Source organism: Chlorocebus sabaeus, chromosome 26 (genome assembly GCF_047675955.1).
Source record: "Chlorocebus sabaeus isolate Y175 chromosome 26, mChlSab1.0.hap1, whole genome shotgun sequence".
Classification (NCBI taxonomy): domain Eukaryota; kingdom Metazoa; phylum Chordata; class Mammalia; order Primates; family Cercopithecidae; genus Chlorocebus; species Chlorocebus sabaeus.
The window spans coordinates 54,359,525-54,429,884 of record NC_132929.1 but is presented as its reverse complement, the minus strand read 5'-3'; the positions used below and the strand labels follow the sequence as shown (position 1 = coordinate 54,429,884).

The 70,360-nt window shown below is 47.4% G+C and overlaps 2 protein-coding genes across 4 annotated transcripts; one reads left to right on the top strand and one right to left on the bottom strand.

Moving 5' to 3' along the window:
- Window positions 1–29,688: 29,688 nt before the first annotated feature.
- Window positions 29,689–55,128, top strand: SKIC8 (SKI8 subunit of superkiller complex). Of its 2 annotated transcripts, XM_008015724.3 has the most exons (13): window positions 29,689–29,803; window positions 33,937–33,987; window positions 34,696–34,723; window positions 36,371–36,476; window positions 36,852–37,024; window positions 39,559–39,707; window positions 39,946–40,039; window positions 41,267–41,360; window positions 43,531–43,623; window positions 44,328–44,406; window positions 51,345–51,473; window positions 52,672–52,736; window positions 54,635–55,128. In XM_008015724.3, the coding sequence occupies exons 2-13, from the start codon at window positions 33,976–33,978 to the stop codon at window positions 54,762–54,764; spliced, it is 1,152 nt and encodes a 383-aa protein (XP_008013915.3). In that variant the 5' UTR covers window positions 29,689–29,803; window positions 33,937–33,975; the 3' UTR covers window positions 54,765–55,128. The 2 variants fall into 2 exon arrangements, with proteins under 2 accessions (XP_008013915.3, XP_008013917.1); XM_008015726.3 differs by lacking the exons at window positions 51,345–51,473; window positions 52,672–52,736; window positions 54,635–55,128 and adding an exon at window positions 46,158–46,444 and having other exon boundaries at window positions 29,697–29,803.
- Window positions 47,471–65,068, bottom strand: DNAJA4 (DnaJ heat shock protein family (Hsp40) member A4). Of its 2 annotated transcripts, XM_008015721.3 has the most exons (8): window positions 64,808–65,068; window positions 64,315–64,453; window positions 58,584–58,764; window positions 56,332–56,436; window positions 55,208–55,435; window positions 53,908–54,138; window positions 49,520–49,620; window positions 47,471–49,423 (listed from the first exon to the last, which is right to left on the bottom strand). In XM_008015721.3, the coding sequence occupies exons 1-8, from the start codon at window positions 64,885–64,887 to the stop codon at window positions 49,208–49,210; spliced, it is 1,281 nt and encodes a 426-aa protein (XP_008013912.1). In that variant the 5' UTR covers window positions 64,888–65,068; the 3' UTR covers window positions 47,471–49,207. The 2 variants fall into 2 exon arrangements, with proteins under 2 accessions (XP_008013912.1, XP_008013913.1); XM_008015722.3 differs by lacking the exons at window positions 64,315–64,453; window positions 64,808–65,068 and adding an exon at window positions 62,902–64,192.
- Between the last annotated feature and the right edge of the window lie 5,292 nt (window positions 65,069–70,360).

The window sequence follows — 70,360 nt, the reverse complement described above, 5'->3', positions numbered from 1 at the left end:
TGCCAATCCATATTTCCGGCTCTTGAAAACCGAATGATCTGCTAACTTGGGGTTGACCCCCTATATCACAATCTGTTATGAATTGGATGATTCCCCCGCCCCGGCAAATTCACCTGTCGGAGTCCTAATCCCCAGTCCCTCAGAATGGCACCTTCTTTGGAGACAGGGTCTCCAGAGAGGTAATCAAGTCAAAATGAGGTCATCAGGGTAGACTTTAATCCAATATGACTGCCGTCCTTATAAGGGGAAATCTGGACCCAGAGACACTTGGAAGAAAGATGATGTGAAAAGATGCAGGGAGAAGACAGCCATCTGCAATCCAAGGAGAGAGGCCTGGTACACAGCCTTCCCTCACAGCCCTCAGAAGGAATCAATCCTGCTGACACCTTGACTTTGAACTTCTGGCCTCCAGAACTGTGAGACAAGAATTTTCTGTTGTTTAAGCCGCCCAGGTTGTTGTGATTTGATACACAGCCCGAGCAAACCAATATGCAATCCCTGGCAAGCCAGGAGGAAATGCCAGTTGAGGGTGCCCTCCTCTAGGCTTCCTCCCCACCCCTCCTTCCAAGTTCCCCTTGCCCCTGCCCCATTTACCACCCTTGCCTGTGCCCTGCTTCCCCCTTGGGCCATGGACGTAGAGCCTCTGCCATTTCACTCTGCCTGTCTGTCCTACTGTGAGGGGCTCTTTGGTTAGCCCCAGCATAACCCGGTTCACTCCAGCTGCAGGAGGAACAGAAGAACTCATTTGAGCCTGGTTGGTGGGCTGGCAGCTGGCCCTTCATCTTGTTCGGGAGATTTGAACCCAGGAGAACCAGTCAGTCCTTGGGAGGGAGTAAGCTCTGTGAAGGGTCTGAACTGGAAGGGACTTCCTGATTGTCTGGGCCTTGTGGTCTGTGGACCAGCAATATCAGAATCATCTGGGAGCTTGTTAAAATGCAGAACCCCAGGCCCCAGGCTGACTTGCTGAATCAGAATCTGCATTCTAACAAAGTCCCCAGGTGATTCATACTACATTCAAGTTTGAGATGCACTGGATCTTAAACGTCGCTGCACGCTGGAACCACCTGGTGATTCCAAGTGACTGCTAATGCCTGGGTACCTTCCCCAGAGATAATGATGTAATTATTCTAGGGTGGAGCTTGGACGTCACAGTTTGAAAAGCTTCCCCGGTGATTGTAATGCACAACCACATTTGGGGACTGCTGGTCTACTGTGGGTATTTACACCAACTCCCCTTCCCATCAGAAAACTTTTATAGCAAATAGCAAAACTAGAGCTAGTGGGTCTAGAAAGAACTGCCCACATCCACACCCAACCACCCAAATAACTCAGGCTGTCTGGGGAAGGGCTTGTACAGATGACCCCTGACCAGTGAAAGGCATGGTCATAGCCCTGTTTGAGTGATTAAGAAAGCTTCTAGTCCTTAGTAGTATTTAAATTCTTACGTGTTCTTTAAGTCCTGGGAGGGACTTGGAATTGTACCCAATGCCCAAATATGTTAAGTGACTTTACCCAAAGTCCCATGGTTCTTCTTGGCAGAGCTGGGACTTGTGAGTGGGTGTTTGAGTCCCACTTTGGAGCACTTTGTTGATTGAAGTCAGGGGTATGGTCTGTCCCTTGGGGCATGTGTCCTCCTGTGTCATTAAAAGAGTCATGGCCTGAAAGCATTGGGCTGACTTTGAGTCCCTATTGTGAAATTCAAGATGTACCCAATTCTGACGAACTTTGGAAAAGGCAGACAGGTTACAGCTGACTCTGAGGCCCAATGGTTCTAATGAAGGCTGAAGGGAAACTACTGCTTCTTGGAAACCAGGAAGGGACTAGCAGAGGAAATAGAGGCAGGACCCCGCTCCCAGATGTAATAACCCTCCCCCTGTGCTGGGGTCATAGTCACTGATGATTAGCTAGTGCTTTCAGGGCTCAAATGTTGGACTTGAGGTTGAAGTTGCTTTCTATTTACTTCCATCTTTTTCACTAAGTAGTTGAGAGAGTACACAGTAAGGGGGTATAAGGGAGAGGATGCCCCTAGAGTCCTGGGGACTAAGGTTTGGAACCCCAGCTCCACATTAACTAGTTGTGTGACCTTGGACCAGACACTCAACTTCTCTGAGCCTTGGTTCCACATCTGTGAATTAGGGGAAATTTTTTTTTTTTTTTGAGACGGAGCCTCACTCTGTCACCCAGGCTGGAGTACAGTGGTGTAATCTTGGCCCACTGCAAGCTCCGCCTCCTGGGTTCACGCCATTCTCCTGCCTCATCCTTCTGAGTAGCTGGGACTACAGGTGCCCGCCACCACACCTGGCTAATTTTTTGTATTTTTAGTAGAGATAGGGTTTCACCATGTTAGCCAGGATGGTCTTGATCTCCTGACCTCGTGATCCGCCCGCCTCAGCCTCCCAAAGTGCTGGGATTACAGGCGTGAGCCACTGCGCCTGGCCAAAAAAAATTTTTTTGAGACAGGGTCTCACTCTGTCGCCCAGGCTGGAGTGCAATGGTGCAATCTCAGCTCACTTACTACCTCCACCACCTAGGTTCAAGCGATTCTCCCACCTCAGTCTCCCGAGTAGCTGGGACTACAGGCATACACCACCATGCCTGGCTCATTTTTATATTTTTAGTAGAAACAGGGTTTCAGCATGTTGGCCAGGCTGGTCTTGAACCCCTGACCTCAAGTGATCCTCTCACCTTGGCCTCCCAAAGTGCTGAAATTACAGGTGTTACCCACCGCACCTGGCCTGAATTGGAGGAAATATTAACACCCACTGGCCTACTATGAACCTGGAAGGATAACATGAAATAATGTATGTTGAAGTATACTGTTAAGGGCCATGCCTAGGTTGGACAGATGTTCTTGCTTTGTGTACTGTGGAGGGTGATGCCTGTGTTATACCGTTCATGCATGCACAAGCAACTACATACCATCTACCTGAATGCAAATGTGTCCATGTACTCACAGGTCCACAGTTCCTACATTCTGAAAACAAAACATTTGTTTTGTTGTCCCAAAGGATTCGAATCCTTCTGGGCCAGATGTGTTTCAGAATTCTGAGATTTGCGGAAAAGAAAATAAGTTTCTTTTTTTTTCTTTTTTCTTTCTTTTTTTTTTTTTTTTTTGAGACAGAATTTAGCTCTGTCACCCAGGCTGAAGTGCAGTGGCATCATCTAAGCTCACTGCAAACTCCACCTCTTGGGTTCAAGTGATCTTCCCACCTCAGCCTCCCAAGTAGTTAGGACCATAGGCGCACACCACCATGCCTGGCTAATTTTTGCATTTTTGGCAGAGACGGGGTTTTGCTATGTTGGCCAGGCTGGTCTTGAACTTCTGACCTCAAGTGATCCACCTGCCTAAGCCTCCCAAAGTGCTGAGATTACAGGCATGAGCCACTGTACCCGGCCTGGTTTGCAGATTTTCAAAACTAATGTGATACTCCATAATCAAACACCTTACTATTATCTCAGAGAGACATGTGAATAGTCATGAGAAATTGGGTAAAAAAGAAATGGCCTCATGTCAGTTCTGCTCTGGTTTTGCCCCCTAATAGGAAGAAATGTTTTGTTTTCAGAATGTTCAGAATTTCAGAAAAGGGGTTGTAGACCTATGTCTTAATAGCTCCGGCACCTTGAGCATCATGTCCTGTGCGCCCGGCATCATGCCTGGTGCTTCCCACATTTTACTCACTCTGTCCTCTCCATGGCCCTGTGAAACGGAAGGTGTTGTCAGCTTCATGGGAGTGAGTTGTTCAGGACATTCCCTGCAGACATGGCTGTGAATAGTGACATTAACCAGCAGAGTCAAGCTAGAGAATGTGCCCTTGCTAGAGGACATCCCGGCCATGGGGCCTCTGCCAGTGTGCCATGTGTCCTTGCCATGGTCTGCTCACTCCCATTCCTCCACTTCCCTGAGTATCTTTAACATCTAAACAAGACCACATCCCATGAGCCCACTGATTCAAAAGGCTGCTTTTACCCTTTCTAGAATTGGCTTGCCCTTTGTTTGTTTTAGTGGTTTGAATTTCGGTGTTTTGTTGCTCTGTAGGTGTGTGTGTCGCAGCCTTTGTGTGTCTGTGACTGGGTGTGTGTGTGTGTGAGCTTGGGCTCTGGGATGGAATGCAGTGGGTGTGTCTATGCCTCTGTTCTGTGTGTTCCTCGGTGTGTCTCTCCAGGTGTCTAGGGCCTTGGACACATGGAGAGTGTGCCCAGCCTGGGCTGTGAGTGATGAAGAGGGTTATCCTAGCCTATGATGGTGACTGCATTTGTGCTGATAACATTGTGTGTGCAGAGGCCTGGGTGTTAGTGCTGTCTTTGTGACTGTGTGTCTCTGAGTTAGGGTGACCAACTGTCCCAGTTTGCCTGGGACTGACATCCAGTGTTCCCAGGACAAGGGACTTTTCCACGGTGAAATGAGAAACCGGGACAAGTCGGCGCCCCTCTTCCCAGGGTAGTCACGCTCTGTGGTTCTGTTTGTGTGCGTCTCTTCTGTGTGTTCTCGCGTATGTCTGCACATTGTGGGTGTGTGTTCTGCATGCATTTCCTCAGAGTGTGTGTCGTGGATCAGCTTTGCACATTGGTCATGCGCTTCTCTCTGCACGTCTCTCTGTAGCCAACTCCGTGCACATGTGTCCTCTGTGTTGTGTCTGTGTATGCCTATGTGTGTCCATCTCCACATGTTTGTCTCTGCATGCTCTGGAATGATCCGAGTGTCTCTGTGGATATCTGTGAATCTCTCTGCCTGTGAGCTCATAGCTAAGGGCACATGTGTTTGCTGGAACAGACACTGGGCCTCTCTGCGTGGCCATATCTGGTTCACTGTGTATTCTGCTGTGATCAAGCTGACCCTTCCCATGGCTCAGCCTCCTCTCCTCTCCATCCCAGTACCCATGGATGCTTCTTTCTGAATCCAGCCCCTCTCTACCCTCACTCCCAGCCCTAGCCAGAACCATTGCAAAAGAGGAGTCCATTCTCCACGTAGTTAGTGCAACATGGTTGGAAACTCCTGCCTGCCCCGCTGCTGTATCTCAGTGCTCTGCCTTGCAGGCACGCTATGGCTCCTCCCTACTTCCCAGCTCTTCCTGCTCAGCACTTTCCATCCTCCATACATTCTTTCTCAGTCTCTCTGCCTTTCCCAGTATCCCTGTCTCTCCCCAGCACCCCTCACTTTTCGCTAATTCTTGAAGACTCTCATCAGCATCACCTGCTCTGGGAAGCCTTCCCCTCTCTCCCCCAGGCAGAGTGAGCATTTCTGCCTCTACCCTCCTATAGCCCTAGTGGCTTATCTCCACAGTGGGGTTGTGGGGGGGTCATCCCTAGGCCAGGACCCTCCATTTATTGAGCCCCCTCCAGAAGGTGCCAAGCACTGGGCTGCATTGTCATTTAATCTTTACAACCATCCAGTGAGAGAGGTGTCCTCATGCTGCTTTTCGGATGAGGGAACTAAAGCTCAGAGAGGTCGAGGCACTGGCCCAAGGCCACACAGCTACGAGGTAGTACAGCTGGCTCCAAAGTCCAGACTCCTGACACCAGGCTACCTCATGACACCCTTTTGTGGGGGTCTGCCTGGTGTGGACCTCTGCCTGTCCACACTGTCCTGTGAGCATTTTCATGCTGAGAGCAGGTTTGATTTGTCTCTGTGTGCCCAGCCCTCAGCACAGACCCGGGTACCTAGCAGGCACTCCATAAAGATTTACTGAATAAATGCCTGCTCTCGAAAATGACAACCTCAGCTTTCATTAGTCTGATTTATACATGTGCTGGGATCTTCTGGGCTGCAAGGCTGCGGAACGGGTGGCTATAATTTATCAGAAAACGTGGCGATTGTTCTAGCTTCTCTTTCAGTGCAAAAGGAGAAAGTAAATTGATGGCCAACAGCCCTGCACTGGGAAGGGCCTGCGATGGTGGATACCCCGATTCTTGCTAACAGAGCAGGCACATGACTGGGAGGCCCTTCAGCCATCCCCCACGTGGGCTCTCCTATCCACCTGCTGCCTGGAGGTGGCCACAGGGGGATCAGCTGCCTCTCATCGATCGTCCTGCTCAGGATGCCAAATGGTGCCTTTGAAAGTCCATAAAGAAAGAGACACTCATTCATCCCTGATCAATCACCTTTTGCTGCCCCTTGTGCGGCACGTGCAGGACACAGCACAATGCCGGCTCGTCACGGGTGCTCAATCACCATTTCGGGATTAATGGTTTTTCAGATGGGAGTCACGCCCACCTCCTTCCCCCTCATCCCCAGGCCAGGCATCTCCAGGACAATGCTGCAGTGGCCGGAGAAGCCCCCAGCTCCCTGAGGCCCTCCTTAATCGAGATTGACGGATGTGGGGCGTGTGGTCCATAGAAGCCCCGGGCTCCTGCAGAAGCCAGAGCCTACTCCTTCTGGGGATGGATGGGCAGGACAGCTGCCTCAGCCTTCCCAGATGTCCAGGAGAACCCATTCTCTCTCCCGATCAATGTGGCAGCTGGGTGAGCTCCAAGAGCCCCACCTGAGGGGCCCCAAGCCTCAGGCCTCCACCAGGCCGGGTTGTTAGGCCAAATGGCCTCAGCTCAGGAAGGTCTTTGAGCTTGGGAGCTGGGGGCACTGGCTTGCTTCTCCCTCTGCCCCCCAGTGACAAGCTCCGTGCCCCCCTTTTCCTCCTGAGGCTGTCCCAGACTGGGCTGTGAGTGATGAAAAGGGTTATCTTGGCCTATGATGGTGATTGCATTTGTGCTGATAACTTGAAAATTAATCATCATAATAAGGCCTGCCGGGCCGCTGAATGAGACGGATGGTCTCCCCACATTCCGGCAGCACCGAGCTTCCTGCTGAGCTGCGATCATGTCGTCATCTTCATGGCTCCCTGAGGCCTGCAGGATGTGAATATTTAATTAGCATCCCTTGCCTGCTCTCTGGGGTGTTTGTAAATATGATTCATGGGCTGTATTGTTACCTCAGCTGAGCACTCCCTGCCCTCCACTGCCTGCCAGCATCTCGGGCAGAGACAGTGCCCTGGCAGCTTAACCCCCCAAGTCCCACCCAGTGTGCACATCCAGGATTGGCGTCGGGCCTGGACACGGATCACTTCCCTTCTACAGCACCCAGGGTGGAAATCGAACCACGTTTTCACCTTGTGTTTGGACTGCAGGCCCAGCAGTTACTTAACAGGCCTTTGAGGAAGGTCCCCCAAGACAAGAGGCCTGATTCAGGTCAGTTGTTCACAGGGAGTAGGGAATGACCCCAAGGGAAGGCATGACTTCACTCCACCCTCACTTAGATCAAATACACACAGGCAAACCAATCACTGAGCGCCTTGCCACCAGTGCAAACCAAGGACCTGCCTTGGCTCTGAGGGAAAGGCCTGGGGCCAGGGAGCAGGATCCTGGGGTCTTGGTCTGGTCGCTGCTACCAGCATGCTTCCTGACCTTGGGTAGGTCATCGGACCTCAGTTTTAACATCTACACATAGGCCCGATAACATCTATTCTTTTAGGCTCACAGTATGATGGGGGTGCTGGGGAAACCACAAAGTTCCATGCACATTTAAGAAATGGAGCTACTCAGGAGGCTGAGGTGGGAGGATTCCCTGAGCCTGGGGATGTCAGGGCTGCAGTGAGCTGTGATCGTGCTACTGCACTCCAGCCTGGGCAACAGGATGCCATCTCACACACACACAAAAAAAAAATAAAGAAAAAAGAAATGGAACTCAGGGCTGGGAGGGCTTACATCTCTCATGTACAGATGGGGAAACCAAGGCCCCGAGAGGGAAAGGAACTTGCCTAGAAGTGCATTCAGAGCAGGGGCAGACTGTAGGACTGCTGGCTCCCAGCTAGGGGATTTTTCTGCAACAGAGTTTAGAAACAAAACTATTTTATTCTTCCAGCTGTGTTCCTGCATTTGCTTGGTAGTTATTACTACAGGGAAGGAAGGGAGGGCACTTCTCCCTAAGACACAGTGCAGGCTGGGAATGTCGTGGGTTCCCCGCGTGGTGCTGCAGCTGTTGTTGGAGGTCATGTGGTGGGGAACAAAGGCAGCGGGGCTGTCTGGGCACACCCTCGGTCTCAGGGATCTGCCGTGGAGTACTGTCGCAAGCTGCCTCTGCATCTCCCTCAGCGCTCCAGCAGGGTGATCTTGTGGGGCACCCACGCAACGCATACAAACAGCCCTGAGACCACTGCAGAAGCTGCGTTTTCACTGTCCTCACAGGACCCACACCTCCCCTTCGCCCCCTCAGCTGCTGCAGCTCTCCAGGGCCATCTCCACAGTCCTCTTAACCCCTGCCCCCCACACCAGGTCTCCCGCTCTAGAGTCTTTTCTGCCTAAAACCCTTCTGCAGCGGCTCCAGCTTCAGAAACGAGTCCTCTCCCTGGCCTCAAAGACCTTTGTGATTTGGGTCCCTCCATCCCACTTTGCCTCGTTCCCTCCCCCCACCCCCATCCCTACTTGCCCCCCGAAACCACAGGCCCTTGTATACTTCTTTTGCTTTGCACTGCCCTCCCCTCCTTCTGCCTGGCAGAAACTCTCTCTCACAATTCAGAACCCAGCTCACGTCCCCAACTCTAGAAACATCCCTGGTGCTCCAGGCCCTCGCCTCTGCCCCCACCCCCACCCCCACCCCGACATACCATCCTCAGAGTGCTCAGCCTCAGGATTTCCAAACCCGTCTTCCTCCAGTTTGAGAGCAGCACTGAGTCAGAGACCAAGTCCTGCTCCTCTCTGTGCCCAGGGCCTAGCCCAGGGCATGGCGCACAGTGGGCTGCAGTGATATCAGTGAATGAGAGGGTTTTCCAGGCAGGTTCTCTGTAGGCACGATCTCAGGTTCACAAGCATGTTGTCTACACAGCAGCTGGTCTAGGGGCCATACTCTTCCCTCCCTCCCCAGGCCTTTGTCTGTTCTACTCATCCAGGCCCGGAGCCAGGGACCCTGGCAGATGGAGTGGAAGGAATGGGGAGGAGAAGGGCACGGTGGTGGCTGGAGGCGCCATGATGTGGAGCCTGGTCCCCCTCCATGCAGCTTCTCGGAATCGGGTGGGAGGCCCTGGGATCTGAACAGCTTAGCAGGTTCCTTATCCATCCTCTTCCACAGGGGGTGGGGCGGGGGCCTTTGTCTGAGGCCTCTGATCAGACTCTGTGTCCTACCTTCCCTCTGGTGGAGAAAAGCAAAAATAAGATCCTGGGAAGCAGCTGTCTTTGCCAGGTGTTGAGGGTAGAGTTCCTGCCCTCACCCAAACAGGAGGCTCTTCTGGTCCCAGGTGACCTCACACCCAGCCCGAGGCCTTTGCCTACCTCCTGTCCCTTCCCCATCTTGAAACGCTCCGATTATTGATTCTGTCTTTGGTCTATTCCTGATGAAGCCTCTGCTCCTACCTGGCGTGGGTGCCTCAGGGATGAGGAGAGTGGGTCTTCTAAGGGCAGTGGGGGCTTTCCTGCCACAGTCATTTTGGGGGCACAAATGAAGAATAGCAGTGGTTGGGCTGCCTGTCTTCAGGGATGCCTGGCCCAGCGGTCATTAGAGCCATTCGCCCCCAGTCCATGAAAGGGGTCAGACTCCCTAACTCATTAACGACCGGCCCATCCATCTTGTCTGTCTGCACTGACACAGCCATCGCCTCTGACAGCTGACACGGCCCTCCTGGAGGCATTACCCTCTGTGTGGGGATGAGGGGTGGGCTTGGCTGGTAGGAGAAGGAAAAGTCTGTTTGGGAAATGTTCTTATTGTTTCAACCACTTTGAAGCCACAATATGTGTGTGTGTGTGTGTGTGTGTGTGTGTGTGTGTGTGGAGGGGAAGTCTGTTGGTGGAATTGTGTGAGCAGACCTGGGTTTGATGTGGGCTGCATCACTGCCCTGCCATGTAGCTTTGGGCAAGTCCCTTCCCTTCTCGTGGATCCTCAGCAACCCCCTCTATACAGTGGAGAGACAAATCTGTCTGTTGATCCATTAGAATACAATGGATGGGGACTGCCAGCACTGCCCACCTTCAAGACACCAGGACTCTTAAGCTGAAAATGGCCACTTCCCTGCAGCACACATACTGGGCTCACTTTTAAAAGCAGGCCAGGCTAGCCTGACCTGACAGGTTCACGTCTGAGGCTACAAGTCCCCATGTAAGATTTATGAAGGGCCTTTGGAAGCCAAACTAGGCATTGTCAACTTTCTGGACAGGGGAAGAAGATATCAGTCATTAATGGGCTGTTTTCTATTGCCCAGTTTCCTGTGGTCTGCCTGGATGGGGCTTTGCTTGCTCTCGGGTAGATGTGGCTATAGATTGTTGAGCTGTTTATTGAGTTGATCTGTCCTGGACCTCTTCTCCTCTACCCCACAGCAGTGCTCTCTACAGACCCTCTAATGGTCAAGTCCACTCCCAAGTAGCAAGTCATGTGGATGCAGAGGAGTTTCTCTTCTCAGTGTCTGGAGAGAGAGTCACAGGTTCCCAGGCTGGACTGGGCCTGGGAGTCCAGGGGAGTCTAGGGGAGACCCTCCTATCATGCATGTATTCTGCCTGCACCCCTAGGGATGCCCCAGGCAGCCCCAGCCACTGAAGGCTGGGGTCTCAGTCTGTGAGGAAGCCCTTGCTCAACTGCCTTCTCTGGCTCAACTCTACCTTTGGGGGCCTCTGGTCTGGACCCAGGGTTCCAATACAGAAATCATCAGAGAGAAACTGTGAATGGCCCATGTCTCCCCCTCCCTAAGGTTCCTGCCTCTGGGGCCTCCAGTCTTTCCTGATGTGACACACTTGAGTTCCATCCTCATGCTAGTCTCCCTTTGGGGAATGTTCATGTTAGCCAATGTCCCTCTTTTTAAAGACATGCATATATTTTTAAAAATAAAATATTGTATAGAAAGTGGAACAAAGAAACAAATCCACTGTTTGCCGTTTTGTATTTCCTTTCAATTTCCTCCTCCACATCTGTTAAGGGGTGATCACACAGCATACAATTATGAACTGTGTTATTTTGTCTTGGTTTTATAGCCCGAGCCATTTCCAGTCTGCTATCTGATATTTATTTTTTTGAAGTTCGAAAATAATGCAATGGAATGAGTCAATATCATAAAGTTTTCCATTCACCCCCAAAATACTCTATAAAATTCAAGGCCATGCAAAATATTAACAAGATTTTTCATATTTGACAGGTTGGCTCTAAAATTTATATGGATGAATAAATATATAAGGATAGCCAAGACGGTTATGAAAAGGAAGAGTAAAGAGGAGGAAATTTTTCCACCAGATATAAAAATTATCCTAAAGCTTTAATGTTTTAAAACCATGGAAATTGGCATAGGAGTAAACAAACAGATTGATAGAACAGAATTAAGAGTCCAGGAACATATCATCTGTGCATATATAGAAATGCAGGACGTAAAAAAGGGGCACTTCAAATGTCATGCATGTGTATAATATTCAAATGTTCCAGAATTAATTAAATACATAAGTCTCCTCCTCCCCTTTCCAGCCAACTTCAGGTCTTTGGTGTGGACAATCCCATCATATGGAGGTATACTAATTTACTCAACACGGTCCCTTTCTATTGGACATTTAGGATTTGCCCATAGCAGTATGAGGGGCACTGCAATGGGCACCTGTGTCTCTGAAGGTGTTTTTCTTTGTTTTTGGATTCTTTCCTTAAAGAGCTGTTCTAGGAGTGGAACTGCTGAAGCAGAGGGTAGGGTATGCCCATATTGCTTTCCCAAAGAACTACTGTGGGGTCAGGGAGAAGAGGTCCAGGATGCATAGTTATTTCATGCATTCATTCATTCATTCATTCATTCATTCACTGAGCTCCTGTGCTGGGCTGGGTGTCAGGACTGGGGATCCAGGTCAGGCACAGAACATATGATTCACTGAAGGAGAGGCATGGAAACAGGGATCTTCAAAATCAGGAGAGTGAAATCACCTGGCATGGCAGTGCTCAGAGCAGCACGCTGTGAGTTTCCAGAAGAGGGCTCCCCAGGGTGCTGACATTTAGACTGGGCTGCCTTCCAGAGATGGGTGTGAGAAGGAGCAGAGGTGGATCACAGAGGGCCTCAGATGCCAGGCTGAGAAGCTGGGACTGTGCCCTGTGGCCATGGGGAGCCACAGAAGGTTGATGAGCTGCGGAGTGATGTGTTCGCCTGCATTGTAGGAGGCTCATGGGGGCAACCTCGGCGCAGCTCCTGCCATTGCTGGCCCTCCACTTCCCAGCTCTGTTGTGCTGCCAGCCCTGCCTGATTCTCCGAATCCACAAAGCCTCCTTCCTATATTCAGAGGCCTCCTGGCCTCAGGCTCAACCCCTAAAAGTCCAGGAATGAGCAAAAGTCCCGTTTCACCCTTTTCTTGCCCTCAGGAAACTGTACCTTATCTCAGAGTCATTGAGGGTGTGTTGAGTTAGATCTGCACCAAATAGGGTGGTGGTGACTATGGAATTTTATCACATCAGTTCTTGTCCTGCCCCAGCTGTTGATTCCTGAAATGACCTTGGGTGAGTGAGTGCTTGCTTTTTCAGGCCTGAGGTTCCCCACGGTAGAGTAAGGAGTTTGAATCAGCTCATCCAAGAGCTCTGGCAGCCTGTATTTACACAATGCAAATGGAGCCCTAGCCCCTAAGACCAAGCATCAGCTTTTATAGGGGAAACACTGGGCTTGGTCAAGCAGAAACCACACCTGACTCGCGTGGCTTTCTGGGACTCCTTCCTGACTGCCTGCCTCCTCTCAGCTGTCTCTGGTTAAGCCTGTCAGATCTGGTTCTGTCTGAAGAGATGCGCACAGGCTGCTTTCCACCCAACACCCATCCCAAGGTCTGTTCCAGGTCCCTGTTGTCCCCCAGGCAGCAGAGGCCTAGCGACAGGCCTCATTCATCTTCCCACTGAGTCCAGAGACAAAGGGCCTAATGTGTGTGCAGATGGGCCTGCCCTTCCATCATCCCTCACAACCAGTGTCCGATAATGTGCCTCCAATGAGTCCCCCGTGGCCACCCTCTGACCAGGGGGTGGCTGGGCAATGACACATGCAAATACAGGGACTGGATGACAAAGCAAGCCTTGAGGGGGCATGGCAGGGGGCGGGGCATGATCACAGCCCGACGGAGAATCCCATCACTCATTTCTGACATGGATACATTAGGCCTCTCAAAGACCACTTGCCCCTGAACACTGAGCTGCCAAATTAATTGACAAGCGACCTTTAGAAGCAGCTCCTAGAGAGCAGGAACCCCTGTCCCCAGAGGCCCGGACCAAGAAGCTGTCATTTTCTGGGAGAAAAGAATTGTGCCCTATCTGGCCAGAGCTCAGTGCCCTCCTGGGCTGACTGAGACCCTGGCCACTCCAGAGTGTCGCATGTATGTGTGAACAAGGAAATTGGGTCCCAGAGAGAGCAGTGATGTGCTTTAAGCACGCAGTGCATAGGTGGTGGAGGTAAGGCTGGAACTCAGGTCTCCTGACTGCTCTGCCAAGCCCTTTGCCTCTCTCTTGTGTCCAAACCCCTGAGTGCTGCAGAGGGCTCTGACTGCCTAGTCATAGGTCCTCCCCACCCTTATGGCAGGGGTTGTAGGGCCTGGGGGGAGAGTCCTTAGCCCCTGTTCTCCCACAGAGCCTGAGCCTGGCCCTAGTGAAAACACTGATGACCCCCCTCCTTTTTAATTTTTTTAGAAACAGGGTCTCGCCTTGTCACCCAGGCTGGAGTGCAGTGGCAAAATCACGACTCACAGCAGCCTCAAACTCCTGCCTCAGCCTCCCAAGTAGCTAGGACCACAGGTGCATACCACCATGCCTGGCTAATTTTCTTATTTTTTATAGAGACAGGATCTTGCTATGTTGTCCAGGCTGGTGTTGAACTCCTGACCTCAAGCAATCCTTCTGCCTCAGTCTCCCAAAATTCTGCGATTACAGGCATGAGCCACCGAGCCAGCCTAAAGCCCCCTTTAAAATGCAGACACAGGGCAGGAAGAGTGGCACAAAGGGTGCAGGGAATGCCAGCAGCCAGGAAGCCATAGCTGACCACTCACGGAAAGCCCGAGCACAGTATTAGAGACACAGAAGACTGTGGATGGGAGTGGGCATCTGGGGACTAGGCCCACATCCCCACTCTGCCCTGGCCCTCTGGGGGATCTTAGGTCAGCCAAGTCCTTCCCTGAGACCCTACCTTTCAGCAGAATGAAAGACTCGAAACAGGAAACAATGGTCCTATCACTATTCGCTCCTGTTTATCAAGCACTCCCTGTGAGCCAAGCACTGCACTAAGTGCTGCTGAGCCCTCGTCTTATTAATCTTCATAACAGCCCCCAAGAAGAAATTGTCTTCGTTTTACAGGTGAGGCTGGGCTCATGGCTCACACCTGTAACTGTAGCATTTTGGAAAGTCGAGGTGGGAGGATCACCTTAGGCCAGAAGTCCAAGACCAGCCTGGGCAACACCGTGAGACCCTGTCTCTACAAAATAAATAAAAAATAAAATTTTTAGAAATACAGATAAGAAAACCGAGTTTCAAATAGCTAGTTACTTTTCTTACAAGTGGCTGAGCCCAGCTTAGAACTCAACCTCTGGGCATGCTCCTGGCTTAGGGACAAGGATAAGAGGGGACCAGAGAACAGACAGAGAATCCCAGGTTCAGCCAGAAAGGGCAGGTCAAAGTGGGTCAGGAGTGGGGAGGCCCATTAGCCGCCAGGCCCCTTGGCCCCTGGAGAGAGGCACAGCGCAGAGGGAAACAGCCCACCTCCCAGCAGGTCTTGCTGAAGACCCTCCATTCCCTTCCGAATCTCTCTCTATCTCCAGCCCCTCCCACAACCGGGTCCCTTTGGTCCCTCCTATAGGAGTAGCCTCACCCAGATGGCCTTAATCTGGTGGTCATGGAAATTTCTTTTTTTTTTTTTTCCTTTTTTTCTGGGGGGGGCGTGGGTGGGCAGAATCTTGCTCTGTCGCCCAGGCTGGAGTGCAGTGGCGCAATCTCGGCTCACTGCAAGCTCCGCCTCCTGGGTCTACACCATTCTCCTGCCTCAGCCTCCTGAGTAGCTGGGACTACAGGCGCCCACTACCACGCCCGGCTATTTTTTTTTTTTTTTTTTTTTTTTTTGTATTTTTAGTAGAGACGGGGTTTCACCGTGTTAGCCAGGATGGTCTCAATCTCCTGACCTCGTGATCCGCCCACCTCGGCCTTCCAAGGTGCTGGGATTACAGGCATCAGCCACCGTGCCCTGCTGGTCATGGAAATTTCAACAGCCCTGGGCCCGGAGCCCAGCTTGCTCTGCCCTGCTCCCCAGAGTCCCTTTCTAGTTACATGTCCTGGAGCTAGGTCATGGGGCTGGGTCACCTCCCTTTAGCATATAGAGACCCTGCTAGTCTGTCACCTGAGTTCATCTAATCCTGAGGCTCCCCCTCCTTCCTCTCAGAGTGGCTTTGTCCATCTCCACTCCAGGACCTGGCAGGAGGAGCACAGAAAGAGCCCGTGAAGAACCCCGGACTGAGATGGCTGAGGGCTGGGGCCTCGGAGAAGGATTCCCAGGGCATTGGATGGCCACCTGGATTTGGAGATTCACAAAGGAAGGGAGAGGAACCAGATCATAAGGAGTGTGAGCATTGAGGCCAGAGAGGAGGGCCTCACTCCAGCCCGCAGCCTCAAAAGCCCATGGGCCGCTGCCTGCATCTTATAGTTGTGCACAGCAGAAGCCCCCAAGATCTGGTTGCTGAGAGGGCAGAGGTACAGGGCGGAGATCCTGGTGTGGGTTGGGTAGATATCAGAGGGTGAAGGAGTCCAGCATTGGAGCTGTCCTGGTTCAAAGGTTCCTTCAGTCTTTTGCAGTCATCCTGAGCACAGCTCAGCAACAGCAGCAGGCTGGTGGTGACGGGTGGCTGGGGCACCACACTGTGCTGCTGGGGTCCACTCTACCAGCCCTGCATTTGGCTGTTCAGCTGTGGCTTGTACATCCCCTGGGACTGGAGGCTTATGCTTCCAAGGCAGCCCCTACCCCTGTGGGATGGTTCTGCCTGTGAGAAAGACCCTTCTTCCTACGAGTCCAGGTGCTTCTCTGTGGCCTGTCCCTAGGTCCTGGCCCCGTTGGAGGTCAGAAACTATATGCACTCCCTCGGAGCAGCATAGCCCGACTGAGGTCTGCCCAGCAGGCCCAGCACCCACCCCGCCTCTGTCTCCCAGGTCTCTGCAGGCCAAGGATGCTGTTATTTTTTAGCCATTCCGTGGAGTATGACCTCCTCATTCACCCGAAGCACTGCCTCTCCTCTAGGACCTCAGTTCAGCCATATCCCTGTCCTCCTGACTGAGTGCTCAGAGCAGCTATTCTGCAGTCTAGGGGCCTCTATTACTTGGTTTCCTGTTCCCTACTGATTCGGCAGAAGCCTGGAATTGAAGTCCATGGAGGATCTGGGTCAGTTTCTTTACATCTAGAGCTTTTTCAGAGAATAACTCAATTCTTCAGGCACAAGACGCCCCCAGTAGCAGCTACTCCCTACACCAATGTGATGAGTTCCCATAGACACGCCAGCCCACCCAGCACAGGCCCCTCACTGACCTCCCAGCCTCCAATAGGTCCCCTGGTTCCTGGCCTTCTCCCCAGGGCTGCAAAAGGCTCTTTGGAGTGTCCCCATTCCAGATCCCTTCTCACCCCTCAATAAATCATCTCTGAAGGCAAGGGAGTGACAACTTTATTTGCACAACAAAAAAAAAATATATATATATAGGCTGAATTTATCAAAACAGTAGATTATTTGCAATCATGGGTACTTGGAAACTGTATCAGCCTGGATTCCCCCTAAAGCAGAGCCTGAGACAAAGACCCCAAGCAGGGAGCTTTCTTAGGAATTCGATCCCAGGGAGCAGGAGTGAGGGGCAGGGGCGAAACAAAGGAAGAAGCAAAAGCCAGATCAAGGATGCATTGCTGAGTTGGCCACCAGCGCTGAAGGGCCTGTGTCGAGCATCTCAGAACTGTCCCTCAGGGGCCAAAGGGAGAAATATTTACTCCTCAGCTTCAATCTCCCATTGGTCAAGGCTGTCCCACAGGCAAGAATTCTTCTGGGTGAATGCGGAGTGGTTCCCAGGGCAGGAAGATAGAGGTGAAGACTTGGGGAGGGAAGGTGCTGTCAGCTCATGCTTGGGCAGAGCTGGCTGAAATTTGTGCAGAACGGACCCCAGGGTAGTGGCTGCACTAAGAGAGATGAGGCTGAGAAGATGTGTCGTGATGCACATAAAGTGTCCTCTGCAGTAGTCAGCTTCATCGCGTGTGACACAGGCAGCTCACAGCTAATGTGACAAGCCTGTGGGAAGGACATTGTGGTCAAGAACAGCTGAAGTGGATCAGAAGGTCAAAACTGGAAGGAAGTTGGGTGTGGTGTCTCACGCCTGTAATCCCAGCACTTTGGGAGGCCGAGGCGGGAGGATCACTTGAGTTCAGGTGTTTGAGACAAGCGTGGGCAACACAGGGAGACTCTATCTCTACAAAAATAAAAATAAAATAAATTAGCCAGGCATGGTGGTGCATACCTGTAGTCTCAGCTACCCAGAAGGCTGAGGTTGGAGGGTTGCTTGAGCCTTAGAGTTTGAGCTGCAGTGCCAGTGATCACGCCACTGCACTCCAGGCTGGGTGACAGAGCCAGACTCTGTCTCAAAACAAAAACTGAAGGAGTCCCAGAGCCAATGGATTCACAGGACAAAAAGCTAGGGAAACTGAGGTCCAGAGAGGGTTCAGGCAGAGGCAGGCTAGAAAGTCTCCCTTTCAGAGCCAGGGATGGTTCCTGAGGCCATCTGGGTGACTTGCCAGCTTCATGCCTGGCACACACTTAGTGATCAAAAATGGGAATGATAACAACAGTGACAATAATAATAATGGCTCCCGATGTGAGGTTCCGTGTTCTGGCCGCTAAGCCCCTCGGCCTCCAGGGGCACTTTTGAGTGTAACTGCACAGCAAGGTCTCCACATGCTTTCATTCTTCTGCTATTAATTTTAGTGCAATGGCAGTCAAGGAGTTAAAGCAGTGCTTTCAGCTGGAGATGCCAGCTCTGGCACCAGGATGCACTGGAGACTCATATCTAATGGGGGGACTGGACCTCAGCTCCCTCTCTGAGTTAAGGGCTGTGTGTGGAAAGAGCTTTGTGGTGAGGCTGTTCTAAAGCTACCTTTGGCTTCTTGAATTCCCTTTGTCCTTCAGAAGTGCATTCGATGCAGGAGTCCTGGGACTTTCCCAAGCTTTCCAGCTTGGGGCTACCACCTGTTCACCCTGGCAAGAGACCCTGGGCTTAAGCTGTGGCAGGAAGGGATTTCCAGGTTCTGTTGGAAACATCATGGCGGTGAGTTCTCTTCCTAGAGCTCCTTTTGCCCCCTTGCCTCCCAAGTGCTGGCCCCTCTGGGTCAGCACTTCCCTGCTGTCCTGCCTTTCGCACCCGGGTCTCAATTCTTTGACCCCCCCACCAACTTTGTAAATAAAAATCCCTATATTTTCAGCTCTTTCATGGTCCCTTATTCCAACCCTGCTGTCACCACAGCTAGCTCTCTGTATAGGACAGTGCTTCCTGGTAGCCTCTGGAGGGAACACTGCAGGTATGCACACCTGGATTGAGAGTGACACCCCCAGCAACATAACAGAACCACTCAAGGGGATGCTGGAGCTGATACATACCAGCTTACCAGAGCAAATTGTACCTATCAGTCAGCAACTTCCTGTCCGTGGCTTGAAATAGCCCTTGGGGCATGGTGGTGGGGGCCTGTAATCAATCCCAGCTACTCGGGAGGCTGAGGCAGGAGAATCACTTGAACCCAGCAGGCGGAGGTTACAGTGAGCCAAGATAGCTCCACTGCACTCCAGCCTGGGCCTGGGCAACACAGTGAGACTCCATTTCAAAAATAAAAGAAATAGCCCACGGGAGCTGTATTTACACTATGGGAATCAGCAAATGCTATAAGCCAGGTTTAGGGTTTTTCTCTGAAGAGCCTGTTGTTAAATACTTACCAGCACACTACTAACCCTGATTCTCCTCCTTCTGCCCCTTTGAGACTCTCACCATCCAGGTAGACCCCCAGCTATGGTTTGAATGTGTCCCCCAAAGTTCACGTGTTGGAAACTTAATCCCCAAAGTGACAGGGTTAGAGGTGGAACTTTTAAGAGCTGATTAGGCCTTGAGGACACCACCCTCATGAATGGATTCGTGCTGTTATAGTGGGAGTGGGTTCCTTATAAAAGGACAAGTTCAACTCCTCTTGCTCTCTCTCTCTTCTCTGTCTCTCCTCTCCTTCCCCCACCACGCTGTCTCTCCTTCTCCCTCCCTTGCCCTTCAGCCTTCTGCCATGGAATGACACAGTGAGAAGGCCCTTACAAGGCACCAGTACCTTGATCTTGGACTTTCCAGCCTTCAGAACTGTGAGAAAAGAAATTTCTTTTCTTTCTAAATTACCAAGTCTTGGCCAGGCACAGTGGTTCATGTCCGTAATCCCAGCACTTTGGGAGACCGAGGTGGGTAGATCACCTGAGGTCAGGAGTTCAAGACCAGCCTGGCCAACATGGTGAAACCCCATCTCTACTAAAAATAAAAAATTAGCTGGGCATGATGGCACACACCTGTAATTCCAGCTACTGGGGAAGCTGAGGCAGGAGAATCGCTTGAACCTGGGAGGCGGAGGTTGCAGTGAGCTGAGATCACACCACTGCACTCCAGCCTAGGAGACATAATAATAATAATAATAATAATAATAATAATAATAATGATAAATAACCCAGTTTCAGGTATTCTGTTATAGCAGCACAAAACAGACTAAGACCCACCTCCTTTACCTTCATCATCATGCTCACCTACCAATCTCTTCTAGCTCATTCATTGCAGACAGTGGCACTAGCTCACAGCTTCCCAATTCCTGCCACCCTTCAGAGGCTTACAGCCTCCTCCTGGCAGGCCCACCACCCTGGCTTCCTTGGCTCACCCTCCTATACTCTCAAATGCCTTGGCAGCCATCTTTTTCGGCCCGACTTTGCTGCCTCCTACGTGAGTAGGTAAATGTCAACCATGTCCAGAAAGTGATGGCATGAACCCCAACTACCGCAGAATTTCATGCACAGCTAGGCTTCACGGTCCCTGTCCCCTCCCCGACACATAGGACCTGATTCCCTTCAGTTGTACTTGGGGTCCCCCAGGGGTATGACGCAGTCCCCCAGTGTGGGGTGAGTCTACTCCTGTTCCTGCCCCGTTTTGAAGGATGTGGGCACAGTGGAGGGCTCAGGCCCTGGATTGGCCCATCCTGTCTCTGGGCCATGCCCACAGCCTGCTCAGGGCCGAAAGTCAGGCTGTGTGAGGACTCAAGGGGTCTGAGTTCTGCTCCCTACTCCGCCACAGCTTTACCAGGTGCTCTAAATTAACCACGTGCTCTCTCTATGCCAACTTTTCTATAAAATGGGGATACATAATTCCTAGACCTCTTAGTAGGGAGAATCAGAGGAACTAGGACTTTTTCACTGGAAAGTCGATCTTGGTTGAAGATGACTTAGAGTCCTGGTGAGAAAGAGTCACTGTGAGCTCCTTGAGGGCAGGGATTTCATCCAACTCCTTTGAGTATCCTCAGCCTGGCCCCATAAAGGCCCAGTTGGTGGATGCTGGCAGAATAGCCAAGGACTGAAGGTGACCACCAACCGCTGGTCAGCAGCTGGTGAATAGAATTGAAACCCCACCCTGAACAGTTACTGGGTGCAAAGAACTTAGTCCCGCAGGCCATGCTCCCAGGCTGCAGCCTCTCAGTCAGGTATGTACAGAGGATGGGAGGCCTCAGCTGCCCCTGGGCAGGACGCTCTCTCCCCAGCTTCTTCCTTCTGCTGTAACTCACTTGGGGATCTCACTTCCAGAACCTACAGTGTGGTCTGGGAACCACACTTTTGAAAACCACTAAAGATTGAGGCCGTGGTGTTAAGAATTTTGCTTTCAAGGTGAAGAAGGTGAGGTCTAAGTTGCCTTTACTAGGGGTCCCATAATGATTCAAGAGCAGGAATTCACTGCCTCCGGAGTCCGGAGGAGCCGGGAGGGCAGGTACTTGCTCTCCATCAGCAGGTGCCAGCCAAGTGGCCATGCATAGGCAGTGACTGCCACCCTCTGGCCAGCCGTGGTAAAGCCCCTGGCTAGTGGCTCCACTGCGGTGGTCTGTGTTCTCGACTGGGGACTGTCAAGGAACCCTGATTGCAGGGTAGGAAGCCAGTTCCAGGAGGTTCCCTGATTCAGTATAGGTAGACAAACTGAAGAAAGGAGTGATATGTCCCTATGGGTTTGGATTTGAATCCAGACTCCTGCCTCTGGCCCCATGATTGTCCTGCCCTTACCTTCTCCATACCCCTTTCCTTCCTGTGAGCTCCTGTTTCCCTGCTTTCCCTCCCCAGTACTGTGGAATTAGGAACAAAAAATCAGCTACACTCAGTTCAGCTTGGGCTTCCATCCTTACTCTGCTTTGCTGGCTGAATGACCCTGGAGAAGCCACTTCGCCTTTCTCAGGGTCAGTTTCCTTCTCTGTGTGAAATAGCGATATTTATTTCTCAGGGTGTGGCCCAGTCCATACATCCACCATTGGAGCCCTCCCAGTGTTTGAAACTAAACTGAAACTAAAATATGAAGACATTAGTGTCTCCAAAGTGGAATGTGTATGCCCCAGACGGTGAGCAAGACTGTCTGGAGTATGGGAAGAAAATATTAGATCTTCTGATATTTATTTTTATCTTGTCCCTCTTCTATTTTTATATTTGTTTTATAATGCACATAAATATTATAGTAGTATAAATACATATATATTTATAAATAATGTACACATAGAATGCATGGTGATAATTTTTTATTTTGTTTTATTTTATTTTATTTTATTTTATTTTGTGAGACAGGGTCTCGCCCTATCACCCAGGTTGGAGTGCAGTGGTACAATCTCAGCTCACTGCAGCTTCTGCCTCCGGGCTTAATAGATTCTCCTACCTTAGCCTCCTGAGTGGCTGGGACCACGGGTATGTGCCACCACACCTAGCTAATCTTTTTGTACTTTTTTGTAGAGAGGGGTTTCATCATGTTGCCCAGGCTGGTCTCAGACTCATGAGCTCAAGTGATCCACCTGCTTCGGCCTCCCAAAGTGCTGGCATTACAGACATGAGCCACCATGCCCAGCCAGTAATAAATTTTTAATAATAGGTACATGGGGTCACTGCTTTAGAGAAGGGGAGGCATAACTTTCTAGAAGTTTCCTTGTGAGGAAATGCTCAGAGTGGCTGATTGCTGGGTGAAGTCTGGAAGTTGCCCTGGCTATAAGCTTCAGAGAGGTAAATACCCTTAGTCATCTGGCAAGCTAGTGAGGAAAAGAGACCTGGGGTCTTTCAGGGCCTTCCCTAACAGTGGACTGTATGTTTGAGAAGTCCCAGAATGGCAATTGTAAGAGTAATCCTAGGTGGCATTTATTGAGTGTTTTCCTTGTGCCAGGCACTGTTTTAAGTATTTTACATATTTTAACTCTATTAATCCTCATATCAGCCCTAAAAGGAAAGTTCCAGTATTATCCTCATTTTAGAGATATCCCAGTGGGTTACATAATTTACCAGAGCCTTAGATGGAGCAGCCAAGATTGAACCCAAGCATTCTGACTCTAGAGGCCAAGTTGTTTAACCCCTTTGTGCCAAAACTGGAAATAAAAGGGGCCTGGGGCCTGTCCAGTGGGGCATGGAGGAGAAGGAGGTGCTACTTGATGAAAGCAGGGAAGTTTGTGGGACAGAGTGAGGGTGGCATCCGTAGAAGAAGAGGGACACCACATGAGACACTGTGGCCCACAGGAGGGGAAGGAAGAGGGAGACCAGGAAGAAGGAGAGTCAGGTGCCAGCTGTGGGGGCCAGAGAGGAAACCTGGGTTAAACATCAGAAAGTGTGGATGGGGTCCCTGACGTCAGACTTTGCCAACTGGGGTTCTGAGGAGAACCGTCAGAACTCTACCCAGGGCAGATGTGGCCCAGGGCCTCCCTCTCCTTCTCCCTGTGCTGAGCAGAGAGCAGGACTTTGCCTGCACCCCACTCCAGACCTGCTGATTCATGTCTTTCCCAGGAAGTCAAGTAAGCCTTCCCGGAACTGAGGCAGAGGCAGCTCTTCCTCCCAAGGAGGTAGTGAGCTCCCTGTCCCTGGAGGTATTCAAACAGAGGCTGGATGATCCCATGGTGGGGTTGTATAGAGGGAGAGAGGTATGCGATAGACCTGTGAGGTTCTTCTTCCTTCAGAAATGCTTGGACCTGGGACTCTGAGTGGAGAGAAGCATAGGGGTGAGTCCTGGGACACTGTGGCCTGGTATCATTCTGCCTGCTTCAGCCTCTCTCTGTGTCTGCCTTATGCAGGGCTACTTGGAAAGACACTGAATGACTCTCAGGGAACAACTATGTCCCTGTGGGGCTGCAGCCTTAGAGGGAGCCTCCCAACCTTAGCATTCTTATGAATTGTAGATCTTTTCAGGGCAGGCCTTACATCTTGGAGCTACTTCACCATTAGCCTGGATGTTTACCTATCTTATTCTAAAATCTTTTCATTTCCTCCTGACCTGCAAGACCACAACTCTTATTACAGATGTTTAAACGGCATATACAGTGGCAAGTCTCTCCAGATGTTCTTTACAATGGGCATTCCGCAGATCTGCGAACTTTGATAGGAAAATAATTATATCTTTATTTCCCTTAACCTCTAACTGGAATTTAATATCTTCTTTAATGATAAATGTATGCAATAAATCCAGGAGTATTAGTAGTACCTGTGACTTTGTCACCAATACAAATCACAAATATTTTCCTATCACATTGCGGCTGTTGCAAGTAATTCTAAATATTGTTTATGCTCATTGCTACTTTAAAATTACAGAACAGGCTGGGAGCCATGGTTCATGCCTGTAATCCCAGCACTTTGGGAGGCTGAAGTGGGAGGACCACTTGAGCCTGGAAGACTAAAGCTGCAGTGAGCAGTGATTGTGCCACTGCACTCCAGCCTGAGTGACAGAGCGAGACCCTCTCTCAAAAATAAAATAACAGAAGATATTAGACATGTTGCATTAATAAAGCACATATACTACTGTTTCACAAATATTTTGATAACTACTTTGATATAATTGGTTTCCTTTGTAATCCTATGTGGTTTTTTTCTTATGTACTTAAAAACATTATTCTGCCCCACCTGGCTGTTCTGTGATCTCGTGACCTTTCAGCGGGAACTCAGACTCAGGAGGGCTGCAACCAGCACTGGCCCAAATGACTTCGGTGGTTTTTACAGCACGCTGGAGAGAATCTGAGAGGATTCCCAGCAGGAATTTGGGGATTCTCTGGGTGATGCATCAGTTATTACAACTTTATTTTTACCAGTTTTGCTAAGCAGCAGCAATAGCAGAGATGATTAAGAAAAATGAAAGAAAAAAATACAAAAAGAGAATAGGCATAGACGGTGGTAGCTGCTTTCTTGATGTTGATACTGAGGGCCAAGCTTTCCACCAACCTCTTATAGCTGCAGAAAACCTCAGATGTAATGGTAATGTTACAGGAACTTTGGAGGGGTATAGGGGCTATTGATTTTCTTCCCGGGAGCTCCTTTGCCTGAGTTCTTGTCCTGTGTCCAGGAATAATGATGTACTCAAAGAACTTATTGAGTTTAGCTGTTAAGCAGCTCAGAGACGACCTACAGTGGGTAGCTCCTCTGAGCAAGTCATCCCATGGAGTGTTCAGCTCTCAGCAGACAGGAGGCCTGGAGAGGGTAGGTCCCCTCTGCCCAGTGGTCATCCTGCCGCCTGCTGCTCTCAGCGGAAAGAAGACCCAACCCTGAAGAGGGGAGCTGCTCTTAGCAGAGAAAAGACCTGCTCCTGGAGAAGGAGGCTGTTCTGGGGGATCCTCTCCTCAGGTCATTTGGAAGTCTCTACAGGAGGAGGGGGCCTCCTCTCCGCAGGTCCTTTAAAAGTCTCCTCAGGTCTCTGCAGCTCTGGCAGACAGTAGCTCCTCTCTACAGCTACTCTTCCTGCTGTGTCTCTGTCCTCTCCTGCAGTTTGGCTGAGCCCAGGGCTTTTATGGACCTCAGACAGGAGGAAGTGTGTGCTGATTGGCCCATTGGCAGCCATGGGTGGGCCTAGAGGCGGCACTACAAGCTCCCACTCAGGTCTGTGGGACTGGCAGCCTGGTCCCCAGTCTTCAGTCCCTCCCTGACCTGAAGATGGGCCTTACTGGAGACCCACCCCCTTCTGCCCAGGAATCAATCTGCCTCCCACTGTCATTCATGGCCTCTGGGGCTTGGCCCCAAGCCCTGTTCCAAGATCAGAGCAGGGGTGGCAGCCGAAAGAGGCCAGGCAGCAGGAACAGACACCCCCAAGCGACAGGGGGGGAAGGGCAGTGGGGTCCTTTCTGGGGTCCACGAGGGTGCAGGCTGCAGAAACTCTCTGGGTCCTGCACCTAGGAGGGCAGATCTTGCCTGCTGCCAGCCCCCTCCAAGAGCACAGGGAGGCTCGGATCCACAGCCGCAGTTTGGGCGGTTGTAGCCCCGCCCAGAAGGGTGGGGATCCTGCCTGCTCCCTAAAGCAGGAGGCCTGAGTCTGCAGCTGCGGTTTGGGCGGCTGCAGCAGCACCCGGGGAGCTCTCCCCAACTCAGAAGGGGCGAGGCATCCACCGGCAGGCAGCCCCAGCTGTGTCTCCCCACCACAGCCCTGTGATGGCAGCAGCTACTGCATCAATAGTGTAAACATTGGCCGGACGCGGTGGCTCACGCCTGTAATCCCAACACTTTTGGAGGCCAAGGCGGGTGGATCATGAGGTCAGGAGATCGAGACCATCCTGGCTAACATGGTGAAACCCCGTCTCTACTAAAAGAAATACAAAAAATATTAGCCAGGCGTGGTGGCGGGCGCCTGTAGTCCCAGCTACTTGGGAGGCAGGAGAATGGCGTGAACCCGGGAGGCGGAGCTTGCAGTGAGCCAAGATTGCGCCACTGCCCTCCAGCCTGGGAGACAGAGCGAGACTCCATCTAAAAAAAAAAAAAAGTGTGAACATTTTGAACTGCACGCATTATTATATCAAGGAGTGGCATATCTTGCATGAATGATCTCTTTTGTGTTTAGGTATTCTAAACACTCTTAATGTGAAAATGAAGTGCATGTAGCAAAAACCTTTTACTATATGAAACTTTACAACACTTGTAAAAAAATTAAATTTGGTTTGTGCACAGTGTAACGTTTCTCCTTATATTGTCCAAAATTACACACGCACAAACACAAACCGTTCACACAAATTAGGCGTTGGCCTCAACCTACGCATCTGGGACTGTTCTATTAAACTGCTGCCAGACTCTTACATCCAGTTACCTCCACTTTCTAGAACGTATTCTGTAATAATGCTATCAAACCAATTTCTACTCCATACGGAATTTTTTTTTTTTTTTTTTTTTTTTTTGCAATAGCAAGTAAAATTTTTTCTTCCAAAAGGAAAAACCCCATTGTTCTGAGACAGGATTCATAGACTTCATCAGATGCCTGAGACATCCACAGTTTAAAAAAGGCCAATTATTCTAGCTTTATAGTCCCAGTGCTAAGGTCATGCCAGTGATCCCATATGCCTGGCCCTCTGGGGGGGATGGGGTGAAAGTAGGTACTTATTACATCCTTTTTGAATGAATGGTTTGGAGTTCTTTTCATAATTATAGAATTATAAAGCTAGAAAGTCTTTAGTACTATGATTTTCAAAGTGTTTGGTCATGACTCCTAGCAAGAAATGGATTTTCATTTGTGACCCAGTAACCTCATGGGTGAAACAGTTTTTATAAAACATGATGTAACTTTACTATGTATGATGTACTCTTATATCTTCTATTCTACTTTTTTCTTAATGTATTCCATTTCTCTTTTTTGAGACGATTAATTGAATTTTTATCCAAAACAACTTGCTTCAATTGAAAATTAATAGTAGCAGATTTGGGAGCAAATAAACAGAAATGGAAAGTCTTAGTATTTGGCTTAATTATTCTACAAGCACGCTGATCACATTTATGCTTTTTTAATTTTAAATTTTAATTAAATTTTAAATTAAAAGGCATAAATGTGATCAGCATGCTGGTAGAATAATTTGAAGGTGTGGTATTTATAGTTAATGTGTAGAGAAGAAAAAACCTCACATAATCCCAGATCACACAAATTAAAATTCACTTAGTCATACAGTTGTGAGCACTTTTGACAGCCAAAATTTCACCATTCTTAAAGTGGGAGTCTTTCAAAAATACTTCTTCATATTCAAAAGCTAAAAGTTAGAGTGAAGATAGCCCAATTATCTTGGTGTGGGAGAGGTTACATAATAATCTATTTCCAAAACCCACAAAAACCCGTAAATGTCACCAACAAAAAACAAAGCAGCGGATTGGCCAAAACCAAGGCAACTGGTTATACCGGAAGGCAGCAGATCACTCATTTAACTGCTAAAAGCCATTGCTTTGTAGTACTAATGTTAATTCCTTCCCGCACTTCGGGAACCCACATCGCAGCCAATGCAGGGTCAGTTTCTGTGTATTTAGCTCTGTGGAATGTGCCAGAACACCAGTCAGCACTTAAGTCAATCTAAAGGAAATTCTCTACATTTGAAAATCATCTCACTGGCTTCATGATATAATTTGTACATTCTTCCTTAGCTTCAGGGGCACATGCCTGCCCCCTGGTCCAATAGATCCAGAATGGTTACAAGGACATCTTGACTTATAGGAGATGCCACAAAAGAATTTTGACAATTCAGTCTTGAAGTCTGCTCACTTTGACCCAAACTTTCTAAGCCAGTGACATGCAGAGGGTCCACCTGGACCAGATGAAATTTCTGTGGACAGAGATGTCACAGAGCTGGGAAGGAGAGAAATAGCTCTCCAGTCAATGTGAGTGAGAAAAATTAGTCATATCACTTTGAAACATGTGAACTTGAGGGTTAAGGATGATGGCATGCAGGGAAGTCACCTGCACAGCAGAAGAGTTGCAGGATGTCTTCTCTTTTGTGTTAATGTGAGATTACTGAGGACAAGAGAATAGGTCCTGGAAGACGTGGTGTATTTGCCAATTTCTGGTCACACACAGCCTCCTCAAAAAGCCCCTAAAGATGACCAGGCGCAGTGGCTGATGCCTGTAATCCCAGCAATTTGGGAGGCCGAGGGGGTGGAGCACCTGAGGTCAGGACTTTGAGACCAGCCTAGCCAACATGGTGAAACCCCGTCTCTACTACAAACACAAAAAATTAGCCAGGCGTGCGTGCCTGTAAAAATGGTGGTGCGTGTCTGTAATCCCAGCTACTGGGGAGGCTGAGGCAGGAAAGTCACTTGAACCCAGGAGGCAGAGGTTGCAGTGAGCCGAGATTGCACCACTGCACTCCAGCCTGGGCAACACAGCGAGACTCTGTCTTAAAAGAAAAAAAAGCCCCCAAAGATGAACTTCACCTACTTGTAAGTGGTCTAATAGTCCTCCATCTCTCTTTATATTTATATTTTTGAACTTTAAAACTAGTTTTTTTGAAAAATAGTTTTTAGAACCAGGGTCTCACTCTGTTACCCAGGCTAGAGTGCAGTGGCCCAATCATAGCTCACTGCAGTCTCAAACTCCTGGGCTCAAGTGATCCTTACCCCTGCCTCCCGAGTAGCTACGTCTACAAGTGCACACCACTGCGTCTGCAATTTTAAAATTTTTGTAGAGATTGGGTCTCACCATGTTGCCCATACTGGTCTTGAAATCATGGCCAGAAGCAATCCTCCCACCTTGGTCTCCCAAAGTGCTGGGATTACAGGAGTGAGCCACCACATCTGAGCCACAGGGCGGCCTCCAAAATGGGGCATGAGCCTCTTCCCGTCTCTTTTTTTGTTGTTGCTGTTCAAGACAGAGTCTCACTCTTTTGCCCAGGCTGGAGTACAGTCGTGTGATCTAGGCTCACTGCAACTTCTGCCTCCCGGGTTCAAGCAATTCTCCTGCCTCAGCCTCCCAAGTAGCTGGGACTACAGGCATGTGCCACCACACCTGGCTAATTTTGTTTTTGTTTCTGTTTTTTCACTTGAGATGGGGTTTCACCACGTTGGCCAGGTTGGTTTCAAACTCCTGACCTCAAGTGATCCACCCACCTCCAACTCCCAAAATCCTGGGATTACAGGCATGAACCACCACACCCAGCCCCATCTCTGTTTTTTTTTTTCTTTTTTTGAGACGGGGTCTAGCTCTGCCCCCCAGGCTGGAGTGCAGTGGTGTGATCACGGCTCAATGTAGCCTCAACCTCCAGGGCTTAAGCAATCCTCCTGCCTCAGCCTCCCAAGTAACTGGAACTACAGGCATGTGCTAATTTTTTTGAATTTTAGTGGACACGAGGTCTCTCGCTATGTTGCCCAAGCTGGTCTGGAAATCAGGAGCTCAAGCGATCCTCTCACCTCGGCTCCCAAAGTGCTGGGATTACAGGAGTGAGCCACTCTGCCTGGCCCTCCAAAAAAAAAAAAAAATGCCAGTGACAACCTATTAAACTGATATCTGTCACGCTAATGGGTTATGACTAGCAGTTTGAAAGACAAAGCTCGATTTCACTGAATTTATTTTAGCAACAAATTTATTTTGCAATGAAATTGCAACACAAGCCCCCAAACCTGCAGTTGCCGGAAGCTAAACGTCTGCGCTTCCGGGAGCAAATTTCCAGCTACCACGCCTCTGGAAGCAGGGCGCGGCTTCCTCCCTCCTCTCTCCGCCCACTCGCCCTCGGCATCTGCCCCGCACCCGGCGTAGCGACGGCAGGGGGCGCTGCGGCGTGCTCCGCGCCGTGAGGGCGGGGCCGGCGCAATGCCCCGCCCCCTCGTTAGCTCATCTTTGCGCGTCGCAGTCGCGCTGAGCCCGGCTTCCGACGTGCAGCCTGGCAGGGCAGTGGTGAGTTGGACCGCAGGGCCGTTGGGGATGGCGGTCATTAGGGCAGTTGACGGTCCAGGCCAGAGGGCGGGTGAGCGAGGTTGGGCCCGACGCTGCCTGTAAGCAGATCCGTTCAGGGATGCTGCAGGCCCTGGGAGCTGAGGGTGGCTTCCGTTACTCCATTTGCCCTGGCTGTCCCTCGGTGTACGGGGCCTGAGGGGAGAGGGGGAGGCCCGTAGGTGGCCTCCTTTTGCGTCCTGAGAATGTTCTGGGCAGCACCGAGATTAGGGCTGATTTCTCTGCGGAGGAGATCAGTTATCCGTAGGTGGGAGGACGGTATTAACCGAAGTTTTCCAGTAGTGGGCCACTCTTGTCTTCTTAGGTAGCGTTCTGGACAGATATAGACATCACTGGACGGGTACAAACAGAGGCTGGGTTCGCTTTACGCCAAGTACCGTGCAATACTGTGGGCTTTTGACTTGCCAGAGTAGTTTCATCGAGGCATCTGTAGTGTTCCTTGGAAACACTGAGCCAGTGATAAATTCTGCCTGGGAAAATTAGGGAAAAGTTTCCCAAAGAGAGAAGATGGCAGGAGAGGGCTAAGGTCTAAAGTCTCTTAGCTCTGACCTTCATAAGACCCTGAAGTAAGAGGTAGTGTATCTTGGTAGCATATACTATAGATTGTATCCACCTTATAGTGTCCCTTGGGGGCTTCCTTAACCGCTTCTAAGCCTCCATTTTCTTATTAGAAAAGTGGAACTGATAATAAGAAAATAGTGCGAGGTGTACGTTGCAGTGGATATTTGAAATCTTGGATAGTGAAGGACCCTGACCGACTTACCGTGGACCCTGACCACTTACCGTGGTTTACCTATGTAAAATTTTTCAACTTTACATAGGTTTATTGGGAAGTAGCCCCATTGTAAGTTGAGAAGCATCTATACTGTGTTTTTTCTCATACAGGTTACACATACATACCTATGATTACTTAGTTCAATTCATAAATTAGGCACCGTAAGAGATTAACAACAATAATAAAATAGAATTATAACAGTGTAATAAAATGTATGTGAATGTGGTCTCTCTCAAAATATCTTACTGCACACTACTCACCTATTTTTGGACTATGGTTGACCTCTGGAACTGTGGAAATCAAAACCTCAGCTAAAGAACTACTGTACCTAGTAAATGGGGTTATGAGGTTTCAGTGAGCTAATCTTTGTGTGTTACTTAAAATAGGACCGGATTCATTGTACATCCTCAAATGTGCACTCATTGATAGAATCATACCCTTGTCTTTTGGAATCCGGGTTTTTGGAGGTTGACTTACCGCAAGCCTTACTTCTTTTTTTGTTTCTATCCATTGCCAAATGTGAGGCCCAGAATGACAGGGAAGAGGACAAGCCTGTGCTTCAGCAGGCAGAAGGCTGTGCTCACTCAGAGGTTGAATACCATTCCCATTAGCCAAACTGGCTCGAGTGCTTTCCTGTCTTTCCTACCCTGGGCAGAAAGAACCCTGTTCATGGGTCACAAATGAATAAAACACTACCAATTTGTCTGTAATCCCAGCACTTTGGAAGGCCAGGACAAGAGGATAGCTTGAGGCCAGGAGTTCGATACCAGCCTGGGCAACATAATAAGACCTTGTCTTTACAAAACCAAAACAAAACACTACCAATTTGAGATCTTCATAGGCAAGGATTAGTTATAAATTGTTTGTTTGATTTTCTGTTATTGGAAAACCTTCGGCAGCTTTTTTGGGCTGGCAGATTTAAAGAAAGTAACCTGAACCTGGTTGCCTTAACTGTATGGTCCCTTAAACTGACAGTGGGTAGAACTGCGAGGGCCGTGAACTTGGATGAGAGGAAAAATTGCATCTTTGTTTCCTAACCTCCAACTGAAATTTAGCATTTTCTTCCACTATGAATGTAGGCAATAAATCACATTATTAGCAGTGTGACTTTGTTATGAATATAAATTACAGATATTTTCATATCACGGTATTGTGTAAGCTCATTTACAACTTTGAAATTATGGTAGTTATTAAATTTGCTTCTAGATTGCATATATAATGAGCCAATAAAGAAGCACATATGTTTTTGTATTTTAATAAAATTTTAGTATATAGTCTATCCTCATTATTTGTGGATTCTGTATTTATGAATTCACCTACTCACTAAAATTTATCTGTAGCCCCCACATTAATACTTAAAATGCTTTTGTGGTCTTTGGAAGACATGACTTTTTTTCACATAAAAATTTTAGTCGCTTGATGCGCATGTTCTCAGCTGAAGTCAAACAAGGTGACACTGCCTTCTTGTCAGCTCTCATATTGCAAGCAAATGTCATTTTTGCAGTCTTTGGTGCAACGTTTTTCTCTGTGCTTTTTGTTGGTGATTCCACTGTTTGAGATAGCCCCCAAGCATTGTGCTGAAGTGTTTCTAAATGCAAGAAGTCTGTGATTTGTCTTAAGGCGAAAATATGTGTGTTAGATAAGCTTTGCTTAGGTATGAGTTCAATATTAATGAATTACTAATGTATATTCAGTAAGTGCCTTTAAACATAAACACACATAAAACATGATTATATATTGATTGGTTGACAAGAATGTGCCCAGAGGCTTTCAGGAACCGGTTTCCCAAGGAACAGTGGTTCTCTATTGGATAACTGGTGTCTGTAGCAACTTCTTAGAACATAATTGTTGTGAATAATGAGAACCTACTATAATTGGTTTCATTTCTAAACCTGTGTATTTTCTGTAAAGACATCCTGAGCCAGAGTCTGGTGGCTCACACCTGTAATCCCAGCACTTTGGGAGGCCCAGACAGGAGGATCGCTTGAGCCCAGGAGTTCAAGACCAGCCTAGACAACATAGGGAGACCCCCATCTCTATAAAAAATTAAAATATCCAGGCATGGCACGCACCTGTAGTCCCAGCCACTCAGGGGGCTGAGGTGGTAGAAGACTTGGCCTGGGAGGTTGAAGCTGCAATGAGCCATGATTGCACCACTGCACTCCAGTCTGGGTGATGGAGCGAGACCCTATCTTGGAAAAAAAAAAAAAGGCCACTAAAGGGGGTCTATGGCACACACAAAGAAATAAGAACCATTAGCCCTTAATGTAGCCTGAGAAATTAGATCTTTTTTTTTTTTTTTTTTTTTTTTTTTGAGACGGAGTCTTGCTGTGTCACCTAGGCTGGAGTGCAGTGGTGCGATCTTGACTCACTGCAAGCTCCGCCTCCTGGGTTCACGCCATTCTCCTGCCTCAGCCTCCCGAGTAGCTGGGACTATAGGTGCCACTACCACGCCCGGCTAATTTTTTTTTTTTTCTTCTGTATTTTTAGTAGAGATAGGGTTTCACTGTGTTAGCCAGGACGGTCTTGATCTCCTGACCTCGTGATCTGCCCACCTCGGCCTCCCAAAGTGCTAGGATTACAAATGTGAGCCACTGTGCCCGGCTATTTTTTTTTTTTTTTTTTTTTGAGATGGAGTCTCGCTGTGTCACCCAGGCTGGAGTGCAGTGGCACGATCTTGGCTCACTGCAACCTCTGCCTCCTAGGTTCAAGTGATTCTCCTGCCTCAGCCTCCCAAGTAGCTGGGACTACAGGTGCGCGCCACTACGCCCAGCTAATTTTTGTATTTTTAGTAGAGTCATGGTTTCACCATGTCGGCCAGGATGGTCTCAATCTCTTGACACCGTGTCTCCCTCCAGCCTCTGCCCTTATTTACCTGACTATTGGCTCTTAAAGGCATTTTTGGTTGAGACCTTTGCATGTAACATAAGAACTTTACCATCTTTGGATTTCCCCTTGTTTGTTTTTAATAAATAATATTTAATATTAAAAGGAGAAGTGGTTTTCTTCTCTCTAAAAAGCAGCAAAGGACAGAGACTGGTTACTCTCTGTAGTCACACTTGAGGTGAAGAAACCGTGGGATGGGGTTAGCTGTTAGTTGAGTCCCTAGGTTCAGAGGAAGAAAAAAGACCATACCACCTGGTAGGGAGTGTGAAGGAGGTTCCAGGGACTGATCCATAGAAGGGTGTCAGAACAACTTCATAGTAAGGAGTTGCCTTATTTTCTTGGTCAAGGGGAACTTCCTGTGTGCCCTTCTATCCTGATGACACCCCTCACTGAAATCCTGGTGTTGTTTCCACAGAACTGTCTGGCCTTTTGCCCTTGATCCTTGGTTAAGGAAATGACCAACCAGGTAAGGGCCGTGTTGAAGGGAAGAACATCAGTTGGTCTCTTTGCCAAGTTCAAGTCCAGTAGGTTTTCTGGATGTGTAGTCAAGAAAGTAGCATCTCATTCTTGCCCTGCTCCTAAAGAGCTGGATGACCCTGGGTACCTAGTCGCCTAGTTACCACAGTGTTAGGTGGGACTAGTAAAATGCAAATACTAAGAGGAGGACTGGTTCCTCTAAGTCTTTACCACAGTTTAGTGAGTAATAGAAGAAGCTTAAAAGATGTTGTACAAAAGAAAAAAACAGCAAGATCAGAATAGAAGATAGAACAGGAGAAACAGATCTTTGTAATAAGATTAGGGACAAAGTTAATAGACTGTTATGCATGCTGTGTGCTCTTATGCAGCTGCAAAATATAAGCTGCAAACTGGACTCTGAGCTTCCTTGGTGAGCAGAACAGAAAAAGAAAACATAATTTATTGGTCTTGTTGGGTGAGTGTGGGTAGTAGGAAGAGGGAGAGAGTGTCAGTTTCTTTAATAATTTTTTTCTGATAGGACTGTACAAATCTTGCATGAGTGGGGATCAAGGAGCTTGTAGGATGGCCAGGTTGACAGCAGAGGAAGTAACTAACGCTGTAGTGACTCTGTCTACTTGGGGAGGAGTGCTTTCTGGAGGCAATGTGAGACATCTGAAATCTGACCATGGGTTTAATGTGGCTTCTGTTCTTTTTTTAGTATGGTATTCTCTTCAAACAAGAGCAAGGTAAGTAGCCTGCCTGTTTAAGCAATTCATCTGTGAAAAAAACTGTTGTCCCTGGTTTCTTTAAGACTTTTGTCATGCTGACCAGACATGCAGTTTTCAAGTATACTCACTTTGCGGAAGAATTGGCAGCTGAAAACAAATACTCTTAAAAAAACAAACAACAACAACAAAAACCTGAACAACCAACTAAAAAAAAAAGCAGTCATCATGATAGGTTGGAGGCTTCCAGGCTGAGGAAAATTTTCCCACCCAAGGAAGACATGACCGAGCTTCCCAGCTGGCGAGGTGGAAGAAGGAAATGCTTTGAGCCTCAAAACTCTGTTAATGCCGGCTCATCCGGGGAGGTGAACGTGAGCCTTTTTCTGAACTTAGAACTTGCTTTGGCCCTTAATGAAAGTGATGCCTATAATAGTGAGATGAATTTCTTTTGAGGCCACTGAGTGCATGGGGAGGGCTGGGAGCTGTGCAGCAGTGGCAGTGGCAGGGATGGGAGAGCAGGCCGCAGGTTAGAGTGGGCTGGGATTGTAGCTAACCAGTGGTCCAGAGCTTTGTACCCAAAAAGGAGTCATGTCTGTGCACGGGCTACTCACCCATCTCATTTCTTCACTATAGCCTCGATGAGTTTAGGAAGGCCTAAGGAATTTGTGGAATGCCTAATCAAAGCTCTTCCTCTCTAAGTAGTGACTTGTAGGTAGTTTGACATTTAAGCCAACAGCATCATCCAGGTTAGCTAGTGTAAGTAACTAGTAGGCTAATTGGGCATGCCAGTCAACTACCTTATATGTAGCTATTGTCATCCAGGTGGCAAGTTAGCAGGCTTGAGTTAGGTGGGGTTTGAAATGGAAGCTACAACTCTGTCTGTAATGCACAGCTGTTTAAGTTTAATGCCTTTATATTCATATTTTGGGAAGGTATCACTGGAGAATTGTTGCCAGGCAGTGGTAAAGCCTCCATGTGCACTTGTCACATTTTTACATCCACACCGGGTCTGCACATACAGCGGTGTGGCCTACCAAACCTGCAGCTTACAGACTTAGATTTAAGGTAGACTTTAATTAATAGAGATTGGATTTGAATGCTAGCACCTCTCATTCCTTGTCTATAAAATGAGGATATTAATAGTACCCACTTCTTAGGATTGTTGTAATAATTGGCCCATTAACCATAATAAAGGTAATTGTGGGGAAAGGCAACTTAATATATGGAGGCTATATTAGGTATTTTCTTTTAGATCTATACTGTTTAGAATTGAACTGCCTACTCGTTTCCAAAGATCTTTACGGAGTATCTGTTACTGGGTTTAGGTCTTTTCTTGGTAGGAGGGGGTCTTTCCCACTGGCTTTACTTGTTTTAGCCAAGTGATAGCCATTGTAGACTGCTATATACCAGATAGCATGCTAAAAGAAAGGGCACTGGATTTAGAGTCCAAAGTACTACCATCCCATCTGGTAAGCATGAGATTTAGGGCAAGTAGCTTCTTCAGAACCTCCAATTTTCATATGTGGCCCCAAAATTTCAATAAAAGCTGTATAGGAAAGCACTTTGTAAAATAGTAAAGCAAATACAAATAAACGTTACCTTACAATTGTTGAACAGTATTTCAGCTTCATTAAGTCATATGCAAGGAGACTTTACTTTCCTTTCTAGCCCATGATGATGCCATTTGGTCAGTTGCTTGGGGGACAAACAAGAAGGAAAACTCTGAGACAGTGGTCACAGGCTCCCTGGATGACCTGGTGAAGGTCTGGAAATGGTGAGTACCTCTCCCCTAACATACAGCCTTGGAAAATTGGGGGCTGAGGTTTTGCTTCTGAACTCGCCAGTTGCAGTCTGGGAAATACTTTTTTCTAGGCAAGAAATCTATAGCAATCTGGTGGTATAAAACAGCAGCTTCTTTTTCCCACTTGTTTTCCTGTTACTCTGTATTAAAGCCCTAAAGTTTAAAAAAAATCTTAAAGTCCTACATTGAAAACCTGGCAGCATTTGGTGTTCTGTAGCTCATTAACTCTTCTCTGATTCTGTATTTCATAGACCATTGGTATTGCATAGTCACAGGGACCCAGAATTTCAGATGCCAGGTAAAGTGTGTTCTGTGTGAAGAAATCCATTTCTCTGTCCCCTGTTGAAGGCGTGATGAGAGGCTGGACCTACAGTGGAGTCTGGAGGGACATCAGCTGGGAGTGGTGTCTGTGGACATCAGCCACACCCTGCCCATTGCTGCATCCAGCTCTCTTGATGCTCATATTCGTCTTTGGGACTTGGAAAATGGCAAACAGATAAAGTCCATAGATGCAGGACCTGGTAAGAGTTTTACTTGTAGGGGAGATAATGGAGGCTCATGATTTCTTTTCCAAAATCTTTAGGGATAGATGTGTTTTATAGCTCAGAATTTTTTGGATTTGAGAGGGATGATAATGGGTGCATGAACTGTATTTCACATAATACCTTCAGTGGGGCTGGAAACAGCACTCTAATGAAACACTCTGCAACTAAACGTGAGTATTTACACTAAGTGAGATAAATAAAGGCTATAAATAGCCCTGTGTCAATTCAGCTTAGATTTTGCTGCCAAATGAATTTTGGTAGTAAACCTGTGGAAAAAGCTAGTAGTTTCCAGAGCTTTTTGGATTTCAGAACTGCTGGTTTGGGGTTGTTGACCTGTATTTTGTGTTTTCAGAGGTTCTCTATTTACCATATTCTGAGCTGATTCATTCACTGCCTTTTGGAAGCCTAGAATGTAAAGCATGGGGTCCTTATAGATGTGTATCATGGTCATCTCTACTCATTTTGATTAAAGGGTGTGATTCCTGGTATGTGATACATATGAAACTTTTAAGAAACATCGATTTTTTTGTTTTAAGTACTGTAGAACAGCATAATCTTGTCCATCAGCCTTGGTAAACATCATCTGAGATGACGGAAGTCAATGATGTCATAGGCTGACTAATGTGGAGCACAGAGGACATTTCAGGATTCTTTTGAGCTTCACATGTACTTATAAATGGCTGCACAACTTTCCCCAGCAGAACCTGCTGTGCCAGAACGGGTGGTAACCGCTAGAGGGTGCGAATAGCCTGGCATTCTGTGGCATACCCCTTTGTGGGTTGATGATAGAAGAGCTGCTTAGGTGTTCCATGAACACAGTTCCCTGATTGATGCCCTGGATGGATTCACCTCCCACGAGTTATGCTCAGTAGCCACTCTAGGCTTTTCCTGTATTGGAAATAATGATGGTTCCAGAGTTTTTAAAGAGGCTGGGTTGTCTGGAAACTGAGTGCATTTTCCCTCAGAAGCAATATTTCTTGTCTGTAATTCTTACCACTGGAGCTCTTTTAAGAATGTGCATACCCAGTCCATATTTTGGATCCACTGAATCATAGTGTTCGGAGTACGAGGGGTGGGATATATATTTGGAAAAAGCTACCCAGACGCACCCTGACTCCCTAGATGGTTGTCTTTACATGTGCCCTTACTCTGCTTACGTTACTTACAGAGGACTTGGGTCCCCAAACTATCCTGCAAAGTCCATTAAAACTCTAATATATAAGTATGGTCTTAAGAAAAGAGGAAGAGGCACTACTGTTTCTACCTTTTCATCTTGGGCACCTAAGCTTTCCTAGGGGTCATAATGCTGGTGTCATTGCATGCTGGTTGCAGCGCTGGGCACGAGGCAGCTGAAGAAGTCATTGCTGGATTGGTTCCAAGTAAAAGGATGGCGTATGTATCCAGCTCACTTTCCCTGATAAACAGTACCTTTTACTGGGTGTTGTCCAAGTGTGGCAAGGTTTTAAAAGTTACTGTTATGAATGAAAAAGACAGAAGAGGCCAGGCGTGGTGGTGGTGGCTCACGCCTGTAATCCCAACACTTTGAGGGGCTGAGGCGGGTGGATCACTTGAGATCAGGAATTCAAGATCAGCCTGGCCAACATAGTGAAACCCCATTTCTACTAAAACATACAAAAAATTAGCTGGACATCTGGACGTGGTCGTGTGCGCCTGTAGTCCCAGCTACTCGGGAAGCTGAGGCAGGAGAATAGCTTGAACTCAAGATTATACCACCGCATTCTGGCCTGGGTGACAGAGTGAGACTCAATCTCAAAAAAAAAAAAAAAAAAAAAAAAAGATAGAAGAATGGAGTCTGAAAGTTGGGTTTATTTTCTTTTTGGATAGGACTCTGCATAAAACTAGACAAGGCCATTAAACAGCCAACAGTTATTTGGTCCAGTAACAAAAGCAAGCATTGCTATTGACAGCTAAAGAGCAGCTAAATTCATCTGAAGGTAAAACTCCTCAGATGAGTTTGGGTCTGATGAATGTAGGGAAAATGAACACTTAGTTTCTACCTATCTTGAAAATATGCATGGAGAATCTGAACCACCACAAAGGAAGAGAAAAAAAGAAGAGAGGCAATCCCCAGTCATGGAGAAGTGAGAAAGTAGGAGGAAGCGAAGACCATGAGTGTACCAGCCTTTGTGTGGACATATGTTTTCATTAGGAGTAGAATTACTGGATATTATGGTGTTTGTTTTCACTTAAACTGTCAAACTGGTTTTCAAAGTGGCTGTGCCATTTTACATTCCCACCAGTGTATGAAGGTTCTGGTTTCTCCACATCCTTGCTAACACTTGATGTTGTCCTATTCTTATTAAAAATTTAAGAAACCCTTAAACTCAATCTAAACTTGATAAAGAATTGGCGTCTTTACAACATAATTTTCTGAATCAGGACACTGCTACTCCAATTTAAAAAGATGTGTCTTTTGGTAAAACTTTAGTTTTTAAAATTAAGGCCAAATCTTTTCACACTGTATTTTTGTCTTTCTTTTTTCTGTTCAGTGGATGCCTGGACTTTGGCCTTTTCTCCTGATTCCCAGTATCTGGCCACAGGAACTCATGTCGGCAAAGTGAACATTTTTGGTGTGGAAAGTGGGAAAAAGGAGTATTCTTTGGACACGAGAGGAAAATTCATTCTTAGTATTGCATATGTAAGGAAACATTGCTTTCTTTTCTCCTTCTGATTCTTTCAGTTTGCCCTTCCAGCCTGTTGCAGTCCTTGGCACAGATTCTGCCTTGGTCTGGTCAGGCAGCTGCTCTCTCACTGGTGTGGTTTGCCAGGTTGCTGGTTAGACCTGTAGACAGCAGGAGGTTTGCTTGAGTTTGGTAGGGGTAGCTTAACAACATGGGGTCTGAAAGTGCTAATTTTTCCATATGTTCTCTGAACAGAGTCCTGATGGGAAATATCTAGCCAGTGGAGCCATAGATGGAATCATCAATATTTTTGATATTGCAACTGGAAAACTTCTGCATACGCTGGAAGGTATATATCATCATCTTATTTTTATAAACTTGGTTATCAAATCACAAAGGAAGAATTATTCTTTCATTAAAACGCCATTAAATGGCAAACGGGCATTAGATTTACAAAATATCAATCTCAGTTGGAAAACTGAAATGCCTCCAGGTTTTAATCTTGTCACTATAGGTTTTTTGTTTTTGTTTTTGTTTTTTTCCTTTTAGAGATAGGGTCTTGCTTCCAGACCAGAGTGCATTGGTGTGATCATAGCTCACTGTAGCCTTGAACTCCTGGGCTCAAGGAGTTGTCCCACCTCAGCCTCCTGGGTAGCTGGGACTACAGGTGCACACCATGATGTCTGGCTAGTTTTTAAATTTTTTGAGGAGATGGGGTCTTGTTATGTTTCCCAGACTGGTCTCCAACTCCTGGCTTCAAGAGATCATCCCGCTTTGGCCTCCCAAAATGCTGGGATTACAGACATGAGCCACCATACCTGGCCTGTCACTGTAGTTTTAACCTAGACATACTAATTCTTGTAACAGTGTTAAATGCTTGTTTGGGTGAACAGACTTACTTTTTATTGATTATATCATAATCTATCACATTATATATATGTGTGTGTTAATATTTATTTGCTATATGAATGTCTCATTTCTGTCATTTTGGATTCTGACAAACTTTGTGATTGAAAACAACTTTTTGTTGATAATTTGAAGGTGGATGAAAGTATTGTGCCCACTGTCCACACTGGTGGCCTCTGGAAAGGAGGACTGGGTAGCTAAAGAACAGGGGTAGATTGGAGGGAGACCTTATTACACATACTTTCGTGCGGTTTTGAATTCTAATCAAGTGACCTTATTACCTCCTCACATTGCTATAGTTTATCCTTTACACTGTAATAAAGGATTTGATAGGGAAATAACATCTTAATTTGTTCAACCTTACAAATCAGGAGCAATGTATATTTCCTTGTGTGGCCATATTTGTAGTAGAGAAGTTCTTTAAAGCAATGCATGCTGAGGGCAGGGAAGGGAACTAAAGAGAAATGGCTCCAGGAGGAGAGACTGGGGTTATGTGGATGTTTCGAGAACATTAAGATGAAAGGCCCAGTCAGAACTCTTGCTTTTCTGCCTGAAGCACCTGGGTATTTCAACTCAGTGGCTTGTAATCATTAAAAGGGACATTGTCAGTGGGAAGCTGAGTGAGGAGGCAGTGGTTCACCAGATTAACAAGGGCCTTTATGAATTTCAGGCCATGCCATGCCCATTCGCTCCTTGACCTTTTCCCCGGACTCCCAGCTCCTTGTCACTGCTTCAGATGATGGATACATCAAGATCTATGATGTGTAAGTTACCTGTCGAGATTCAAGGTGTCTCCCTTACTGCTGATGTCCGTCTTGTCCCCTTATTGTTACAAGGAGCCCTAGGGAGCAGCCCTAGTAAAGACCTGTGCTCAAGTCACATTGAACACCTTGACTCCCCAGGCAGTCCTCCCCCATTCAGCGCCCATTTTTAGTGTGTGTCCTCAAGGGCTGCTTGGAGGAGGATGTGCATGGGTTCCCTGGTAGGATCAGATACTTGCTACTTTTTCTTAGGCAGCTTGATTTTTGTGAGCTTACTGACTTCAAATTCTTTGGGATAGGTAAGTAATATACAGATGAGGAAATGGAGCCATGGGCTGTAGCTGGCCCCTGGGGACAGGAAAAAATTAGAGCATCCATTTTCAAGGGTAGGGCTGTTCTAGCAGACATGCCTCTGCCCTAGTTAGGGAACAGTCAGTTTATAAGCCTGCTACAGGTCTAGATGGGAGTGTTTTTGGTTTTGGCCTTTGACTATGAGTATAGAAGCAAGTTAATCATCCTCTTTCATTCACAGCCATCATTGTAAACCTGTGCAGACCCCCTTGTCTTCTTGTTTTCCCCCATCATCTTTAGCCCTGACTCCTATTCCCTACTGAGGTATCCCCTGTAATGTGTTGGATCTGTGTTCTTGATACTGTGACTCAGTGCTGTGGTCAGCTCTCCCTGCCAGGCGTGCCTCTGGCTCATTGCTCCTGAACATGGCATTCTAATCCACTGCAGGTACATATCACACTCCGACCCTAGCCATGGTGCCAAGACCTCCTCCACCTGCACGTACTGCAACCCTGACCATCCGTGTGTGTTCTTTCAGGGGCCTGTGATAGTTGCTTGCGAGTTTAAACCTCACAGTAGGAACTCTGCTCCTTCTAGCCACTTCTGGTTAAAATGCAGTTTTTTATGGCAAAAGATTATCAGCTAGACATAGAATTCTAACTGCAGTTTTTGGAATTAGAACTGAATGAGGGTGCTACAGCCGAGAGGGAAAGATATCTCTGTAGAGTTGTACTTGCCTGATAGTGGCAGAGGCAGTATAAATGCAGCAGTTCCTTACATTTGTGACTTTATGATTTCCATTGCCACTGTTTTATTGATCCTCCCAGCAACCAATGAGGTAGCAGCACAGATTAGTGTCCCCATTTTGCACATGAGAAACCCAAGCTGAGGTGTTGATTTGCCCAAGGAGGTGGTACTGAATGAAGACCCAAGACTGGTTTTTTTCACCCAATATTGATGCATTATTATTAATTAAAGTCCATATTTTACATTAGGGTTTACTCTTTGTGTTGTACATTCCATGAGTTTTAACAAATATATAATGACGTGTAGTCACCACTAACTACAGTATCATGCAGAATAGTTTCACTGCCCTGAAAATCCCATGCTCTACCAGATCATCCCTTCCTCCCACCTTGAGCCCCTAGCAACTACTGATCTTTTTACTAAGGCCCAGGACTTCTTATCCTCCCATGGTCCCACTGTATCCCACTGAGACTGCCTCCTGGCCCCTAACTGAGGTCTGCTCCACTCTGCTGGGTTCTGTGTTCAGGGGTAAAATTGCTGACCTCAGTTAGGCCTTATGGTGGTTCTCTTGCCAGAGGTGATTGGGTTTCATTTTTATTAAAAAAGTGAAAATAGCTGTTGTAATTAGACCTGTCTTGTTCTTGATTAGGTTTAAAATAGTCTCTCCAAGCTGCATCTGTCATAATGAATACATCTTGACGCTCTCCTTGGACTGGGAGCACTGGCTCCATATGGAAAGGCTGCCGGTGCAGGCAGGAGTCTGAACCTGCCCTTCTCCTGAGACAGCTTCCTTGCCCCGTTGGTTCTCATTTTCCTCATCTTAGGGGTTGGCTTGCGAAGCCTCTATAGTGTAGTTCTTTGTTCATTTTGAGCTTCAGCTCTTTGCTTGTTAAAGATTTTATTCTTGGCTCTTAGTAGCATCAACACATTATGGGTTAATGCTGCTATTAAAATTTGTCTCTAATGCATGATGCTACTTCATTGAAAGGGGAATTTGTGATATAGTATTCATGGTCATTATAAGGATAGCAGATTTGATCCAGTTTATGGGCAGAGTTAATAATAAACTTTCTACTTCGGTGATTATACTCTAGAAATTAACATCTCAATTTTGTTTGGACCTTTCCCATTTCAGACAACATGCCAATTTGGCTGGCACGCTGAGCGGCCATGCCTCCTGGGTGCTGAACGTTGCGTTCTGTCCTGATGACACTCACTTTGTTTCCAGGTACTTAATGATTCTTAGCAGTTTCTAAAATGCTGGGGAGATGAGGGCAGTCTTCCTGTATAGATTGCCTTAACATTTAAAGATGTTTGACTCTTTTTTATTCAGTTAGCCTTTGTTTTCTGCAGTTCTTAAAATTTTTACTTAGTGAAGTTAGTTGACCTTAGCTGGAACAAAAGTCAACAAGGAATCCTTTTAAACAGTTAAACTCTTAGTTTTTTCATTATAAATTGAGGCTTCTACCAAAGTGACTCTAAGGTAGACTTGTGTTCCACTGGTAACTTAAAATATGTAAATGTTTGTAAAATGTTGTTTATAGATCTCAGTGTTGGTCAGCCCTGGGATGGCCAAGACAGTTGGAAAGCAGGAGATGGACAACTTGAAGGCATTGCACAGTGCTTTAGAGGCCTCCTGCGAGCCTTGGTTTTGAAGTTTTAACAGGCTTCCCTCCCATCTGGAAATAGGTAGCTGTGTCTGAGATTCCTGGAGAACAATTAAAATGAGGGCCAGGCAGATCAGAATTTCAGGAAAACGGCTACCCTGTGAGGAGGGAAAGCCACCCAGTGACGATGCAATACCTGTCCATTTCCTGTACTGAGGCGTGGGGGCTGGGGGGTCTGAAGTTAGAAGAATGTAAGTCATCAAAGGATTTTTGGTCGAAGTCCTTCCAACTTCAAACCGATACTAATGTTCACTTTTTAAAATAGTTCGTCTGACAAAAGTGTAAAAGTTTGGGATGTTGGAACGAGGACGTGTGTTCACACTTTCTTTGATCACCAGGATCAGGTATGGCATTACTATTTCCTCTTTAGATAGCTGGGGTTGTTTGACCATCGTACCAAAGAGGTTTTCTTTTCCTAACCTTGTTGCTTGAGCTGTAGATGCCAGTAGATGCCTGGGCCTGAGCTGCTGTGTCTGCTCAGTCATCCATGTAGCCAGAGTTCCTGTGCACAGTCTGGGGTGCAGAGGCTGGGATGTGCTGTCAGCCTAGCAACTCACGAGGCATATCCCCACACAGGCCAGAAGATATTGTGTTAGCCCCACAGCCTTTAAATGCCATCTTTGGAAATTGCTGCAGCTGGTGTCTGGGGCCCTCTCCTGGGGGCTGCTGGGCCATGGCAGGCTCACCAACGACCTTCGTCTTCAGGAGATTCCATTGCTTATCACTTGTCATTTTTGGAACTGTCCAAAGAAGAGATGTGATTTTTTTTTTTTTTTTTTTTTTTAAATATAGAAGCTGGAAATTCTTACAAGTTTTTTGGCTTTAGTGGTATTGATAACTTTTGTTTCAGTCTTTAAAAGGAAACTGTTCTCACAAGCCTCTTTGTCTTTGCCAAGGTGACTGTGTGAAATAAGGTGTTCTAGTGCAATACGGCTCAGTCTTTCATGTGTGCTTGTATCCCCTGGGAACCTAGTTAAAATGCAGATGCTGCTTCACTAGGTCTGGCACAGGGCCTGGGATTCTGCATTTCTAACAGGCTCCCAGGTGAGGCCAAGGCTGCTGGTCCTAACCACACTGTAAGGTCTTAGGGAACTAAGCATAAAAAAATAAAACGTCCATGGCAGTATAAAATTGGCTTTTAATACATTTTAAATATTTTTAGATGGTCCTATAGATTTCTCCTCTTTGAAATGAAACTTAAAGTTAACTAACATTGTTCATGCTTTTTACTTTTCACCTTAAATTGTTTCCAGCAAAATTGAGGGGGTTGAATCTTGATATTCCACTCCTGGATTTAAACATCTTACTCAAGGAGTAAGTCCTGGCTAGCTGTGTTGCCTTGTATGCATGGATCATTGCAGTGCTGTTTCAGAGGCTGGAGTGAAAGGCCATCATGCAGCCCAATCCCAACACTAAAATCAGAGTAGGGTGACAGGCTTACCACCCAAAATCACCTCCTAATAATCAGGAAGTTATTCCTGACTAGAGAAACTCCAACCACATCAATTCTATCTGGGAAAGAGGTGTGAATCCGTTAATTCAACACATAGCAAATAAAAATCTATGGTCCACAATATCATGTTGTCTAGCTCCTGGGGACAAGCAGGCTCCATAGGCCACTCATAACAGAGTGAGAATTATTGACCGTGGGGGGTGGACACAAGGGGCCAGCTGAGGAGCAGAGTTTGTGATTTCCCCTATAGGCAGTGATCTCGGGGTAGTTGTGGGGCCTCTTTCTTCCTGGAAGCATAAATGTTGGTCTCTTATGACTTCCATCTTCCTGGCACTAGGTTACCTCGGGATTCTGACTCTTTGAAAGGGTTATAGATAATCTTGGTTAGTACTGTATTTAAAAATGATTTTTGTTTTTTTTTTGGTTTTTTTGGAGTATGGGAAGGGACAGGAATGCTAATTAAATAGCAATACTGGAAGGTGCTTGGTTAGAGCCTCCATTCTCACTGATTTAGAAAGTACAAGAATATCCTCATCTCAGTTTTTGTAGATTCAGAATAACAAGAAAATAAGGATGCTCATTTCATAAATATTATAAAGAATAAAGGCATTTGTAGAACTTTTGTTGTTTTTAAATTTACAGGTCTGGGGAGTAAAATACAGTGGAAATGGTTCAAAAATTGTGTCTGTTGGAGATGACCAGGAAATTCACATCTATGATTGTCCAATTTAAACATCAAAGTCTCCAGGCTTATGCTGCAAAGAGAATGTATGGATTGATCATGACATTCCTTACCTTTTTAGGCTTGTTTAAAAGAAATATAGCATTTATTGTAGCAAAGACTTAAATTTTGTAGATACAATATAAATCTTTTCATGTTTTATTGGGAATGCTGTTCATACTTTAACATAAAGCTTTCTTAATGCAAACACCAGTGTCCTTGCACATGCTTCTTTTTTCAGTTACCCTATTACCAGTGAAACAGTAAGAGGGATTGGCATTAAGAGCAAATCTCTGCCTTAGCCATCAAGAGATCCAGGCACTTCTTTAACTTTCCGGCTTAGAAATACAGGCTCTTCCAGGGAATTGACTCATGCAGTGAGATACAGCAGCGAGCTCCCCAGAGCTGTGATAAAGAAGCTAGTCTATTATAGAATGGAGTCCTGAAGGAAAGAGTATATTTGACTGCATAGGAACGTTATGTACTCCTGTCTATCTGGGCATCCTTCTACTTGATGTATTAAAGATGTCCCCTGCCAAGCCCTCCTTCCCCTTATTAATTTCAGAGAGGTCTCTAACTCACTAGGTGGGTATTGGAAGGCAGGCTGCTATTCTTGCTGCCTTAATAATGCCTAGGCTCAAGCCTGTGCCTCATTCCGTAGAACACTAGCTCTGCCTTAGTTATTTCAGAGTATCTGTACCTCAGAGTTTCTTCCTCATCAGCCCCCTCGAGACTCACGTTAATGAGAAAGATGTAAGTAGCTAAACACTTGGAAGAGTGTTGCTTTTTATTGATCATAACTTAATATGCTTATGAGTCAGGTCATGTGCTTTTCCCCAGATGACTCACTGCCCTCAGAATAAAGCTCATCCTTTTTATCATAGCCCCCTGCTTCTTCCTCCTGCTTGCCTTGCTCACCCTCCTGTAACCACATCATCATTGCCATTCCTCTGCTTGGAATGTTTTCCCTCCAGACCTTCGGACGTCTGCTCCCCAACTGCATCCAGGATTCTGCCTAGATGCCAGCTCCTGGTAGAGGCCTTCTTCCCTTTCCCTTCTACTTACTCCCATTCCTCTTGTTCTTCATAGCAGTTACTTTTTGTTTGCATTCACCCCCATCCCCAAAATAAAGCTCCATGAGGGTGGAAACTTCATTCCATTATATCAACCAATGAGAGGCAAGCTGGCACTTAATACTGTTTGAACTCTCGAAAAAATGAAAAAGCAAAGCCACTTGTCTCTCATACCAGCTCAATTTTAATTTAAAGTGACAAATGTACAGGTGGAATAAAATTTTAAGCAACACCCTCCAAACTCCTCTTATATGACAAGAAGGAACTGAATGTAATTTTACTCCATCACCAACGAAACAGTAGTTCTTTAGCAATAATTAGGAAGTCACAGCACAGAAACAACACCCCGGAGATGTGGTCCATTTACAAATAGATTTTTCACTTAGGCTGGAAAGAAGTGATTTTATATCTATCCTGACCCATGGTCAAAGTGGGCATAGGTGGGCTGTTTCTATACTTTGAGCAAATTATGCCTCACTAGCTAGCAATGTTCTGCGGGAACCTGGTCCGTGCAGCTGGTTCACCCTGCTTCTGCATGGTCTGATCTGCTTTTTGACCCTCCTAAGGAAGATCCCTGGTCTGAGTGAAACTCTCAGGTGCCATGTAACCAAATAAGGGTAGGGTAGATCTGACAGGCGGCCTCTGCTTTAACCCAACAGCTTACAAGTTTTTTGTGACTTGGGGGCAAGAAATAAGCAATAATGGCTCAAGACTGAGGTAACCCTAAGTTCGAATTGTAGTCTACCTGTCAGGAATAAAATGATGACTGATATCCCTCCAAACAAGCTATAATTTATAGTAGTAGTCCATACAAACTGTAATCCACAGTGGAACTCAGAGCAGTTCTTACCAAAACATCACTTGAGCAGGAAGCCCTTTGTAATATGGCTGTGCAATGAGAGGAACGATCCTTTGGAAGGGAGCTGAATCTGGGAGAATGAGGTGGAAAACACTGGGGAGTTCTATGCCTTTGCAGACCCTCAAGTCACCCCAGATTACTGGTCAGAGAAGCTGGCTGTGCCATGGGCCAAACCAGCAGCATTCTCCCTCGGCTTCCGTTGCTGCACTGAGGCTGCCGGGGACACAGAACGATTTAGTTTTCTTTACAGGTAAGCACTTTGGTGGGAAAGCATTGCAAAAGTTGTCAACAGAAAATCATTAAAACCATGAAGAACAAGGTGTGAGGGTCACAGGCAAACAGTTATCAGCATATGATTCAAAACACTGGTTTGTCCTCACCACAGAGCTTGGAAGGTTCAGAAAACTTCGAAGAGAGATGATCAGACACACTCACATTCCATCCACTGAAGGGCACAGAACAGTAGGAACTAAGTTGGCCCTGTTAAGCAGGCACAGGCAGCCATGTCCGATCCATGGATGTGCTTTTGTTCTTTAAGAGGATCATCTAGAATCCTCAGAAATGTTATCGTAGCAGCCCTGAGATCATGCCCTCAATAACTCTGCCAAGGAAGGGGGGAAAAAAACCACAGACCTAGAGATGGGCCAGGATGCCCACTTTGTGCCTTGGGGTTTTCTAGGGGGCTGAGCTGCTAACTGGGCTGTGCTTTATTGGTGACACTGAATTATGGCAAAGCCACTAGAAGCACAAAGTGTTGGTGCAATCACTGACATCTCAAAAAGTATATCCTGAAAATAGAAATGAACAGATTCCATATACAGACTAGAGGTGATTTACACTTAAAACATTTAAATATAAGTTAAGCTATAACTTAAGTTACAACCAAAATAAAAACCAAAAAGACACTCAGCAATTAAGAATGCTGAACACGTACACAGGACATCCCAAACATGAGGCCATTAAAGCGATCCATTTTCATTGTGCCAACTTTACATTCATCATGTGCTAGTCCGGCGGGGCCACGCTGCCCCGCACCATGTCATGCTGTCTGGCACTGCACTCCAGCCCGGGGCCCGTCTTCGTCCTCCTCGTAGGCCTCCCTGTGCTGACGCCAGTTCTGCTCATTGGGAGAAAACTCCTTCAGCTCCACCTGATCCATGTCATCTGTAATCCTCACTTTCTGTCGAGGAGGCAGTAAAGCTTCCAGCTGAGGAAGCTTTTCCAGAGAAAGCCAGTGTTTTTCAGGGAAGATTACCTGTAAAGGGTGAGGTGGGAAAGAAAGGTGGCTGTTTTTTCCCCTTCTAATTAAGGCATTTAATATGTCCACGACAATGAAACACAGTGAACTTACTAAAAATTGTATGATTAGAATCCCTTTTTCCAGGGGTGCTTTGTAGATGGGCATTCCTTCATCACGCACACATTTCAGGTCCCCGTGCTTTATCACCTCACCTGCCAGAGAAAGGGTCAGTTATGAAGCAGAAAGGCAGAGGGGCCTGCAGAGGTCGTTCTCCCTCACGGGAGAGCCTGAGGCAGGTCCTAGCACCCCATGGCACTGGGCAAAAGCAGCGTGGCATCTGACTGGAAAGCTGGTCCCAAGCCCAGGTATCCTTGTCAGGTACTGCCTGGGGCTGGGGCTCGGGCTGGGACTCTGGCCCGTGCTCCCCTGGCCCGTGCTCTGAGCTCCAGCAGTGTGTCAAGGGGGCAGCATGCTGCAGCCACCATCACAGGTAGGTTTGAAACAAGTGAACCAGAAGTCATGACACCCAAGTCTGCATAAAATGGGGCCAACAACCATCACTCTGACCCTTCGTGGGGTGACAGGTATTCCTACCACAAGGGGAACAGGAATGCTCCTCACAGGAAGAAGCCTCAAGAGTCCAACCAGTCCCCTGCCTGGCATAAAAACTGGCTCTCAGCCACCTGTAGGTGACACCCAGGTTCCTTGGTAGGGAGCTCACTAGGTGGCTTGGCCACAGGCAATCTCCTTCATGGTCACAATGCACTTCCATACACGCTGCTGAGCTGGAGTCACCCTCCCGGCTGGCACCCGCTGGGTCTTACAGCTACGTGACTTTGCAAGGCATCAGGGGAGTTCAGACCCCAAGAACTCTGAGGCATTCTCCCAAGTCAGAAACTTCCCTCTAAGCATGGAAAAGGAAAGGGACAAAAGGGTTTCTGATAAAGTATACTCTTCAGCTCAGCGATGAATATGGACAAAGACAGAAAGAAATGTTTGGAAAAAATGGGGGAGACGGTGGAGGGGAATCAAAACACTAATTTATTCCGCAGTCCACTTCCATATGGAACTATCTAGAAAGTGAGCTCTCTCTTCAAGAGGAAATCTTTAAAGAGGAGGTTTTAAAAATAAAGTAAGCCAATGACTATCCTTGAGGTTCATTCACGGGCAGGGCTGTGGCTCAGACATGGCCTTCAGAGCCTACTGACTGTGCAGGACAGCAACCCCTTAGCTAAACTGCTCCGGACTGCTGGCTTTTTGTGTTCCTGTTTATTCTTTTTCTGAAATACAGTCATGGCCAGGCGCGGTAGCTCACGCCTGTAATTCCAGCACTTTGGGAGGCCGAGGTGGGCAGATCACGAGGTCAGGAGTTCGAGACCAGCCTGACCAACATAGTGAAACCCCCATCTCTACTAAAAAAAAAATAGAAAAATTAGCTGGGCATGATAGGGTGTGCCTATAATCCCAGCTACTCAGGAGGCTGAGGCAGGAGAATGGCGTGAACCCGGGAGGCGGAGCTTACAGTGAGCCAAGATTGCGCCACTGCTCTCCAGCCTGGACCATAGAACAAGACTCCGCCTCAAAAAAGAAAAAAGAAATACAGTCATGCACAGCATAGTGACCTTTCAGTCAACAACATTTATGAAGATGGTTGCAAAGATTACACCAAACTTTTACTGCACCTTCCCTACGTTCAGATACCCACATACTCAGCATCATATTACAACTGCCAACAGTATTCAGTACAGCAACCTGCTATGCAGGTTTCGGCCCAGGAGCAACAGGCTATGCCACACAGCCTAGGGTGTAGCAGCCTACGCCATCTAGGTCTGTGCAAGTGAACACCACGACAACACTGCCAAACAATGCATTTCTCAGAACGTAGCCCCATCATTAAGTGACACATGACTGGTTTTTCTCTCCCCATTCCTATCAGGTGTCACTTCTTGCTGCTCTCAAGCTCCACTCCCCATGCTTCTGCTTCCAGCTTACCGGGAGGTGGGAAACTGACGAGGCATGGAAAACTACAGGTAGAAGAACACCACAATTTCGGCTCTCCCGGCAGGTAAATACCCGCCTGCAGGCAGGGCCATCACACCCTTGTGTGGCTCCAAAATCACTTTTTTAATTAATCCAATCCTCAGCAATGCTCATAACAGGCTAAAGGGCTCTAGGGAAGAAGGCATTTCAACAGCAGAAGAGAGGAGGAAGAGGGAGGAGAGAAGATGGAGAAACAAGAAATAAGCCAACACAAAAGAGGGGTGAAGAAAAAAGGAGAAGGTGCAAAAGAGAACAAAGTAAAAGCAAAAACAAAAAGGAAAACAAATCCCCAAAGAACTCTCCAACGGCAGGTTTCCTGGATGCTCCACCCTTCCTTATAATAAAGAAGGAAATAGGTTTCTTAGGATTTGCCACTTCCTTCCCTCTGGGGCTTTTTCTCCGCCACCCTCACTCCATTTGGCTCCCGGTTCCCCAGGCTGGGGTCAGCTGAGGCAGCAAGGAACACTGGGCTCTGACCCTTGGCAGGGCCCAAGCCTCAAACAGTCCACCCCTGGACAGGACGGTCTTTCGCAAAGAAGTTACATACAGATGCCGCCCAGACCCGGCTCAGGAGGGCTAGGATCTGGGCTGTGACCATGTAAGGGCATCTTGGACACAGTGCCAGGGTGTTGAGCTCACAACCAGTGGTCTGGGGCTTCATGTAAACTGTGATCTTCAAACTCCTTCTCGAGGGAAGAAATGGGTGCCTTGGGAGGTCTATGAAAGCCTAAGGGTAGGTGTTTTATTTTAAATTTTCATGCAAATTTTGCATTATACTGCAGTGCTTCCCCCAATCCTTGATTATGTATAAAAACACACACAAGTCTGGGCAACATGGCAAAACCCCATCTCTACAAAAAATATAAAAATTAGATGGGCGTGGTGGCATGTGGCTGTAGCACTAGCTACTCGGGAGGCTGAGGTGGAGGTTACAGTGAGCTGAGATCACGCCACTACACTTCAGCCTGTGTGACAGAGCGAGACTCCTGTCTCAAAAAATAAATGAACAAATTTTAAAAATAAATAAAAACAGACACAGAGCAAATGACAAACCAAATGGGGTAAAATGTTAACATCAGACAAATCATATATGGGCGGACCTCGGACTATTTTTGTATTTGCAACTTTTTGTAAGCTTGAAATTGTTTCCAAATAAGTTTATTTTAAAATCCCAAAAACTGATCAAGCCTTGGATATATAATTCTGCTTCCTATTATCCCCAGGAAAGGAGGAACCTGAAAGAATCCAAGAGAGGAAAGAGAAAAAGAGCACGGGAAGAGGAAAGCAGGCAAGGAGGGGAAGGGGGAGAGGGACAGGGAGGGAACAGAAGCCCAGGCCTCAGTCACCCCACTGGACTTGAGTCTTATCTCCAGCTGCCACTGCCCTGGGGGCAGGCTTATTGGCTGGTTACCTCTGTGCCTGCCCTGAACCTACCCCTTTTGCCCCAAACCTCAAATGGCCATAGGAAAAGGTAATCCCAGCCCCACGGCCAGTGAGGGGACTACAGCAACACTGCAAATGGCTGGTGCTGGGGCCCAGGCTGCTTCGGTGGCGTAGCCACCACCACACCCATCCAGACATTCTTTGCTATGCACAGCTGACCTTAGTGCTATTCAGAAGCAGTTTCAAGTCAAGGTCTCTGGCCTGGCCTCTCTCCTTTCTCAGCCCCTTCTAGGCAGGAGCTCTGGTGCCCACACAGACCCTCACTGCAGTGAACACAGAAACCCTCCTGGGAGATGAGTCCCCTAGTGTCTACAAGGGGCTTGGGGGCTGAGCTCAGGCCCTCAGGAACCCTTTCAGCCCAGAGGCATCTCCCTCTGGCTCCCATGGGTGTGTGCAGACCAGCAATGCCTATGGAAACCTCCAAGGATAAGCTGATAGGCAAAGTCTTTCTTACAGGAAAATTCTACTTTAAAATGTAACTCATGTAATGAACAACAGAGGCTACAGGAACATGTGGATGAATCAGCACAAATCACCACTTGATAGAAAAACACCACCTATTAAGCTGTTTTCTTATACAAAAATAAATTTTTAAAAATTTAAGTTTAATTGGCAGACTTCATCTAAAATTTCAGAGCCCCAAGATTCTTATTTGAGACTTTTCCCTCCAACCGAATATTTTTTCTAGGAGAATATAAAAGGACTTTATAAATTATCCAGAGTCATTAGGGATAACTTTAAATTAGAGAAAATCACGTCATACTAATTTGTGTAACAGAATTTGACTTTAAATGTGAAATCAGGTGAACTATTCCCAACACAAATAAGAAATACTCAAGGCGACAGATGCCCTAAGCACCTGGCTTGATCATTACCCATTTTATGCATGGGACAAAGTATTACATGCACCCCATCAATATGTAAAATGTTATGTAGCAATAAAAAAATCAGGCTAACTTGCTGGAATTATGCCAAACATACAGAACGTCAATGGAAACACACATTTGAAACGTTACCTGATTTGGATGTAATAACAAGAATTCGATTGTCCAATGTTTTTATCGTCTTCTTGAAGCCACAAAGAGCTTCAGAAAGCTGAATTTTCATTTTCATGATCAAGTCATGGCCTCGTCTCTGAAAGACACTATGATCCTTCTGATCAAGCACAATTATGACATCACCAGGCTCCAGCTCAGGCTCCTGATCTCCTTCTCCATGAAATAGTATCTTTTGCCCATCTTTCATACCTATGAAACATCATCCCTTTCTGATTAGCCATTTCTCATACAAACCATGCTTCCTTAAAGCTTTTGAAGAAGGAACAGAGTCCTTCAGGGGTTCTTTATTCATCAAGCCTCCCAATCTGATGCAGGCACAAGGCAGGGACGGGTGGCTAGGATGGCCAATGAGAAAAGAGGTCCCGCTTCCCTTGGCATAATGTGGGGCCAGGCCCAGCATGCACAGGGAGAGGGGGAATGCGGCTCTACATCCCAGGTTTCCACAGCACTCCCTTCCCCCAGCCTGTGATGCCACACTGCCAGCATGGGGTCACCACCCACTTCCCGGGGCACAGGGTGCATGACTAAGGACTGATGGGGGTCAGCCAGCCCTGTCCTTTTCTAACAAGTCGTTATGCACACTCAAGGCACAGGGTTCAGGCATGTTTAAACAGTAAGTCCTTTCATAACACCTGTGTCGGTTTGGGTGTTAATTCTTTTACTTTTGGTCTCGTATCTGATCTAGGATATATTCACTGGATTGGAAAGCCACAGAATCATCAGGGAATACTTGGAAGACAGCTAAAATGGAAAAAGGCCTTAAAATGATGGCATCAGGCAAAATGAATAGCAGTGCTGTATTTGGGGGAATCTGATGCACCAGATGGGGAAATGTGGAGAGAAAGGGAACATGCAGCCACAAACACTTAAACAAGCCCTTACGGCCAATGAGCATTGGAAGCGACCAGGAAGACAATCCTAAAGATTCTAGAGGAATGGCTTGAGAATGTCAGGAGATGGCAACTAACCAAAACCAAGGCCAAGTAAGACTTTCGGAGCATTAGAAAATCTCATAAAGAGGCTGTCTGTGATCTCAAGGAAGTAAAACTCGGCAAGAACACTTTGGCAGGTGACATGGAATGGAAATAAGGCCAGGAAGGGTGGAGAGAAGATGACCGGGACACAAGAGGAATTCATGGCACACCCAATACATGTTGTGATACAGCTCACTTCCCTGACATCTAGCCTGTGTATCCCACGATTAGCACCCAGACAGCATTTCCAGTCAGTGTGGAGCACCAGCTCTGCGCAGCCTCACCTTTTTCAACATGTACCTCGATAATCTTCTTCTCACGGATCACCTTGGCACCGCTGCAGCTCTCGCAGCGGTCCTTGGGGTTGATGCGCTCGCCCTGGCCCTTGCACTCAACGCACACGGTCTGGATCTGCTGCACCATGCCCGGCCCGATCTGCTGGATGTGGATCTGCATCCCCCGCCCCTTGCATAGCGGGCACTTCTCCACCGATCCCTTCTTCCCGCCAACACCTGCAGGGTTGGGGGAGGCGGGAGTGAGGGCCATGCTCTTCCCTTACCAGTGTCCCTGCTGGGCGCCACAGCAGAAGGGTAGGGAACCCTCACATCGGACATTGGGCTTAGAATTCTATTTACAATCAAAAAACAATGCAGAAGAGCCTGGAGGAGTCCAGCCAAGCAGATAACATCCAGATGTTAACATCTGACCTCAAATGTTTGTGATTTTGGCTGCATCAATCCAAATTTATTACTTTAGCTTCATCAAATGTGTTTTCTTCCACCCCAGGTGGAACCTGCATAGGCCCACAGATGAATGAGGAGGCTAGGGCTATGGAGATCGAGAGAACAAAAGCTCTGTCAATAGTAGCAACTACCCAGCTCAGCCAATTCTCTCTGTGGGACAATGTGAGGCTGGGGTCACCAGACATGGCTTTTCTTGAAAACTCAGATTTTTAAAAAATTACAATAATTATATGTACATTTAAGTCAGGGGTCAAGAAACCATGGCCGGACTGCTTGGGTTTGTAAATAAAGCTTTACTGGAACACAGGCACGTCCATTCATTTATGTAACATGATGGCAGAGTGAACTAGTTACAAAAGACTCCAAGGCCTGGAAAGCCTAAAATCTGGCTCTTTACAGAAAAAGTCTGCCAGCCAACCCCTAGATGAGGTCAAGTGTCTGATTCTTAATTTTTAAAAATAGTCGTCAACATGTCAAAGAGAGGTGCAGCCCAAAGAAAACATTCATTCAGGCAAAGCGATGTGGTCCTCAGGCCACCTGTCTGTAATCTCTACTTGACCCTTGCCTTTGAAATAAGATAACTTATTTTCCCTGAACTAAAACAAGCATTGTTTCTGAATCTAAGGGATCAGAACTGTGAGGTTCAGTCAAAAATTAATTTTTACCTTCACATTTCTCACAAATTACATTTTTCTGGAGGGCCAATTTCTTCGTGACTCCATTATATAAATCTTCAAGAGTTACAGATAACTGGTGTACAACATTCTTGCCTTAGCAAGGGAGAAAAAAAATTAGTGGCGTTGAATGAAATATACCACTGTATTAAATACCACCCATATGACCCTTAGTTGTATGAAGTCTCCAGAGATTCAAGACTGTGGATGGGTCACGCGCTCCCTTCCCTGCAGGAGGCAATGCTTCTATTACCCCAGCCCATCCTTCTAGCCCTCAGTCAATAACAAGAGCTAATACCTTCTCTAGCTATGAGCTAATTAATCATTTATAGAGGCCAACAAAAAGACTTTCCCCCTTTATTTTTGGAGAACAAATCTGAGGACAGGGAGAGTACTAATTGAGAAACCAAAAGCAGTATGAACCCACGAAGTTGGTTAAGTTTCCCCATGAAAGGAGTTCTTTCTATACATAAATCTGTGATAGCCAAAGTCTCTGGATCTTTTCAAACTCTTCCTTGGGCATAAAGCACTTTACTTTCTGAGCCCTTCTGCAACTGGTGGCCAAATGGGAATTCTTTCCTCTGCCAAAATCTTGCTTCTGCACTCAGGACGGTGGGTGTTTGGTCCTGAGGGTGGGCGTGTGCTCCAGCGCCCGCCAGCCTGTCAAGACTGACAGCATCAAGACCCTCCCTGCTGCCCGTGGAGCTCCTGCAGCCACTGAGACGAGCTGTCCTGGTTTACTGGCTGCCAACTTTGAGAGATGACTTACTTAAGGGCATGAAGTTTTTCATCTCAAGACAGTGAGGGGGCTGGACAAGAGAATACCCAAAGTTTTAATCACGTGCACACCATCAATTATATGAGCAGGCAATATGCTCAAAGGACAGGGGAAGGATTTTTCCCTAATAAACACTTTGTGATTTTCAGCACTCTGTGTTCACAGAATTGACACCCAAGCTTTTTAAAGCTCAAAGTCAATTACAATGTGATAACAGGTGCTGCTTCATTTATCTAGGGGTCTCTCAAAAACCACACTTCTTAAACCCCAAGGCAGAGTTCATTTCTTCTGACTTTATCCAGAATTATAATAAGCCTGCTTATCTTTCTGGTTTCAAGATTCAAAGCAGCCTGACAACAGTAAACTAAACAGGGGGAATGGGAACTAGTCTATTGGCAACTACTAACATTAGCAACTACTAACAACAGAGGTAACAGCCTGTAGTCTGGCAGAAGGAGAGATGCAGAAAAATTAGGAAGCGCAACCCTCGAAAGTCAAAACAGTGGCCTGGGGCCACCGAGCTAAGGGCTAAGTTCCTCATTCACCTGGGGATGAAGTTGCTACTACTCATAATGCATTCTGAAAAGAAAGACAGGCCATTTACAAAGATTTCAAAACATAAAGAGGTCAAATTTGTTACCTAGAAAATCCCCTGAGCAGGCTGGGAAATGAGGCCATACTGAACATGCCAAGGGTACCCACCTAGAATTAGAGAGCCTGCAGCCCAGGCCCAGGTCAGGGAAAATGGAAGGCCACAAAGGGAGGGTGGGCAAGAGAGGAGAGGAACACTCTCCGTAAAGTATCCCTGACAACCACAGGAGGTGTCATTTACATCCCTCAACACACTCTGGTGCCTGACCCCAACAACAGAGGAAAAGAAGGCACGATGAACTTGACCTTCCTCTTTTCTATCCACCAGTCCATTTGCTCCTTCATATCGTACTGGAGGATGTCAGATAATTACTAAATTTACCAGGAGTTTCCAGGTAGCCTGAGCACTAGACAAGTGATACACTCTTTAAAGTTAATGATCCCAAAACATGGCAACGGTACCTTGTTTTTTTGTTTGTTTGTTTGTTTGTTTTTTAAAGACAGGGCCCCACCCTGTCATTCATGCAGGCTGGATTGCTCACTGCAGCCTTGACTTCCTGGGCTCAAGTCATCCTCCTGCCTCAGCCTCTCAAGAAGTAGCTGAGACTACAGGCATGAGTCACCAGGCCTGGCTAATTTTTTTATTTTTATTTTTTTGAGATGGGGGGGTCTCACTATGTTGCCCCGGTTAGTCTTGAAATCCTGGCCTAAAACGATCCTCCCACCTTGGCCTCCCAAAGTGCTGAGATTACAGACATGAACCACTGCACCTGGTCCAATCATATCCTTTTAAAGCATGATCTATCCTGATTCCAAAAACACGTACAATTGTGGAAACCATACAACTTATATATGTTTCTTTAAAAGCATTTACCTCTTCTCTCTCTAGCCATCCGTCCACCACCACCAAAGAACATGTCAAAGATGTCCATGGGTGAAGAGAAGCTGGGGCTGCCTGAGCCTCCTTCTTTAATTGCCTGCTCTCCGCCTTGGTCATAAATATCCCTTTTCTTTGGATCTGAAAGCACTTCATATGCCTGGGATATGAGTTTAAACTTTAAAAGAAAGAGAGAGAGAGAGATTTTTAAAAAGAGAGAGGTTTCAGTAGTTTTATTAAGCAAACCCGCCATATAAACATACAACGTAATACAGGTATTCTGCCCCCAAACCCTTGAACTAGCCAGTCTATACATCCTCTACCTGGAACCTGACTTGCCTGTCTACTTACTCCTTTGGTAAAGTGGGAAACACAGGGCAAACATATTAAGGGACTGGTGAAAGGGACATGACAAGAATAAGGAAGAGAAGGCAGTAGAGAAGGAAAGTTTCTCCCTCATCTGGCTGCACCAGACAGGAAGTCGAGTCCAGCTAGGATACCATGAGATAGTGCCAGGGCTGCATCTCTAACCAGATAAAGCTAGGACTCTGGGCACCACCACTGGCTCACCTCCTCATGGGAATCATGTCATTAGTTTACTAGCATGAAATCCAACTACAGGCATCTGTGAGCACCTAACCACGTGCCAGACATTGTATACAAACCTATACTCCTGATCCTCCCCCAAAAGCCCCATCCTGCCCATAGTCTTCCCCATATCACAGTTATTGGCAATGCCAATCTCACCTGTCAACAAATCCCACTGACGCTACCTTCACATTTGCATCTCCAGTACCCTAAGACACACACAATATCCCATGTGTAGCATTCCTGCCAAAGAGTTACCACTGGAACCCAATCGTATGAAAGAATCAGAAAAGCCAAATTGAGAGATACTCTAAAATTAAAAGATAGGAAAAACCGAATACAATGTGTGATCCTGGATCAGATCCTGCACTGGGGGAAAAAAAAATGGCTACAAAGGACATTATTGGAACAATGGGAGAAATGTGAATCTTTGTTCTCAATGTTAAACTTCTTGAATTTGATAACTGCACTATGGTTATGTACAAGGATGTCCTTGTGCCTAAGAGAAACATGCAGCACTTAGGGCTGAAAGGTTACGCTACAGGCAGCTTCCTCCCAAAACCTTTAGCCAACAGTAGTAATAATAATAATAATAGATAAAACCAATGTGACAATTTATTTACAACTGGTAAAGCTAGGTGAAGAATACATAGGTGTTCATTGCACCACTCCTGTTTTCTGCAGGTATATTAAAAAATAAAATCAGAATGCTAAAACATGCAAGATCTGTTCCTTCTCACCACACCACATCCACTCTGGCAGAAGGCACCATCTCAGGCCTGGACTACTGAAGTGGCCTCCTCCCTGGTCTTCCATGTTCCCTTCTTGCCCCAGCTTTCAGTGTGTTCTCCATTCGAGCCCACTAATTGGGTCAATCCTCTGCTCAAACCTCTACAAGGCGGCCCATGTCACTGGGAGTAAAAGCCAGTCCTAACTTTCATCTATAAGTTCAACCTGGCACCTCTACTTTCTTCTCCTCCTGTGCGTCCCCACCTCAATTCTGTGCCAGCTTCACCAGGCTCCCTGCTGTTCCTCAATTCTGCAGCCTGAGCCTCAGGGGCACCTCAGCCTGGTGTGGCCTCCCCACTCACCTCTTTCCAGCCTTAGCTCACAGACCACCTTCTCAGGGATGCCTCCTGGTGATCCAGCTTTAACACTGCAAACCCACCTCAGACCCTCCCACCCCCCACCCCTGCTGCATATTTCTCCATAGCATTAACCACCTTCCAACAAGCTGTATCATGTATTGCTTAGCTTATGTAGTCCCCACTGCAACATAAGCTCCGTGAAGATGGGGGGTTTTGTCCACTGCTGTCTAACTGAGCCTGGAACCATGCCTGGCATGTGGAAGGCACTTGGTAAATACCTGTTAGATGAATGGTTCGATTCTGGGAACTCAGACATACATAAATGAGGTAGGGTCTTGGCCCTCCAGAGGCTACAGTTTAGTCAGAGAGACATATATGGATATATAGATATACAGATCCTATAATGCAGCTGGCTTCACAAAATATTCAGGGGAAAAAAGTGCCATGAAATAAGGAATTTGAGAGACAGAACAAGGGAATTTGAGGCATTAATTCTCTTGTTCTACAAATCCGTGATTGAAATCTAATAAGTAACTAATAATAATAATAATAGCTAATAAATAATAGCTTAAAAACCTGTACAATTTAGAAGGGTATTAAAAAGACGTCAGCATCATATATAAATCAGCTAGATCTTTTGATATGTTGATTCTCATACCATTTCTGCAAAGAAGTAAGTACCATTCACTACTACCCCTTTCCTCAGCAGAAAACCTGAGATACAGTGTAAGGATTGGGTGCCTGGTACAGATCAGAAAGCATCTAGGCCAGGCTGCCCCTAGAGAGTTTCTGCATCTATCTGCAGGTCAGGACTAGGTAAATAAGCTTCATGGGAATGTCCACTGGAAACACTCACCAAATACCCTGGATACTCACATGACATTTATACTTACTAGAATTATCTAAGAACGGAAAAGGAGTACCCAGTTGCTTGGGACATTCAGAGGCCAGACCTCACATGGGATGGGGGTTCCAACTACCAGTAGGGAGTCCATCCTCTAGGGTCGCAGGACTCCAAAGTCTAATTCAGTTCCCAGCCTGGACCCCCTTCTCCCAGTGGGAGACAAGTGCTATGACCAGCTTGCCTTTCAGGCCATGATTATTTGTCACAGAACCTTAACAGGATTACTATACAGCTGAGGGGAAAATGGCTTTGAAGACTATGTAACAACTTGGGAAAAGTACTTATAATAAAGTATTAAGTGGAAACAAGAAAACAAAATGTCTATATATCAGGATGGCCATGTATGATCATCCTGGGGGAAGCCTGGAAAGAAGCACGGAGGGAGTGGTGAGGATAATGTGTGCTTAGTAGGCTTTCCTCTGTGTTCTAAAATTTTCTGCACAGTTCGCTATTTTTTGATTTTTGAACTTGAAAATCTATCATTCAAACTAAAAGTTACAATGAAATTGACCAAAAGATCAAACTCATCTCAACAGGGTAGTAGCCAAGAATATACCCCACATCATTGCCCCTGAAAGGGACTATCTTGTGACCCACTACCTACCACCCAGGCATCTTGCAAAAAAAACCAGCTGCAGATAAGTACAGACTCCATACAGAGTGCCCGACAAACACAAGCTGCCCCAATGCTTAGCAACAGGGGACAACACGGCAAAAAACAAAGACCAACACCCCAACGGCCTTCTCAGTTGTCCCAGCAAGGGCTAAAGAACTGGCATAGTCTACTTTTGAAGAGACATTAATAATACAGTGACAAACTTAGGAGGAAAAAAAAATTTTAATGTTCTGCCTGTGATAAAGTGGAAAAGAACTACACACAGACTCACATACACACTCACAAAAGGCCTGCACAGTGCACCCAGCACACAGTGGGGACCAGAAGAGGAGGTATTTGTTGAATGAATGAACAAATGAACGAATGAGCTCTCTCTGGGGAACTTTACAGCAGTTTCTATAAATTGTGTCCCCAGTCTCCTCATCCTCTTTGATTTCCAATCTAAATTGCCACTCTCCTCCCAATATTCCTTCACTGCAATTTCCCTTCCAATTTGTGCCTTTATAGAGCCCTCTTCTCCTACATACAATTTTTTAAAGTGCATTTACTCAGCCAGCTAACAAACATTTTAGCACCTACCCTGCACAGCTAGCTACTCACCCCATAAGTGGCCATGGGGGCACAGTCACTGCCCTGCTTATATTATGGCAGAGAATACAGTTATCAAACAAGTAATCACCTTTAAAGGAATACAGTTAATCAAACAAGTAATCACCATTAGAGTAGGATGCATGTTGGGCCTGTGGTTCAGTCTACGAGGCAGAGGCAGCCTCCTGGAAGATGTTTTAGCGAGAACTAAGGAGTTTTATCCCCTTCCGTGAAGGTAGGGGAAGGAAAGTATTCCTGGCAACAGGCACATCACAGAACCCCTCCCTCCAAGCTGAGATGGGCTTGCCAGACCTCACTGCCAAGGGCCTCATTTATGCGACACTAACTCAGTGCCTGGCTATAAAATAAATATTAGTTTAAAACAAACCAAACAACCTGCCCAGACAGGTATTGACAGGGTGAAACCTACATATATGTAGTACAGGTCAAGTCTAATGTTTTAAAAATAAAAGCTTCAGAACAACAAAAGCACATTCAGCTCTAACTGTATACACAGAGGCATGAACTTACTCTTCTGAGTGCTGAGATTTGACCTGAAACCAGGGTCAGAAGACTTTCCCACATGTCTTTAGCCTGCCTGCTGAAATATGAAATTACAAGCCTAGAAGCTCTCCTTAAAGGAGACTGTCAGAAGCAGACTACAATGAATGTAGGGAGCAGGTGGATGAATCACTAGCACCACGTAAAACGCCAGTGCCTTTAAAAGCTACAGTAAGCCATCTAAATATAGATGAGAAAGAACGCAAGTGAGTAACAGACAAATGGTCTTACGCGAAAGCATTTTAAACTTGTGACAGCCACATTCAGCACATGTGGCTAAATATAAATATTCCATCACTGTTGCCATTCAGCCAAACCGTCCTGAAGTAGCTTTCTCCAGTTCGGAATAACTAATGCAGACAGGTATTTTGATTCCAGTGTCGTTTCCAAAGGTCTTAAATGCTACATGGGTGATCAGTGTGGCTTCAAAAGTGGCCCAGGTGACACTGCCATCAGCTACTATAACGGCCCCATCTCCCAAGACCCATGCGGGACAACCAAAGTTTTACAAGAAAATGGCAAGAAGTGAAAGGAGGAATGCGAGGGCCAGCAGCCTTTCCTTGCAACGCCTCATTCCTTCAATTCACGTATTCAGGTGGGTCATGAGCCTCTTTAGAGATAAAAAGCAAACTTTCTGTAAACAGGATGGAAAAGCTTTTAACTTCTGTCTCTAAAATGCAGAGCATTTTCACTCTATGATTGGTACTTAAGATCAACTGTGTGTCACCTGTCACCGAAAACCCAGAATATGAGTACAAGCTAATGTCAGGCTGCACATGTCCATGTCCCTGTTTAATAAAGAAAATGGAATTATTCACTATCTGACACTTTTATCAAGTAGGAAGTAGGTGCACAGAACAAATTCTGCTGGTCATTCTCAAGAGAGGCACGGCGTTTGTCCAAGGTACCGGCTCAGATTAAAGACACTCATCCCTAGGGTTTATGCATCAACAGAGAACATGAGCCAGTGGTTCCCAGCAAGTACACAACTGTTTGTGCGTGCCTCAGTTTCCCGATTTCCAGGCCGCCTCTCCCACAGGAACGCCAACACACCCCTATGTGAACTGGGTTCAGCCCCTGCGCCTCCCCTGACGCCGGACTCCAGCGCGCACTGCAGGGGCTACCCGAACACTTGTGGAGCGAATGGAGGAATGAATGGGTTCGGCAGGGACTCGCGAGAGGCCCCAGCCCGCACCACATGCCTCCTCCGCGGGCGAAGCGCCCTCCACCGACCGCGCCACCTCTGCCCCGGCCTGGCCCCGAGGCGCCTGGCGACGGCCTCCGCAACAAACGCGGCTCAGGTTTCCCGCCGCCTTCAGTGCTCCTGGCTTAATAACCCTCGGCCCCTCGGGAGCCCGCCCCGCGCCCCGCGCCGCCCCGCACCTTCTCGCCCTCATCCGGGTTCTTGTCCGGGTGGTACTTGAGAGCCAGCTTCCGATAGGCCTTCTTGATCTCCTCCGGGGACGCGCTGGGCTTCACGCCCAGGATGTCATAGTACTGGGTCTCCTTCACCATCTTGTCTCTGCGGGCGGGCGGGCGAGGCCGGTCAGAGTGCCCCGGACGCCGCTGCCGGGACCCTGGCCCGCGTCCCCGCCGCCCGCCCGCGCGTCACGGTCACGGTCACCGCTGCCACCGCCCTCGCCGCCGCCTGTGGCTCCCGCCCGCTCCCCGCGCTGGGCCGACTTTCACGCCCGGCACCGCCGCACTAGAGCCACCGGCTCCTCCGCGGCGGGTTTTATTCGGCGCCGGCGGAAGCTTCCGCAAGGAGACAGTGACGCCACAAAGGGCTAGAACCTTCGCGGAGGTTCCGGGCGGCGCCGCGGCGGGTTCGCGGACCAGACCCCCGACGGCCGTCCAGCGCGGCCCAGCAGCTCACCCGGGCTTCTCGGGCGTTTGCTCCTCTGGCTGCCCGTCCGACTCCTCGGAGCTCCAGCTCTGACTGCCGCCCCGGGCCATGGCGGGGGCCGGAGAAGGCGGCTTGGGCCTGGAGGGCGCCCTCCGACGACCGTCCCGCCGCCCCGACGCCGCCCCCTTGCCCTTCCGTGGATTCGTGGAGCCGGCTGACTGGAGAGTAGGCGGCCTGGAGGGCTATGTCGGCAGGAGCCCTGCTCCGAAGGGTGGGACTGGCAGAGCTGCGCCCTGCGGTCCCAACCCGGCCTCTCCCCGGGGGTGTGGTCGCCCTCTGTTCGGTCACAGCCAGGCGCGGCCTAAGGTGTGCCTGGGATTGTTGCATTTTTAGGGGGTTGGAGTGGGTAGGGGCCCTCTGCCCACTCCTGACCGCAAGGCTGAGGTGAAGCTCTCGCCTTCCAGTTGAGGTACAGGGGTCCTTTGCTGGCCCCAGATGTGGACAGTATCCTGTCGACTGCCCACCACTGGGAACCCTTAAGTCCCCCAGGGGTGAGCAGTGACGTCCCCCACATGTGGGCAGTGACGCCCCCCATGTCTACCAAGGGCGGACAGTGCTCTCTTTTCTCCCAGAGGTGGGAAACCGCCCCCTCCCCTCTGCACATCATCAGTGAGCAAACGTCAGGGCCGGAACAGGCTGGTGGGCCCAGGGTTATGCACAGGGGGTCCTGTGGCCTGGACCCTGACAAGGCTAGGTGGCCAGGGACGCTTTCCTGGCAGGGTACAGGAATAGGTCCCGACTTCCCTAGGCTGCCCCCAGCTCCCCACGGGTGCTCAGGGAGTCCAGATCACAAACCGTTGCAGAAAAGTGGGCGTGGAAAGCAGGCTGCAGCACTATCACAGAATTGCAGGCCCCTGTCCCCTAGCCCTCCCTTGGCTTCTGCCAGGGGAACACTTTGTCAGGAAGGGGGTCACTGCTCACCTCCCTGGGATCCCCTGGCCTTGTTTTGGGTACTATGACTGAAGCAGGCACTACCTCTCCTCCATGTGTTCAGTGGGGGCGAGAAATGACTTTTACTGTACAGGAGAAATTAAGCTGCTGTTCTTCGAGATGTTGCTTTTTTTTCTTCTTAATTATGCCTTGTAGAGCAGAACCTTTAGGCAGAGAACTCAGAGCTAGAGGTCAGAAATGTTGCTTTCTGTCCAGATATTACTCTCTGAGCCTTAGCCTCTCAACAGTTTTCTTCGTCAGCACGACATGGGCATTGCCACTTGCCTGCCTTTCTCAGAGGGCTCTTGTAAGGATCATATGGGATGATAACTGTGAAGGCTTCTAGCACAGTGGGTCTCAAACCTGGCTCCTGACAGAAATCACCTGGAATCTTCTAAAAATCCCTGTGGGTTGCACTCCACACCTGTTACTTTAGAGCTTCTAGGGGTGAGGTCCAGGCATCAGTATTTTTAAAGCTCCCCAGGTGGTGCAGCCAGAGCCAGGATCCACAGGGCCACATACTTGTCCAGACTCAATACTCGGGACCAGTGGCATTCATAAAATGGGCATATGCAAGAGAGGGATGGCTTATAGAGCCTAGAAACAGAATGGAGCTATGCACTTTGGACGACAGTGAATTCTGGAACCAGTGAGACCTAGACCTAGGTTCAAATCCCAGCACTGCTACTTCTGGCTGTGGAACCTTGGGCAGGCAACCTTTCTGAGCCTCAGTTTTCTCAACCTTTTAATGAGGATATTAATTATGACTACTTCATAACTTTGTGAAACACCTGGTATGTAGTCACAATATTGATGCTTTTATTGGGAGAGGCGGGGGCTAAGGTAAAGAAGCCGATAGTGATTCTTTTCTTGATGGAACCTAGCCAAGCTCCTCTGAGTCCTCTTCTCAACTAGGCTTCAATCTTGGCCTATAAAGACTGAACAGAACACAGTTTCTTTTTTTTTTTTTTTTTTGGATGGAGTCTCGCTCTGTCGCCCGGGCGGGAGTGCAGTGGCCGGATCTCGGCTCACTGCAAGCTCCGCCTCCCGGGTTCACGCCATTCTCCTGCCTCAGCCTCCCGTGTAGCTGGGACTACAGGCGCCCGCCACTTCGCCCGGCTATTTTTTTGTATTTTTTAGTAGAGACGGGGTTTCACCGTGTTAGCCAGGATGGTCTTGATCTCCTGACCTCGTGATCCGCCCGTCGCGGCCTCCCAAAGTGCTGGGATTACAGGCTTGAGCCACCGCGCCCGGCCTAGAACACAGTTTCTAATAACAGCGTCACATCCTTAAGATCACGAGTTCCCAGGCTTTTCGGCACCAGAGACAAGTTTCATGGAAAACAATGTTGTCACAGACAGAGTGGTGAGAATGGGCAATAATTCTATGATGAAGGCCTGGCGTGGTGGCTCACACCTGTAATCCCAGCACTTTGGGAGGCCGAGGTGGGCAGATAGATCACTTGCGGCCAGGAGTTCAACACCAGCCTGGCCATCTTGGTGAAACTCCATCTCTACTAAAAATACAAAAATTAGCCGGGCATGGTGGTGCTAGCCTGTAATCTCAGCTACTCAGGAGGCTGAGGCACAAGAATTGCTCAAACCCGGGAGGTGGAGGCTGTAGTGAGCTGAGATCACACCACTGTACTCCAGCTTGGGTGTCAGAGCAAGACTCTGTCTCAAAAAATAAATAACAATAGGATTGCCTAGTAAAATCAGCCATTTTTGGCCAGGTGCAGTAGCTCGGGCATGTAATCCCAGCACTTTGGGAGGTCGAGGTGGGCAGATCACTTGAGCTCAGGAGTTGAGACCAGCCTGGTCAACATGGTGAAACCCTGTCTCTACTAAGAATATAAAAATTGGCCAGGTGTGGTGGCACGGGCCTGTAATCCCAGCTACTCAGGAGGCTGAAATAGGAGAATCACTTAAACCCAGGAGGCAGAGGTTGCAGTGAGCTGAGACTGTGCCACTGCATGCCAGCCTGGGCAACGGAGAAACTCCATCTCAAAAAAAAAAAAAAAATTGGGGGATGAAACTGTTTCACCTTAGATCATCAGGCATTAGATTCTTAAAAGAAGCATGCAACCTAGATCCCCCGCATGTACAGTTCACAGCAGGTTTTGAGCTCCTATGAGAATCTAATGCCACTGCTTGGTTCCTAACAGGCCACAGACCAGTACTGGTCCACAGCCCAGGGGTTGGTGGCCCCTACCTAAGGTGACACTGGCCCCACCACCCCCTCTTAAAGTGCCTACCTGAGAAAACTCAAGGCTGCCAAAATATTTACTGTTTTGTTTCATCCAACACCTGAGGATAGAGTTTCTGTCTCCCAGTCTCTTTGGGAGGATGGCATCCTAACTTTGGTAATTGGTAGCTAGCAGACACAGCTGGCCTAATGTCACTTACACTGACCAACCCTTTGTCATTTTTCACTTCCCTGATTCTGTTAAACTGCTGCTTGTCCTTCTCCCTATTCCCTCATCCTCTTTTCAAAATGCCCATTTACTTTTCGTACAAATCAGTGTTGAGCTCAGTTCATACTAGATTGTTTTCCCTATTGCAGTAGTTATGACTGATTAAATTCTGTCCTTACAGTTTTAGCTAGTGTTCAGCTTTGTTTATCTTAGACAAAGCCTCTGACAATCTAGTAGATTATTTCCCAGAATTGTGCATGGGAAGATTGGAGGCATTACACAGACATTTCTTATTTTGTCAGTTACATGTTTGTTTTCATGATGACCTTTTCATTACTGCAACTTTTATCAAAAGTGACATTGGCTTTCCACTCATAGTAAGCAATTTTAGGTTTCCTTTTTAAATTATTTTAAAGAGTAGATACATAGTAAGTGTATGATAGTACCTGTAGTACAAGAATAAAGCAACAGTGGTGGTACTTGAATGACAGAAATTTGAGAAATGCTGATCCAGTTCCACCATCTCATTCTGCAGTTGGGGAGATTCTTAAAGAAGCCAAATTATACAGAACAGCCATTGTCCCCTGATGCTGTGTGGGGCTTCCTTTCTGACCCAGCGTAGGAGAGTCAAAGCAAGCACGGAAGTAGGTTTTAACCAGGGAATGCTGGGATGGGGTCTTCAAGGAGTTTCCTGAAGGGGTAGAAGCCACACCTACCTGGGGAGGGGGATCAGGAAGGACTTCATGGACGAGGAGCTTGTGCCATAGTCCAGGAAGTTAGAGCTCCCTTGAGCAGCAGGGAAAGGGAGGGCAGCCATGCTGAATGGACAGCAGGATAAAGGCAGAGAGCACAGATGGATGAAGGCTGTGAGTTGGGAGGGAAACAGGGACAGGTGTGCTAGAGCCTTGAATGCCTTGAGGAGTTGTTTGCTGCTCTGATGGGCCCTGGGGAGCCATTGAAGGTTTCAGAACAGGACCTGCATTCTGAGAGGAGTAACTAGCAGCAGTCTTCGGGGGCTGGATGGATCTGGACCTCCTGGGAGAGGCCTGAGCTGGGCATGCAAGTTTGGGAGGCAAGCCAGAGAGAGGGCTGGAAGGAAAAAGAGAGCTCCAAGGAAAAGTGTTGGGGAGCACCTGCCTTTAGGAAGTGGAAAGAGGAACAGCCATCAGAGAAGCAAGAGGAGAACCCAGAAAGTGGAGAGGACCGAAATCATGCAAGGCCAGAGCAGCGAGGGGTAGAGGAGACAGTGCCTGGGTGGCAGAGAGGCTGGGAATGGGGGACGAGTACTTCAAGGGGAGGACGTTAATTTATTGGCCCCCAAAACAGCAGTTGTCATTTCAGGCCATTGTTTTAATATTGGGAGGGATTTCCACTTGGAGAGGCCTTGCCTCTCACTGGCTGTGTGACCCCGACCCTGGGCAAATTACCTTTCTCTGAACCGCCATTTCCTCCTTTGCAAAATGGGGATAAGAACATCTGCTTCACAGAATTATTGTACAGAAGAATGGAGACAATGCGTAAAGGGCTTACCCTGTGCAAAGCACGTGTTCTCACAGTGGAATTTATTGATTTCATCACAGCAGGATTAATGCACACCTGCTATGTGCCTGGCTCTGTGCCAGAAACCAACAATACAGTACTAGTTAAGGTTATGCTTATCCTCAAAGAGCTCAGAGACTAGCTGTGCCTGAACACCTGACTCCAGCCACTTTGGGTGACCTGTAGCATGGGCTGATTTTGCTAGCATTCCAACCCATAGAATTTTCTAAGAACTCACACTGAAATAGTTAACCATTGCCACCTTGCTTGAACAGATAAAACCTGAGCCTCTGGCTACGTTCCTGTGGGTTAGGGCCTGGTCTCTGAGAAGTCACTTCCTTCTGGAACTTGGCGTTTACCCAGAGCTGCTGCCACCAGAGGTTGGGGCTGCTCTGTTTGGGGAGAAAAAAACTAAGAAAGTGAGGGAGTGGTCATCCTGCCACATATTTGGACTTTAGAGACAAAATTCTGAGCTCTTCTCATCAGGGCACCCATCTTTTGAGGTCCCAGAGTCCAGAGAGAAGACATCCCTCCATCCTTCCCACACATTTGTACAGTGCATTTTGTGTCCAGTGTTGCAAGAGGCTTTGGAGCACACCACGGAACACATCCTGTCTCCCCCACACAGAGGACAAGAACAA

What these genes read in the sequence shown, in the direction of transcription:
- SKIC8 (XM_008015724.3), top strand. An exon ending in TCTCTTCAAACAAGAGCAAG is followed by an intron (nt 34,724 to 36,370) that starts GTAAGTAGCCTG and finishes TTTCCTTTCTAG; the next exon opens with CCCATGATGATGCCATTTGG. An exon ending in TCATTCTTAGTATTGCATAT is followed by an intron (nt 39,708 to 39,945) that starts GTAAGGAAACAT and finishes TTCTCTGAACAG; the next exon opens with AGTCCTGATGGGAAATATCT.
- DNAJA4 (XM_008015721.3), bottom strand. Translation starts at nt 64,887, where the DNA reads ATGGCCCGGGGCGGCAGTCAGAGCTGGAGCTCCGAGGAGTCGGACGGG. An exon ending in ACCCGGATGAGGGCGAGAAG is followed by an intron (nt 58,765 to 64,314) that starts GTGCGGGGCGGC and finishes TTTCTTTTAAAG; the next exon opens with TTTAAACTCATATCCCAGGC. An exon ending in TTCTAATCATACAATTTTTA is followed by an intron (nt 49,424 to 49,519) that starts GTAAGTTCACTG and finishes CACCCTTTACAG; the next exon opens with GTAATCTTCCCTGAAAAACA.